Source organism: Lycium ferocissimum, unplaced genomic scaffold (genome assembly GCF_029784015.1).
Source record: "Lycium ferocissimum isolate CSIRO_LF1 unplaced genomic scaffold, AGI_CSIRO_Lferr_CH_V1 ctg416, whole genome shotgun sequence".
Lineage (NCBI taxonomy): Eukaryota > Viridiplantae > Streptophyta > Magnoliopsida > Solanales > Solanaceae > Lycium > Lycium ferocissimum.
Genome location: NW_026725589.1, coordinates 1,060 through 73,148, shown reverse-complemented (window position 1 = coordinate 73,148; position 72,089 = coordinate 1,060). Strand labels below are relative to the sequence as shown.

Here is a 72,089-nt window from a genome sequence, read left to right as displayed (position 1 = left end):
GAAAGATGGTTGAAAACGTGTGGAAATGGAAAAGTGGCCTAAGGCCGTGAGCTATAGGGGCAATGCTCCAATGAGGAATTTATTTTGTTTGATACGTTAGTTGCGTCGTTGTGATCTTTATAGTGTTTATGGATGTTTAACGACTAAAGTTTGGCATTAGAAATGTATATATGTGTTATAGGAGAATATATGAGTTTGGACATAGTTGATATGTAACTATGGAAATGCATTGTTGAAGTGTTAGTTATGATGGTTGTTAATGAATTTGATAAATGATAATGTGTTATGAATATGTTAGTTGAAGAATGGAAGTTTTGGACGAGTTATGGCTTCGGTGAAAAATTTGTATATTTTGCGAATAATATGAAAAACCCTATGTAACGCCTATGAATGATGTTGAAATGATTTTAGAGAGTAAATGAGTATGAAAATGTTATGATTGGATTGAAAACGCGAAGTTAGTTGTAAGTTGTCGCTTATGCGTAAAGATGTCGGTTTGTACTAGTATATGATCCAAATTGATGTTTAATGTTATTGGCTTGGTTGTTGTTGGTATCGAGCCGAGATAGATTCTCGGGGTGTCATAGTTATAGGGGAGATGCTTTGAAATTTCGGTAGATCAATATTAGACTAAGTTGGAATTTTGAACTACATGAATAGTAGCCGGTCAATGTGACCATTTGCGTATTTTTTGGTGAAACGGGAAGTGAGTTTTGGAGAGCGTAAGAGGTGCAAAAGGTATGTAAAGCCTTCCTATTTCTCTCTTGGCATGATCTAGGTGTACTAGGGTCGGATTGGCGCCTTGGAAAGTATTCTGTTCATCGGAATCCGCGGTTAAAGATGTTCCTTTTTCATTCAATAGAATTGAATCCTCTAAGTATGTTTTGTTCAAAGGATTGTGTAAACTTTCACAAGTGGCCTAGAAAGTTAAGGAATGTCCCTAGGACCTCCATGGTTGATTCTATAGACTTAAGATACATAATTTGCGTCCGTCACTTCAGTTGACTCGAGGCGGGCCCACTATTCCCGCTTTGTCGCTCATTTTACTATTGTCTTGTTTTCGAGCAAATAACATGAACTGTTTTACTATCCTTCTAACTACTAAATAAGAATTGTTTTAAATATGCTCTTAAGTCTTATAAACTATTTTGGAACATGAAAATTATCGTAGAAAGGTTATTTCCCCGTAATCCATTATGACCTCCGAAATTCACTTCATATGATTCCGTTCGATTCCTTTGCTTGATTTGTTATTCGCTATGCTTCATTGAGTCTCCGAAAAATCTATAGGGTATTTTATTGCATTTAGTTTCTCACTACTCCATTCGTGGATGCCTCAATGTTTCCCACACTGAGCCCGGGCCAGGATATGTTCTCAAGCGTATTTCTCTGCATTGTTCGCCGTGCTCCGGTGTGAGGGGGCAGGTATTATACGTACATGGGTTGTGGTGTATGATGTGCCATGTACGCCTATGCTGATATTTGATGATTATGCTTCATGTGGCCATCTGATCTGATATGCTCTGTTATGATTGTGGCGCCAGCGTCGGGGGCGACCACGTTCTGATTTCCGAGTCCCTAACAGGACCGGCTTTGGCATACGTTTCTGCATATATTGTTTATGATTTCTGACATGCATTTTGGCTACTTATGTATTCCGTTTGTTTTCAGCATAACCTGTTCTAATATTATCTATTACAGTCTCTGCTTTACATATTCGACATTTTTCGTGTGACCCCTTTCTTCGGGGTCTGCGTTTCATGCCCGCAGTACCGATACACGCTTTGCGCATCCGCCCGCTTAGGCTATCTACCACTACCTTCCAAAGCCTCCTTTGTTCGGAGCTTGCACTTTTGGTATAGTCTTGTTCTGTTATGTATATATATGGATTTCATGGGTACGACGGGGCCCTGTCCCGTCATATGTTTATGTTTTCAGTCTGTAGAGGTCTGTAGACATGTCTAGTGGGTTCTGTATATATGTTCTGTGAGCTTTGTGTACGTTGGGGCTTGTATATATTTGGTGACGGCCTGTTCGGCCTTCGTGCGCCATATTCACTTTTGTGCACCATCCGTCGATATTCCTTTAGTACTATATAAATATGCTAGAATGTAATAGGTAGGATAGTAGTCCTACACCCATGTGACTTCTATTAAAGACAACATAGTGTATTAAATAAGTCAATGAAGAATCGACGTTAGGAGTGTTTTCTTTCCTTTTTTATTTTTTTGTCATAATTAAGAACTTTGATATATCTCATGTCCTTGATATTCACCAGGTTAAAAGATAATATAAGATTAGAAATATTTGTATTTAGTTTTTTATGGCAAATATTATCGGAATGTTTAACCTAAAATCTAGATTAAAGATTAACGATTGAATTCATAAAATAAGGTCACAGACAAGTGAATTATCTAATTTTAATTAATCTCTAGACAGTGGTTGCCACGTGTCGGCTTTATGGTTACTTAATCTTTAATATTGAATTATTTTAGTTGTAATATGTTTTCTATACGAGTAAAAAGAAGAAAAAGGTAAATACCGGCAACATCAATTTCAAAGAAGTATTAAGTAGATACAATCCTATACTATAGTAATATTTGTCACACCCCATTTTAACCGAGATCAAAATTAGGAGTATGACATATTGGTGATTCCTATTAATTGATTTTAAGGAGTCGCCACCTAATTGATTTTAAGGTGAATTAGGGCACCTAATTATTAACTTAAGGTAAAACTAACCTCCGTTAATAGTCTACTTAACCAGTGTGATTCTAGGTGAGGGTTCTATATTATCCTAAAGGGAAGGGGTTAGGCATCCTTTAGGATCCGTTAACTTACGGTTATCCGGCCAAACTTAGGTTAATTAATTAAAGCTAAAAATGACTTACAAATATTGCTAAAGTTTGAAGAAAATGTAATAATGTTGTTAAAAAATAGGATTTACAAAAAGTAATAAGTTGTATGAAAGATGTCTTGAAATAATATTTTAAAATAAAATTTATAAAGGTTATTAAGATTTTGAAGGAAAATATAATGATGCTATATAAAATAATACTTGTGAAAAATACAATAATTTACTTATGCATAATAATTTTCAAAGAGAAGGTTTTAGCAAATGCGAGCTAAAAATTATATTATATAAATAGAAAATCCTAGACTTATTTTAATATGATGGAAAAGGCATGGGTCTTCTTTCTTTCATTAACTCTACTTAACTAGATTTGGCTAAAGAGATGTATAAACGGATTAATCTAAAATGTTTAAAATTCATATTGATGACATTTTAATTTTTAAGATAATAATAACAAATCATGATTCCTTAGCTCAACATATGTAGTAATGCTACTTTGAAAAATCAATTATTCTAATGAAAACAAATATTGTAAATACTATAAATAGTTTTAATCCAAATAGAAGAGAATGAAACTGATGGTATTAATTGAGTTTCTCTCTTAAATTTGCTACCCCTTATATTAAAGTTAACCCACTAAATTCGCTAAGGTTCACCTGAATTAAGAAAATAAAAAAAAATAAAAAAAAGTTAGTCACATAATACAAGTTAAATGCAACAATATAAAATAGAGGTGAAAAAAAAAATGAGATGGGCTTAGCCCATTTTGGGCTGTTGTGAACAGTCTACTGTTGAGAATGGGGCAGCCCGTTTTGGACTGCTGAGAACTGTTCACGCTGTTGGGCCTTGGCCCAGAATTTCTGTTCCTTTTTGTTTTATTGCGGACTGGGCTGATGGGGGATAACTCGAGAATATTATGTTGGGATTTTAGCCCAACACCGAATGCGGGAGAGGAACGAATCCCTCAGACTCGTATGCGAGGTTCATGCAAAGATAAAAGGAAAAGGATTAGTGCATGATCGAGATAATTATCAATGCAAAATTCATAATTCACAAAAAAAACTTCAAATACCATCATACAACAATAAGAAAATTAAATTTAATTGGGCTGTCCACATACGAGCATATCCATACACGAAATCAGATTTATGCATGTTTCATATTTTGGACAAAATAAAGTCACAACAGGTCCAGCAAAGGAGCCGTATATACCCAATAAATCTCAAGATACACGTAATATATATAGACCCAATTAAGCAAATGTTGCGGAGTTATTTCGAAACATGGACATAAACCACGTGGGCAAAGTACGTAAACAAGCTTTATCAATATGCTCACGAGTGCAAAACACGCTCTGAAACCCATATGACTAACTAGCAAACAAAACACGTAGGATAGATTTTTCTCGTCTTTGAAACAAAGTCGTTAAGGAATATGCAAAGGGTCTGGATTCAGCCTTGAACTAGTAAGCATACTTTAAATATTAATACTAGTTTGGTAGTAGTCTAAATTAAAGAAGAGGTTAAATATATCAGCCATGCTAGGATAAAAAGAAAGGAACTGAAATATGCATCCTTAATTAAAAGCTAAATAAGCTCGTACTTAAATTTGAAGGAAACAGACTACTGAAACCAAACCAATGCACACTTAGTCTATTGAATTTGCTTGACTCAGGCGCAAAGAAAATGAATGGCAAAAACAAGGAGATCGTACATGAAAAAACTGAAAACCATCTTGCAGCAGAACTAATCCCATGAATTCGAAAATAAACAACTAAATTGAAATGAAGCTAAACTGAAGAAGGAACTCAGTTACCAAATTCGAACAACATTAAGACATAACAAATCTTGCTGAACTTATCAAAACATCAGAATATGAAGATGACACAGATCAATGAAAGGAACCACAGAAGCAGAATAATGTGCAAAGGAGAATTCCGGAAGCATACAATGAAACATTCACATATAGGCTTCATTGTGCGAGAATCGATTCGTGCCACACATAGGACATATGAAACATGATTAACCATAACTGGATATTCTACATATGCTTAAACACGGATAAACTTAGGCTAGGATAATATAGAAAACATACTTTGACTAGGCTAAGCCAAACAAAGACTCCATCACACTTAAACTGAAAATAACTCATCGCATACCGCTTCAATGGATTAGACTAATTTAAGCGGGCTAGGCAATTCAATTACTAAGCAAAACAGGGAGTCTTTCCCCTTCGAATATGCTCACGGTTTCAGTAACCAAATCAAAATAAGGCACATCATCTTTATTAGAACAAATCAAGCTAAACATGGTACAGTTCTTTAACATATGAAACAAGGGATTTATACTAACACAACAACTAATGGCAGCTAGACATACCAAACCACCAGCGATGAGTAGGAACCAAGACATTCGAGCACGCTTAGCTAAATAAGATCAATATATTTAAGATTTTAAAATAGCAGGGTTTAGACCATGTTGAACTAACTTAACATATCAGGCAAGCTTAATCATCCTACACAAGCAAATTATGGTCCTAATTAGCTTGTTTGATATTTCACATAACCTATTCCTTTTAACTAAGTCAAGCTGAACATGAATATGATTCGTACACAGAGTTCGACTATCCTAACACATATACATATACTTAAACCGAATACACGAATCACATAAAGGCCGTGTATGAACAAACACAGAACAAACACCTAAAATAAAAAGGACACGAAAGGGAAAAATAGAATCACCTGCTTCGGGCGCAGCGAAGTGGGTGCGGGGCTTCGATATACAACTTCGAACACTACGATTACCAAACCCATACGCACTCAGATTTAAGGCGATCCGAAAGCAAAGGAAAACAGAAAGATGATTCAATCTTTTAACATCGATATCCAGAAATACCAGACTGATAAAAACTAAAACTGCTTAGGGGATTTTGGCGACTAAGGGAAAGAACTCTTTTTTTTTAGGGGAATTTTGTGCGGCTAAAAACGAACCTATTTTCAAGGGGGTTTTTTTTATGGCTCCCGAACTACCCCTCTTGACCTCCCAAAGAGAATACTTATAGGGAAAGATTAGGGTTTACGAGTTCAAAGGTACGGGCGGGAGTTTTTCAACGTTCCAACCCCAAATCGCCCGTGTATTTCAAATCTTGGTCGGAAAAAGAAAGAAGTGGACAAATGCCATTAAAATTATGTGCCGAAAAATAAAATAAAAGCGATGAAGACGGATTTCCAACTTACAAATGGCCAAAAATCCATTAAGGACGTTTCGGATCGATGACGGTCAACAAGGGAAGACGACAATTCGCAAATCGTGGAACACTAACGGGGGATTACAAATATTAACTTCCCTTCCCCAAATCGACCATGCACGGTCTGGGGAAGGCGAAAGAGGTCTGTGCTTTTGCCGTTTTCATCGAGGAACGCAGAGAAGAGAGGGAAGAGGGGTGAAGAGAGCATTGCACGAAAATAGGGTGGCAAAAGATCTGCCATGGTGAAAGAAGTACTGGATTTTGCTAAAAAAATGGATGAGGGAGAGAGGAGAGAGACGAGGGAGAGATGAAGGGCAAAGCTGTGCGGCGGGTGGAAAAAGATGAAACCCTTAGGGGTTTCATTTTCGTTAAAATGAGAATTGGGCCGGGTCGATTTTCTTTTGAAATTTCGAATTGGTTGAAAATTTGGGGTGGGCGGATGAAAATAATGGGTTAAGCGATTTGGGCTTACTATTTTAAAATATTGGGTTGGATGGAAGAAATTTGTTTGGCTTCTAAATTTAAATAAGAGACCCATTTTTAAATTAATTATATGCTAACATGTGCTAAAATATTATTTTATATAAAAGTATGTATTTATTAGTACTCAGATAAAATAAAAATAAAAAAAAAATGATGTCGTAATAGCCGTGCGATAATATATTTGAAATCAAATAGTAAATAAACACTATTATTTAATTGCGCGAGAATAAATGCGATGTGTGTGCATAAGCTGGTAAAATGCTAAAATGATTATAATGCAGATTATAATAATACCGGTAATAAAAATAACAATAACAATAATAATGATGATAATAATAATACTGGTAAAAATAGTAATAGTAATAATAATAGTAATATTAGTAACAGTAATAAAATAACAATAGTGACTGCAACAGGGTAACGAATGCCAGTATTAATAAAAGCTAATAATTATAGCAAAACATAAATAATTATTTCTTAAATTACCAAAAAATAGTAGAAATGTAAATAAATATTTAGGGAAGGCGGGACAAAATTGGGTGTCAACAATATTTTTGTAACTCATTAAATAAATATATATAATTACAAATAATATTATCTAATATCTTTTAATATGGTTGAGATTGACTTGAAATGACGTGCAACTGCATGTTTATAATAATTTTAAAAGCATGAATATAGGTGTTGGTAGACCAAAATAGCCTTTAAATATTAAATGACTTTTATAACTTTTTAGTCTATCTCTACTATATTTCTATTAACTATTTTGGTAAATATAAAAAGTGTCACAACTAAAACTAGAGTTTAAAGCAAATACTACTTCTAATTTTCGATTTCGATTCAGATTAGGTAAAGAGTTGCTATCACATTCAAATTAAGAAGTATCAAACGGATGTCCTTATTTTCCATGGAGTAAGTGTGTGATCGAAAGTTATTTGTGCAGGTTAGAATTTGAAGTCTAACAAATAAAATGGTTAGGTAATTATTAGACCATAATGTGATAGGGTTAGATATTTTTAGATTACTTTATATGTGTGGTTTTAAAAAACAGAATAAGACTCGTTAAACTAGAGTAACATATTAATTTCAAAACAATGAGTAACGTAAACGTTGAATAGAATTATAATATTAAATATTTCATTCAATATTTGGGACTTTAATTCAATTAATAATATAATATCATTAAATTAATTACTCCTTTTCGAGAAATTAAGGTACGTTTAAGGAACTAATTATTTAAGTTTCTATTTTTAATAGGTTAAAGGAGACGGAAGGGAGTTCTCAAATATTCGGAAATCAACGAGAGAAAAAATTGTAGTTGAAGGTTTATATTTTAGGTATGCAATTCGTAAAACATATATAGAGACTACCAGCATATCAATTTTTGTTTGTTTAGTTATTTTACAAATTTGATAGTCCGCATTGTGTAGAATATGGTATGAGTTTCTTTTCCCTATACACATTCTTTGTGGTTTTTAATTATGTTAATTTATTTTTCATGAGGTGCTAATTCTTCAATTGATATTATATTTATTTATGGATTGGCTGGATGTATTTTTTTATGTATTACTTGAATTTTTAATAGAAAATATTATTATACCTTATTTTAGTGATCACTTTATTTTTAAGTTATTAACTAAATATTTTTAAAATTGATTGATATTCTTGTAACGTAATTTTGTTTAGTAATGATTTTCAACATCTTTGTATTTGTAAATGACAATAAACAAATATATGGTCACTTATTCTCTAATATTGTATTATCTTAGTCGTGACATGTTTTGTATATGAGGAAAAAGAAGAAAAAGTTAAATACTGAGAACATCAATTTCAACGAAGTATAACGTAGGTACAATCCTAAAACATATACTATAGTAACATTTTTGTAACTCACAAAATAAATTTATATAATTACAAATAATTTTATCTGATATTTCTTTAGTATGATTGAGATTGATTGAGAATAACGCGCAACTGCACGTTTGAGAAGTATTAAGTGGCTACAACCAAATAATAATTTGTACCTCATGAAATAAACAGTACGTATGTAATTTCAAATTAACAGTAATACCTAACATCTTTTATGATTGACATGGATTAACGTGTGAAGCACCTTCATGGAGACTAGTGTGTGTGTGTGTGTCTATATATACACACACACACATATTTTATGCGAATACATATATTAGTGCAAATTAATAAATAGACAAAAGTAAAGAGGGTGATTATTAAATCAATTTAATTAAAACTAATTAATCCATTAATATAAAACCATGACTGATTTCATGAAATTGATTATTTCAAGTATGATCCTTATTTGACTAATCAATTAATTATTTCAAATGTATCCGCAATTAACACATCATAAGCAATTTAAATATAATCACAATTAGTTATCTAAACAAAAATGATTAATTTAAAAATTATCAATATGGCTTGATTATGCAGAAATTGAAATTTGAGGGGCAAAAAGATTACTTATTTTAATTAATCAATTTCCTTGAAAATAGAGTGAAATGCTTAACAATTGTCAATTTGACAATTTAAACCCTTAAGTAAATAATTGTTGTAAATTATTTTCTCTTGGTTAATTTAGCGAAACATTCTAATTGTAAAATACTTAGATTAATTTATAATATTATAGAAATTATTTTATCAAGCAAAAAAATTGTTAAAATATTATCTAAATAATTTTATAAAATTATTTTGACTTTCAAAAACACATATTTCACTCTGTTTAATATTCAAGGACTTATGGGAGGTCAAAACTTAGGTGTCAACAGGAGGGCATGTTTAAATGTAAAGTAAGACCTATAAATGCTTTAGTTGGAAAAGAAAATTTGGCTCTAATAAATCATGCATCAATAGTACTACAGTAGGGCATGTTTAAATGTAAAGTAAGACCTATAAATGCTTTAGTTGGAAAAGAAAATTTGGCTCTAATAAATCACGCATACCTAGACATTAAAAAGTCTTTTCACTAAATTATCCTTAATTTAATATTATCAATTTTATATGGTTTCTGATAGTATGTGAACACTAACTTATCTAAATGAGGATAAATTTAACTATTCATAGGGAGTATATAGATAAGAAAATGACACTTCTAATTTCTTATTTTCCTTCATTTAGGACTACTATACCCTTACATGAAATTTGCACTTTAGTAACTTTTCAAACCCAAATGAAGCCAAATTAATTAATTTATATACTTTATAACTTGGATTAAGAAATTTGTATAAAAATGATACTTTAGAAAATACTGGTAAAAAACATGATAACTCCATCAAATTATTAACATTTAAAAAAAATTGATAAGATTAAAATTGCGCAATGATATGATATGCGTGTTGAACAATATATAGTAGCCTAGAGAAATGCAAGATAAATACATTTTGAGTTATTTCTTAAAATAGTTTGGGTCATAGAGATAGATTTAGTGTTTCAATGGGGGTGCAAATATATAGGAGAGGTACATTACCAATTTGACAAGTATCTGATGAAAAGGTTTAATCGCTTTTTAGGCATTCTTTAATTTTTAAAAATAAAAATTACTTGGTCAAACAAACAGACCAAACTATATAATTACACCCAATTTCAATTACCTGGGTGGCTTTTCAAACAAGCCCTTAGAGAATCCAAAATATATACGTAAAAGATGGCGTGCAATCAACCTTTCAAAGAATAATTATAAAATTTCATATCAGTGAAGCACTGTTGGATCCTATTACATAGTCCTCCTACATTTCACGTCACTGCCATTTTATGAAGAAAAAAAAAAGTCACAACCACTTTATAGTGATCCTTGCATTTTTTTATAATGATCCTTGCATTTTGAAATTTACTTTTTGAGATCCTGAAGGGATATCTAGCCAATTAGGTGGTTAAGAAATTACAATCTTAACTGCACATTTATGTGTCCCTCTAGCGGTGTGCTTATCTTATATATATTATCTTATATATACGATTAATTCTACACCAAAATATGTTATCGCTCTTTAATTAGCACTTACCATATGCATTTTCACTGCATTATTATATTTTAATCATATGTGCCACTTTGTACAAGTAATCATCGTGACATTGAATAGATGTAATGAAAACTAATATGTGACGGAAACAAAAAGAATGCTACTGCAGAACGACGATGAAAACAATATCCATACAAGTACACAACCATCTACGATTAAACATTCTTGAAAATAAAGTTGACCTTTTCCCAAATTGATGCTTTTAAAAAAAAAAACCATTTTCCTTTGCAAATGCAATTTTTAATTATAAAATGGAAATAGATTTGCTTTGGTGTTTAATCATGTGTTTTTTTTTTCTTTTTTTTGGCAATTATAGATTATATAACTACCAAGTGTTGCAATATAAAGCAGACGGTGAAGCGATACCAGGCTTGTCCCTTCTTAGTGTCATCCAAACAAACCTTTCACAACTAAGCATCTAAGAACCAGCAAAGATCATAAAATACATGTAGAATCAAACGGCCTTTGATTTCTCCTAACTCGAATGCAAATTCCAGTCTTGATTTGATGAAACAACATATCTATGGGTCTAGACTTGTTTTGAAATACTCGTGCACTCCTCTCAATCCAAATATTATATATCACAACAGCAAAACCAACTTTTAAGATAATTCCTTTTGGATTCTTGCCCTTTGCCTATTGTATCACCCATCTCCATTCTTCGTTCCAGCTTCCAATGTATCTGTGTCAGCGCAACCGGTCCTTAGACAAGGCTTTGTGCTAGTCAAATATGTTTTTTAACTGTAGTTTTAGACAAAATTCAATAAATAACCTAAATTCATAAAAGGAATCTCAAGAATCAATTTAGTTATTCATATATGCTTCATGCTTGAAAAGATTGGTTTTTTGTTAATCAAACAAGAGATTTAAAGATAATCTATTCTTAACTGATAAAGCTACCTTCATTTTCAACATTAAACAATGTCATTCAATAATTTTTATTTTCTGTATTTGTAAGCACATATGATATCACTAAAGAAGTAAAATGTTGGATGTTTAATTTGGAGAAGCATATGTAGAGGGACATATGACGTAGGGCACGTTTAAATGTAAAATAAGACCTATAAATGCTTTAGTTGGAAAAGAAAATTTGGCTCTAATAAATCATGCATCCTAGACATTAAAAAGTCTTTTTATTAAATTATCCTTAATTTAATATTATCAATTTTATATGGTTTCTAATAGTATATGAAAACTAACTTATCTAAATGAGGATAAATTTAAATATATGTAGGAAGTATATAGATAAGAAAATGACAATTCTAATTTCTTATTTTCCTTCGCTTAGGACTGCTATACCCTTACATGAAATTTGCACTTTAGTAACTTTTCAAACCCAAATGGAGCCAAATTAATTAATTTACACACCTTATAACTTGGATTAAGAAAGTTGCATAAAAATGATACTTTGGAAAATTCTAGTAAAAAAACATGATAACTTCATCAAATTATTAACATTTTAAAAAATTGATTAGATTAAAATTGCGCAATGATATGACATGCATATTGAACAATATATAGTAGCCTAAAGAAATTCAAAATAAATACATTTTGATTTATTTCTTAAAATAGTTTAGGTCATAGAGATAGATTTAGTCTTTAAATGGGGGTGCAAATATATAGGAGAAGTACACAAAAAGTCATTGCATATTGTCAATTTGACAAGTATACAATGAAAAGGGTTGAATCCTTTTTTAGAGCATTGCTGTAATTTTTAAAAATAAAAATTATTTAATCAAACAAACAGGCGAAATTGTGTAATTACACCAAATTGCATCCAATTTCAATTAACTGGGTGGCTTTCCAAACAACCCTTAGAGAATCCAAAATATATACGTCAAAGATGGCGCGCAATCAACCTCTCAAGGACTAATTATAAAATGTCATATCAGTGAAGCACTATTGAATCCTATTACATAGTACTCCTAAACTTCACGTCACTGCCATTTTATGAAGAAAAAAAAAGTCACTGCCATTTTATAACGATCCTTACATTTTAAAATTTAATGATCCTTACATTTTAAAATTTACTTTTTGAGATTCTGAAGGAATATCTAGTTAATTAGGTGGTTAAGAAATTACAATCTTAATTGCATATTTATGTGCCCCTCTAGTGGCGTTTAATTCTACACCGTTGAATGGCCCCAACTAACTATATCTGTATCTGCCAAATAAAACAAACAAATTATGAACGAAATGCAGTTTCTTTTTTTAAGGAAGACAATATGTTATAGTGAAGGAAAGTGCAAACTGCTACGTGTCAAATGTAGAGCACGCGATAAACCTCAACCGAACTTGTTGAGAATAGCACACGCCTCTTCATCGTTGGGCTTTATTGGCCCATGCTTAAAATTCCCTTTTTTCTTTTTTGAGTCATTCCAACAAATGTCTCCTCTTTTGGGTGGTCTATAACTTTTGCCTCTCAAAATTTGTCATCTTTAATATTTGCCCTTCAACATTTTTTGTGCAGCATAATTTAAATTTCACAAGACATATTTTACGTTTAACTTTGACATATGTATCATAACGTTCACACAAATTATGTCCGATAAGACAAAACTTTCAACACTCAACATATCATGAAAAACGACATAGTTTTAGTTTTCACAAGTCATAGTTTACGTTTAACTTCGGCATATATATCATAACATCTACGCAAATTTATGCTAGGAAAGGCAAAACTTTCAGCACACAACATAATATGAAAAATACAATAATATTTATGCCGCATAACTTAATTTATATAAAATATATGTCAAACAAGGTGAAAGTTCAATTTTAAAAGATAAAAATTATTATAAATTATGCCTCATAAAATAGATTTGGATATATTCATTGAATAAGTAGCAGCGCAAAAATTTAAAACCACATATATTGAGGGATAAAAATTAAAGGCCGGTGCGTTTTATGGAACAATCCGTGCAAAAAAAAATGTTTTTTATTTAGACAAATTAGGTCCGGATCTTCTGGTCTATGTATAGCGATATGGGCCCACAGTCCACTTGACTTTGTCATTGGCACTTTTCGTCTGTGGGCCCACTCCGACTCATAGTTGGGCTAGAGGGTAAGAGTTCTGTTATCCAATTAGAAAGTGCCATGTGTACGTAATCAGCTTGCCCACTTTTATTTCGATAACGTTATCTTCCACTGATTGGGCTTTGATTACACGTGTCGGCTTGACGCACATCTTCTTAGCCCATTACTAAAGTTGTCCCTCCTAATTACTCTAATGGACTCAATAATGCTCATGTTACAATTAGAAAAAGAGGATTAACAGATAATTATATTGTACAATTCTACCACATGACATGATGAAAATAATAAAAATTGATTTTTATCACACTTTTTCATTTAGGGAATTCAATTTTTTTCCTACAATATTTCAAAAGTAATAAATATTCTTGATTATAAAAATTGTAATTTTTATTATGTTTATACTTTTAAATATGAATTCTAATTTTAACGAACTCTTTTTCATTGGATATGTTGTTGTTGTTGTTGTTGAATTCTATGTTTAAAAAAAGTTGAATAATCACAATTAAATTAAGATCGAGATTTCAACATTTCAACCTTGCGCTTTGAACTTCATCATTTTCTTGATAATACATAATTGCTTAAAGGTCAATAGGGCACGATTCAAAACTCGATTTGTAATGAGCGCGACCTCAACTCTTCTCCACTTATTATTTGGAAAATGCAGCTGTAACGTGTTAGGCTAGCTAATGGGGTCTTTTCTGTATAACTTATATTTCCTCGAAAGTTAGTTATGCTATGAAAGCAGCACAAAACTGGGAATCGGGTCAATTTGCTTTGCTCATCCAATAAAACTCCTAATCCCTTCTTTACTAAAATGTTACTCCCTCTATCCGTCTCAATTTATGTGATGTAATTTAATTAGATAAAGAGTTTAAAAAATAAAAATTGACTTTTGAATTTTATAATCTAAAATAAGTCAAAGATATCTGTGTGATTATAAATATCTCGTTAAGCGTAAAAAATAAAATTATTATCAAATAAAAAATACTTCATTTTATTTAGGATTGACTAAAATGAAAAGTGTGTCATGTAAATTGAGACGGAAGAAGTTGTACATTTTGTCAGATGTAACGTGCACTCTTACATAAAATGTACTCCCTCTGTCCCAAAAAAAATTGTCCGCCTTTCTTTTTTAATATGTATCAAAAAGATTATTCTCTTTTTATATTTAGAAATAAATTTAACTTTATGAGATAATTTACAGCCATATAAATACTTAAAGCTTATTTTAGACCATATATATCAAAAATCTTTCTTTATTTTTTAAATTTTACATCAAATTAAAAGAGAATAATCTTTTTGGGGCGGAGAAAGTACTACTTAAAAGTTTGACTATTATAAAAGGATATACTTGGGCTGCTTGTTTACTAGAACTATAATTAGACACAATACAGTAGTGGGACCATATTATGAAATTTTACGTGTCTGTGTTCTGGCCAAAAACATTTAATGTGTTAGTGTGAGAAAAGGTGAAAAGGTGGACACTGGAGACTGGAGAATTGAAGGGGATAAAATCTGAATCACTCAATTCTATACAGTAAATCAGCACGAGTGAACAAGAAATACTACTAACCAAAAACAAAACAATTGAATGGTACAAAACTATTCAAAAATATATATAGGAGTATTTTAAACAAGGAAATGCTGCTAAAATTTTTATAGAGATCAGCAGGAAGAAGGTGGCAATTTGAACTTTCTTTCAACTGATGTTGATATGTTAAAAACCTTCTCCAACTAATTGGCAGGTTGGTTCTTTAAATTCCCTTGTAGCTGTCATTATTCTGGTTTTTGCATTATAGTATTATATTAAAGATTTGAAGCTCCTTTTCCTTTTCTAGACAGTTTCTACGTGTATTATAGTTAGAAAGCGAGCTTATTATAATCTAATTGACTATATGTAGAAAGCCTCCATTACTTGAAAAAAAGTGTGAAGCATGTTCATTTGGAAGTTTTCCTATTTGTGCGTTCAGTTGTTTTTTAATGATCCTTGCTTTAATTGTGCTGCTGGCAGATGCTGTTGCTGATTTGATTCTTGGTATTGGGTTTCTTTATTTAATAAGAAAAGTTTGAATATTTATACTTTTGAGTGGTCATAACTGTATAACCAGTATGATATAAAGTGTATTTGGTTTATCTCATTGTGCAGAAAATCAGAAAGACAAGGTTTTGCTTCTTGTTGATGAGCGCATTATAGCTCTGCTTGTGTAAGCCAAAGTCGGTTCACTATCTTATTATGCGATTTTTATAATCGTTGATATTGCTTGAAAATTAGTGGATAGACTCTATTGGGGATCTACTACTATAGTATTCTTTTTTTTCTTTTTCTTTTTGAGGTGAGAACTGAGAAGGAAAGACAAACACTTGGGAATTGTTTTAGCCCACCGAGGTTGTTTGTTTGAGCATGTCTGTTGCTTTGTTGTGGGTTGTTTCTCCAAATTCCGAGGTCTCAAATGGGACAGGATTCTTGGAGTCAGTCCGGGAAGGGAACCGGCTTTTCGAATCATCCAGGTTCCCAGCTCGGGACAGGAATTTGATGTGGAAGGGGAGAATCAAGAAAAGTAGGAGACAGAGGTGGAATTTTGGGTCTTTAAATGCAGATTCCAGATATTCGTGCTTGGGAGGATCAAGAAATGAAGATGGAAGCAGTTTTTCTATACAGTCCAGTTTGGTGGCTAGTCCAGCTGGAGAAATGGCTGTGTCATCAGAAAAAAAGGTGTATGATGTTGTATTGAAGCAGGCAGCTTTAGTGAAGAGACAGCTGAGATCTACTGATGATTTAGAAGTGAAGCCGGATATTGTTATCCCCAGGAATGTAGGCTTGTTGAGTGAAGCATATGATCGTTGTGGCGAAATATGCGCAGAGTATGCAAAGACATTTTACTTAGGTCAGTCTCAGTCTTTTTTTTTTTTTTAATCTGTTCTTTAGTTTACAAAATCTTGGTGACAAAATTTGATCTTTGTTTGGTTGTTATTCAGGAACCAAGCTAATGACACCAAATAGAAGAAGAGCTATATGGGCAATATATGGTGATGTTTCAACTTTCAAGACATATAGTATCTTATGTATATCTGTGTTTAACTGGGGACATAAAAGGTGAATTATATTTCAGCTAGACGTGGAATATTATAGGTGCAAGTTGAGCTCTACTAGCTTGTGAGACATTATTTTATCTATAAAGAGGAGATTTAATTTTTTATACCTTACACAACAGTCAAAATTTGTGGAAGAAGTGCTAAAATTATTTGACTGGATCGGCGGAAGTGTAACATGCTTTTACTGTTTGTTTTATCAGTTTTCTTGGGAATCTTTGACATAATTTCAACTTTTTTCTGGCCGATAATTTGGCTCTTTGTTCCAAATCTTATGCTCTTTATACAGTCCAAAAGGTTAAGAAAGTATAATTCAGATTATTTTAACATTATGCGGTTGGCAACTCCTATTTACAACTTTCTGGTCGAGGTGCAACTTGTGATCTGATTCATTTTCCATTTTGTTTGGTAGTCTTCAAAGTTTGGTCAAGCTCTGTGCATGGTCAATTATGGTATATCTTGTCAGTGAGAAACTTCCACTAAAATTGAAAAAATGAACTTATGGCGATTGAGAACACTCGGGTCAATTACCAAAAAAGAGCACTCAAGTCCAAATGAATGAAAATGAACTCTAACCATGATAAACCTAGATATGGCTAAATTTAGCTTTTTGGTAGCATGTTTCTGGCTTGCCCCTTAGATTATTTTCTAGTCCAAGAATGCTGATTCTTGAAGAAATTGACAGGGATTTTTGTATTAGCTCATGTATAAATGGCTTTGTCGTTTGAAAGCTGTGTTCTTTTTAAACAGTGTGGTGCAGGAGAACGGATGAGCTTGTTGATGGCCCTAATGCATCACACATAACCCCACAAGCTTTAGATAGGTGGGAGGCCAGGCTAGAAGATATTTTCAACGGGCGGCCATTTGATATGCTTGATGCAGCTTTATCCGATACTGTTACCAGATTTCCTGTTGATATTCAGGTTAGTCTCTCTAATTCGATCATCATTATATTCTCCCAATTCTAACCATGTGAAGTGTCTGACTCTTCATCTACCTGGTGCAGCCATTCAGAGATATGGTTGAAGGAATGCGTATGGACTTGTGGAAATCCAGATACAAGAACTTCGATGAGCTTTATCTCTATTGTTACTATGTTGCCGGTACAGTAGGATTGATGAGTGTTCCAATTATGGGCATTGCACCTGAATCAGAGGCAACGACAGAGAGTGTATATAATGCCGCTTTGTCTTTAGGGATTGCAAATCAACTAACCAATATACTCAGAGATGTGGGAGAAGAGTAAGTATGAAGCTACATTTAGTACACATTGACATTTCCTAAGTAATTAACATGCCAAAAAATTGTCGCAAGAGTTCTATTTCTCAGATATAAGTGTGTCGTAATGTCCGGATTTTGAAATACAATGTATGCAGTGCTTAAAATGCCTTACATATTTCATGTTGTACAGTGCAAGAAGAGGAAGAGTATACTTACCTCAAGATGAATTAGCACAGGCCGGGCTCTCAGATGAAGACATATTTGCTGGAAGAGTGACCGATAAATGGAGGAACTTTATGAAGAAGCAAATTCAGAGGGCAAGGAAATTCTTTGATGAGGCAGAGAAAGGTGTCTTAGAACTGAGCTCTGCCAGTAGATGGCCTGTAAGTAGTCATAAAATTACACAACTACTATTACAATTGATCATTCATATCCAGTAGTTTTCTTTTATTGTTATGGTAGTGAGTAAAAAAAAGAAACATGAACCAACTCTTTTTGTAGTGACACATTCCATCACATTGGTAAGCAAACTATGTTCCTGCATTTGGCTATAGTTAGTATGGACTAATCGTCGTACTGATAGACATTGAATGGTGTCGTAGTTTCCAATTTTCAACAGCATTCTCTTTTGGTGATGTTCAAATCTTCTCTGTTATGTGCTGCTTGTGTTCCTACATCACATGGGAGGAAATAAAGCTTGATTTGACGTACCTATGCATTGATGGTCAAATTTTGCATTGAGGTCACATTCTGAATCCTTATTCTAGTATGGCAATGAGCTTATTTTTTTTGTTGTTGCAGGTGTTGGCATCGTTGCTTTTGTATCGCAAGATATTGGACGAGATTGAAGCAAACGACTACAACAACTTCACAAGGAGGGCTTGTGTGAGCAAGCCAAAGAAGCTTCTCATGTTGCCTATTGCTTATGCAAGATCTCTTGTTCCCCCAAAAATTACTTCTTCTCCACAAGCAAAGACATGAATGAATTTGTTGGAGACAATATAATGAGGAATATATACTCAAGTAAATGAGGCACTTGTAAATGAGATATCTTGCTACATGTGTATCATCATCAAAAGTAGATTGTAAATTCAATATGACAACTTCCCGGTAGAATGTTTCTCCACACTCAAACCCTCAATTGAGAAAATTACTTGTTCATGCATAGAATTCAGTAACTTCCTCCTACTGTTTATTCTCTTCTTCTTTCATTTTTTTTTTTTTGGGGAGATTTGAACCTTGCACCAAAATAGTACAAAGTAAAGTTACAATCACTATATTGTAACTCCAATCTCCTACCACAGTGTCACTATTTTAAGTTTCTAAACTCTTACTTTTTCCAGAGAAATTGTCAAGGTTCATTTAATGCAACAAATAGGTCAGTTGATGTAGGCGCTTAAAATTTATTGAATTGAATCCATGCAAATTTTGGATGTGCATTGTAAATTCAAGAAATATTGATCCTAGAAAACATCATGGGTCAATAGAGTTATACGGAATTACGGATTCTTCAAGTCCAATTGCACTATTGAAGTCCAAATTCATTAGGTGCAAGCATTTAATTCGCTGTTTTGACACGTCATCGGTGAGTGTATTACAACTCTTTATATTTGTGATAGATGCAAAGTGTCTTAATGACCGCGATGCAGAACTCACCAGTGTCTAAGCCAGAAAAAAATTTAGTTGAGGTCATCAGAGTCACGAAGATCTTGGCATTCTGGTACTGTCAATGGATTTGACCTTAGATCAAGGCATCAAATGCATAGTCTTTTGCCAAGCTCATTAGTAAGCGAGAAACGATCTAAAAGAATCTTTCCCAAAATTAACCAAGAGCGCCGGTGTTGCATGACTTGTTTGGTAATGATGAAGTATATCGCTAGGAGTACCAAATCCTCTTTCGTTAAAAATTTGCTACTTCAACCTTTGAATCGAAGCGAACGACTTCGAAAAAATGAGTAATTGCAATAGTAACCACATAAGATCATTAAAACGATTCTTTTTTGGAAACCTTTATGTTTACATTTACAACTGATAGATGGAAGAGATCGATAGAAAAGAAAATCTTATCTAAGATCTTTCTTAAATTTCTTGAGAATATAATGTTGACTAGATTAAATGAATCTGAACAAAATAAATCGAAGAGTGTCAAAAATTGGTTAACCAAGTTGATGAAGCTTGTTAGAGAATAAGGAGACAAAATCCAAGAACGACAAGGTTGCTGACGAGGTTTCGGCAACCGTCGTCTAATTATTGCTTACAAAAGTTTCTAAAATAAAATAAAATCTATGTTAGTTTAAAGAAAAGGCAGGAATTGTGTTTCGCTAAACATATAAGGAGTCAATTCCTCTATGGTCATTCAACTTAGAAAAATTATCTAGTAAAGTTATTTTTTTATTTTTTATTCTTCATATGGTCATTTAAGTTTATGCATTTGCCGTACAAAGTAACAAGGGTCAAAAGTCACTTTCAAAATAAAAGAAAAAGGGTCAAAATAGTCCCTTAAGTTTGGACATTGAGTTAAAACATCCCTTATTTTTTAACACTGAATAATAGTAATCCTTCAATTATTTTTAACTTCTTACTTCGTAATTAGATTGTGTTCATCCTATATGTAAGTTGATAATATTGATTTTGAAAAAAAACAAATCATAACGTTTAAAAGTAAAAAAAATGAAGAGTGTTAATGTAGATGGTAAAATACGCACTAAAATTTTTTAATGAGATAAAAGGGAGGAACAACTATTATTCGACATTGGGAGACATATTTAATTTTTTTAGCAGGGTTGGAGGGGGAAAATAATTTTCACCCAAATAATTACAAGATTGACAAAAATAATATTTGAAAACCTTAAAAAATATTTAGCACATAGTCATAATAGAATCTCCTCATTTTATGTGATGTCAACTGGTTTTTATTATTATGATGATATCCTTCAATATGCATCTATGTTTTTTTTTTCCTTACAAAAACCCTTTATGATTAGTCTTTACATATAAATTTTCCTATTAGGACCTAGCTAGTTTTTTTTTGTTTGAAGGAATTCACCGTCTTCCTTATTAATGTATGAATTTCCTGACAATAATTTCTATCGTAGAAGAAACTAACAACTAATTTAAACATTTTATCAAAATAAAGATACTCATAAAATGAATAAATAGAAAACATTATTTTATTGTTGAACTCCTAAGTTTCCAAGCAAGTAGAGTACTCATAGGCTATTTCATATTCTTTTTTAGCAGTGATAAAATGAACTTTTTTTTTTTTAACATTTTAAAATTTATCAATTACAATTATTTGTGTGTTTCGTTACTTTTAATATCACAGCTAGAGTTGAACTAAGATTGTATATCATTAAAAGGTTGTTTGTGTTTTATGTTAAATAATAAGAACTATTTAATTGAAAATTCAAACTTAAGGGACTACTTTGACCATTTTTCTTTTATTTTTATAGTGACTTTTAGCCCTTGTTACTTAGTAAGGCAAATGTATAAAATTCATTGACCGTATTAGGAACAAAAAAATAGATAAATGACTTTACTAGGTAGTTTGCTTAACTTGAGTGACCTTTTGAGGAATTGACTCGAAAATTGAATTGGTTTTTAAACACTTTTTTGTCTTAATTATGTATTTGGTAAATATTCAAAGTGTTTGTAAGCTAAAATCAATCGAAATCATAAATTCTTACCTCCTAACTTATGATTTTCCGGCTCATAAGCACTTTTAGCTTGACCCAGACTTCTTTATTTATCATTAATATTTTTCTTTAATTTTCAAAATATTTTTTCCAAAACAAAACCCTAACTTCTTGTTCTCCGATATTCTTCATTTCTCATTTTCTTTTTAAAAAATACTTTTAGATTTGTAAGTTTTGTAAAAATTATAAGAATATATTAGGCATTTTAACAAAAAATTGACTTATCGACATTTCTTTTCACCAAATAGGTCAATTGCCTATTATTAGTGTCAAGACTTCTATTCAAACACATAGATGCTTATTTATAAAGACCGGCTTTAGCACTTACAAATGCTTTTCCAAACTTAAAATTTATTAGTTAATCCAAATAGACACTAAATCCTAAAAGGTAAGATTAAATTTAAAACTCGAAGTATAACTTCAACATGGATGGTTCTATACAGGGAAGCATTGACGGATGAATTTTTCATTAAGGGGATTTAATTATAGAGAAATAAACCAAGAGGATTCGATCTACTATATGTACATACAAAACAATTTTGACATTATATACATATAATGTATTTTTTATGAAGGAGGTTCCAATAAACCCCCGACCTCCGATCCGTTCCGCGCGATGGACGATAGAAAAAACTTATGTGCTTCCAATCAACAATGTAAATGTGAGTGTTATGTACTTGTTAAAACCTTGTTTGTCAAAGTAGGCCTTTGGACGTGATTTGGTTAAAAACATAGAATTTATAGTTAAAAAGTGTATTTCGAAATTGAAAATGTGCTTAAACATGTAAATAAATTAAAGTTTTGTGAATGAAAAATTGAAAAACTCGTAAAACCTTTTTATCATTTCAAACTTTAAATTCCATAGTTCAAGTTTGAAGTTGATTATGGCCAAATTGATAAATGATTAGTTGAAACATTCTCCAAATATTACAAATTTTCTAACCAAAATCTATAGCCAAACGGGTTAATTTTTGTTTTCTTGATGAGGGTTCTTGTATGTCAGACAGATTATCATTATGTATATAAATTAGAAGAAAATGAGTGAATATTTTTTGGGTGGTTAATAATACTTCAAATTTTTTGCACCATATAACGATGTATGAGTCCTAATTACACTTAAAATTCATTATCCTATGTAACAAGATGGTATAAGACAAAACCACTTAAAGAGAATACGTATCCCTTGATTTTAGGCTCCAAATTGGATTTCTCTCCTCACGTACATCTCGAGTTTCATCTAGCTAAGTCTTTCCCTTTTCTCATCCCTTTAAATGAAAGATTTACACTACATGACGATATAACAAATTCAATTACCATTTTATATAAACATTTTTTCAAATAATTACCCAACATAACCTTGATACTCACGGATGACGGAGTCATGACTCATGAGTATTAGATCTGTCTCCACGCACCCACTATTGGTCATCCATTATTTCAGTCCTTTGGTAAGTCAGACTTTCCATTCAACCACTGGTTGCTGCTCGTCCTCACGTGCCAACCCCCAATACAAGAATTTGTTGTTAAATCAAGTCAACAAATTTAGGTACAAACATATGAGCAGCAGGTACAACTGTATAAGCACTTTAATTTCTACTAGTACTGTTGAAATACAAGCGATATGTGGTCTATCTGCAGAACAGAACAAGAATTAACATAACCATATACATAATTTTCACATGACAACCCCCACTACTCTTTTTCTTTAAGCTTATTGATTTTATATTTTCTTTTTTCATGCAAATGAAATTGTCTATTTAAGGAGAACGTATAGTCAATAAGTGATAAACAAGAAGAGAATTGGAATTTTCAAAGTGTTGGATTTCACAAAAACAAAAAAATATGGTAGTGAAAGTGTATGGTTCAGCAATGGCTGCATGCCCACAAAGGGTCATGGTTTGCCTTATAGAGTTGGGGGTCGATTTTGAGCTTATACATGTCGATCTTGATTCTCTCGAGCAGAAAAAACCTGAGTTTCTTGTTTTACAGGTAAAAAAAATTCTTTTTCCCCCCTTCAAAATCACCAGTGATAAGAAAATTAACACAATCAAGTGGAGGAAAAAACCAGCAATTATTGGACAGTAATTAACTGTTCTACAGTTTTGAGCTGTTGTTATTTACTTGCAGCCATTTGGACAGGTTCCTGTCATTGAAGATGGTGATTTCAGGCTTTTCGGTAAGAACCTACTAACATTGTAGTATTACTTATGTTGTAAAAATAGTTGCAAGTGTCAAGTGTTTTACGCTTACACCAGAACTCTCAATCAAAATGTTTGTGCTCACACCAGAACTCATTCACAATAAAATCAAAGTGGTGCAATAGTAATAGCTATGCCAAGCCAAATTTACACAACCAAAAAAAAATTATAGGTGTAAAGATACTTTATATCCTAAATCCACTCTACATGCAATACGTCATTATTATACACTATTAGCATAGCATTATCGCCTTTTACGGAAAAATACGTGATATAACGACTTAAGCCCATTAATTATTGGTTTAGCAATACTTTTAAACAATTACAGAAAAAATAACTATTTCATTTTATAGCAGAATTTCATGACGGCCAGTGTATGTATACATGACGTATGTATGTACGACGACTAGTGTATTTAAGTATGCATCTGTGTGTGTATGCATGCCGGCTAGTGTATGTGTGTATGTATGATATGTTTTGAAAAGAAACGGTTGCTATGTTTTAAATGCTCCATAATATTGTCATAATTTGTTATTGGGCAATTTGCAGGATTGCCCTTCGCTGGGGGTGGTCTTTAATTTTTGTCCCTCAAATCAGTGGTCTTTAATTTTTGTCCCTCAAATCAGTGGTCTTTAATTTTTTCCCTTTGTTAAAAGTTTCTTGGTTCCGGGTTCGAACCCCCGCTCAGTCAAAAATTTAAAAAAAAATCGCAAGGCATAAGTTGAACCCCAACTTATGCCTTAAGGCGTTGGGTTTCAAACTCTACCTTAAGGCAAAAAAAGAAAAGAAAATATGTTAATAACAAGTGTGTATATATATATATATATATATATATATATGCTTTAAATTTTGCAAACCTCTGCTTTAAGGGCAACTTTGGGTAAAAGTGAGCCTTAAGGCAAAGCTTCTGCCTTGCGAATCCCTACTTCTGCCCTGCGAATCCCAACTTATACCTTGCGATTTTTTTTTTTTTTTTTTATTGAGCCTGGGTTCAAACCCAGAACCTCTGGGTGTTAAGCGAAGGACAAATATTAAAGACCACCAATTGAGGGACACAAAATTAAAGACCACCGTAAAAGAATAACAATCCGCGCAAAAAAAAAGTTTGTTATTTGGGGCATAATGGTGCTCTTTATGAAAATTCCCCCTTTTAACTATATCTGTCAACTCGGCCCATTAGGGGAGAGCCCATCGGTTACCAAGCCAAGTTGGACTTCCCTTAATGGGAAGGGTTGGCAAACAGGTTTCCTTCCTAAAGCAGGCAAACTATCACAGCCCAAAACCCATTACTAAGCGAGCCAAACTGGATCGGACTATTTTTTTTTAGTGGGTCATTTGCACTTTACCCTATTTTGTGTTGGTCTTTAATTTTTGTCCTTCAAATGGGCCGATTTTTAATTTGGGAAAATAACTTAATAGTACTACTTAAGACTTTATATTACAAAACATAAGGATGTTTTTCCTTATTTATAAAATATACCAACAAAATTATAAAATATATCAGATTTGGGCTTAATGGGATACCCACGACTTTGGGCTTTTTTATAGACAGAGAATCTGATTTTTAAATGTGGGCTTAATTTTAGGATAGTTACCGATCAGTTTCTTCTTCTTTTTAAAAAGATTTCTCTCTCCCTCTACAACTGTTGATAGATACCATTTGCAAACACATATCATATTTCATTCTAATGTCCCAATATTAAAGATTATAGTTCAAGTTCCAGATGGTTTTACAAATACTATAAGATGTTTTGGCATCTATCCAAAATGTTTGAAGTTCCATTTTCCATTGCAAAACAAAACATTTCTCTTACAGTATCGTGCTAATTTCCAGATCATCGTCGTTCGTGAAGTACTAAATTACATCAACATACATACAACTTTTATACATATTTCACACATAAAAATTATAACAAATTTATACAGTTATACATACTGCATACAAAAATTTATACTTATTTATTTTCTGGTGTATGAACTTTGTATGAAATCTGGTTTGTATCAATTACAGATCTATTATACATACTTTCTCATAATTTATACATACTTTGATCAGATTTTATAAAATTGATATGTACTTTATCATAATCAAAATATACATACATCTTTTATACATATTTCATACATAAAAATTATAACGAATTTATATATACATATTGCATACAAAATTTATACATATTTGTTTTTGGGTGTATGAACTTTGTATGAATTCTGATTTGTATCAATTACAAAAATTATAACAAACTTTGTATGGAATCTGATTCGTACAGAGAAAGTAATTGTGTATGAATTTTGAATGAGAGAATTACAGATTAGAATTGACTTTTCGAGCAAAAGTTGGAGAAATTTAGGAATAATATCTCTTTATTTTGAACGGGGAGAGAAAAGTGGATATAATAATAGAGCAAAAGTTGGAGAAAATCAGGGAACAATATCTCTTAATTTTAAATGGGGAGAGAAAAGTGGATAAAATAAGGGAAGCATTTTCCTTACATTATTTACTGTGTTTTATTTGTTTCTTTTTAATTTACCTGATTCGTATAGATTTTGTAAGAAATCTATTGATATATTTTGTAAACTGATAAGTATCGTCATGTTCTGTAAATATACCCTCTTACTATGTACATAAACGTTTTTGCCCTGTAATTTTTGCTTTTCAAAATCGAACTTATGTCTAAAGGGGCATAGTTTACGCATCATAATATCCACAAATTATGCACCCACCCTTAGCCTCTGTTTGGATGGTTGTTTCTCGTGGTTCATTAATGTATAATATGGTATGGTACAGTATGGTGTTGTATTGTATTGTACTGTATTAATGAACACAATGTTTGGATAGACGGACCCCAGCTTAGATTAGACTAACTGGCCGAGAAGGTTAGCGAGGTGCCTGCTATGGTGAAGTGAAAGATCTTTCACTATAGTGGGAAGAAGACAGGTGGGAGCGAGCGGAGCGAGAGCAAAGCAAGCTCCAGTGGTGGGTTGTCTTACTGTATCGTTTGTTGTGGTTTTATAACATTTGTATTGTTTGGTTTGGTAATAATAGTCTTGTCTAATAACTTGTAAGTTTACTAAAAACCACTTAACTCTTAATTAGAAATTAATTTATATATATATATATATATATATATAAACTCGGGTAAAGAATAAATTAGAAACTTTAAAAAATAAGTAGGTAGTGGGTGGGGGTGGTGGAGGGGTGGGTAGTAGGGTGGAGGTGAGGGTGGGGTTGGGCAGTGGTGAGGGGTAGTGGGTGGTGGTTGGGGTAGTGGGGGTGGGTGGCAGAAGAGTGGGGTAGTTGAGGGTGCGGTGGGTGGTAGGGTGGGGGTGGGGTGAGTGGCGGGGGTGAGTGGTAGGGTGGGGCAGGGGTGGGGTGGGGGTGAGTGGTAGGGAGGGAGTGGGGTGGGGTGGATGGTGGAGGGTGGGGTATAATGGAGAAATATAATACATGACCATGGAAAAACCACCAAATCCGTGATTACAAAAATTGGGACTTTTTATGGTTATATAACCATGGAATGAACCACGGGTTTACAACACCATACTACATAATTTTAAGAACAATGGAAACAAACATGGTTTCATAGAAAACCATACATTAATGAACCACGGGAAACCACCATCGATTTTGAAGGGAAAAAATTAAAGACTAGTCCATTTGAAGGGAAAACCGTGCAATTACTTCTTTTTTAATTTCTTTTTGACATCTTTTTTTAATTTTATTTTTCCAGAATCCAGAGCAATAATAAGGTACTATGCAGCAAAATATGAAGACAAGGGAACTAAACTAACAGGAACCACATTAGAAAAGAAAGCTCTTGTAGATCAATGGCTAGAAGTGGAATCCAACAACTTCAATGACTTGGTATACAACATGGTACTCCAGCTCTTCGTATTCCCTAAGATGGGACACAAAAGTGACTTGACATTGGTACAAAATTGTGCTGACAAGCTAGAAAAAGTGTTCGACATATATGAACAAAGGTTGTCCAAGTGCAAATACTTGGCAGGAGATTTTTTCTCCTTAGCTGATCTAAGCCACCTCCCTAGCCTTAGGTTTGTGATGAATGAAGGTGGCTTTGCACATTTGCTTACTAAGAGGAAGAGTTTGCATGATTGGTATTTGGATATTTCAAGCAGGCCTTCTTGGAAAAAAGTGTTGGACCTCATGATGATGAAGAAATCAGATATGTCAACCGGCCCAGCTAAAGAAGAAGTAAAAGTTTAAGAAAAATTACAACTCAACTGTGCTTTCATCTTGATTTCGTCACGAGCGTTGTGGATATTGAATATTCATATAATCGAGTCTGATTAGTTTGAGACTGAAGCGTAGTTATCTGTATTGCATGTTTCAACTAGAATAGAGTCTAAAATGTATTTGGAGTTGAATAATTTTGTTTCGTTGTATTGTAAATTGGAAATAAATTTAAATTTAAGCTACGATTTTAAGTTCTCTGCACATTGACTATGTACACAAAATATTTTATACCATCACATCATGCTACATATCCGCAATAATCGGTAACTCTTTATAACAAATATGATTATCTGACATGCAAAATATAATAATTAACTTATTATAATATGTAAAATAGAGGAATACTTGTTATTAACATACTTTTCTTTAGTTTGGTTGGATAGTTGTTGTCAACTTAAGAGCTTTGTATTTTTTCTAATCTAAAGAGTAACAGATCCAACTGAATTTTATACTGACCTACAAGGGGGAAAATTGGGGCTTAAAGAGAATCAACCTAAGTTATGGTCTTTCGTTAGTTTTGGTCATGGCCCAGATAGCTATCACTGGCTCACATTTATCAATTGAATTTTTTTTAAGGAATGAGCTCACAACTATTATACGTAGATCCAACAGACCAGAAGAAAAAAAAGAAAAAAAAAAAGATTTCGATACCTAAACAAATTTAGACAGTATTTTAGGGAACTTGAATACTTCAAAACAATAATCGGCTGTAACTTTTTTTCAACTTTCCGAGGCAATTGTAGCTGCAAAAAAGAAGCTTCATGAGACGAATTGGTATAAACAACATTTGTCTCATACTTAATTACAGTACAATTCAGAAAGTTATACGGCAGCTATATGTAGGTGGTGTTACAATTTTAGAAAATCAATGGCAGCCAAAAGAAAGGGTAATATATTCAACCGAATTTGCGTTGGATGAAGTTGGTGCGGTTTGAGGTATCGCTACGCCATCAACAGTTCGTTTTATCATGGGAGGAAGTAATCCATAACCTCAAGTACAGTGAGGGGATTAAATTGCTTAAGGACACACAGAGAAATCTGTGGACTCGGATATTTTCAGTTTTATGAATTTTACGTTTTTCAAGAATAATTCAAATTTCTTGTTTATTGGTTTTGAACACACAAATTTACTAACGAACTTAAGGAATTTAATATAATTTCTACGTTCTATCTCTTTTCTGTTAATCTACAACAGACTTACTCTTTTCACAAGATAATAAAGCACTCTTTTAGTAATAAAACTGTGTTTGATTTCTGTTTCGGCGGCATTTCGACATGCGTGAAAGCAAAAAAAAATTCCCGCATCTAACTGTGATCTAAGTAATTTGATGGGGGAAGAATTGATTAATACTTTTCGGTGGTAAAGTGAAATCTGTTTTCTATACACCAAATGAATCTCCAAAAGTGACATTTTTGTTACTGAATTTTCCTTATATTCCTATTACTACGAAGAACTTTGGTTGAAGGACTAAAGTATGGTAGTGAAGGAAATCCAATGAAGAAACCAATTTATTGAAGGCAGTAAAATCTGACTCAACATATATATGCCCATACTAGTGTGAAAGATTTTGCTGAATACTTGTGCGTTCCAGTACATGCCAAGACAACTTTATGCAAAAAGGATCATATTCCTTTATATCTCCATTTGATGGCAGAGGTATGTGGATCGTATAGAAACGTTGAAGGAAAAAAGAATCTTGAACCAGTTACTTGTCTTTATTGGCAGCCTAACGATGATGGCAATTGCAAATAACACAATCTGAGAACGCATCAAAGGATGTGATATACCGACACAAATATTGCAAAGGTCGTGATTTTTCTCACAGGAATTGCTAAAATGATACAAATAAGTGACGATCCAACAAAGAGAGAAAAGTTGGAGAGAAAATTGTTTGTTTGCTATGATCAAATGAGTAATAAAAAAGACTGCTGGCTGGATCTTCTGGTTGTTTTGTTAAGCATGTCAAATTTATCAGAGAATAAATTTTAAAGGCGAACTTCTGAAAATCACAGTGGCCTTGAAGTTTGATTTACTGGTTTAATCACCAACAGATTATGTCGTTTGAAAAAGCAAGTGTCTAGTTCTTTCGCAAGGCAAAATCACGCAAAGATTGAAATGATTCGGTGGCGATAAACTCGGGTTGTACTTTTTTTTTTTTAATTAAATAAATTTGTTGCCCGTATGGGCTTTTTATTTAAACAAGCAGAAAAATCGGGTTCTACTTTCTTTACCTTGCTCGTCTTTTAATTTTCTACCCTTTATGATTTATGAAATTCAGTTTTTATAAATGTTAGGGTAGCCGTTTATTATGTGATGATCACAAAGTATATCGTATTTGCATGTCATAAAATTGAGTATTTGGTACACACGCATAAGAATTGAGATTGCAATTGGGATTTGACTGACTATTGCAGTCATCAGGAAGAACGTTGTAACTCAAAAGGCACAATTTATTTGAAACGGAGTATTTGGTAGTTTACATAGCATACCAAACTTACCACATTTGCAGGAATTTACCAGTTCTTCGCAGGGAAGAATGTAGTGTTGCAGTTAGATCCATACTTTATTATTACTAGTTAATAAAATAAGAGTTTAAGTTTTGTGCACTGTCGGTTTACAATTGTTTTACACCATCAGATAACATTAGCAGGTAACTAACTAACTTTTCCTATTTTTTTTCTTTTTCCAAAATTTGAAACTGTTTTTTTGTTTTTTCCCTAGCCTCTCTGCCTTGAAACCCTCTTCCTCCAATTTGTTAATTCATTTTCTCTCTCTGGCTTTTCCCTAACCTCTCTCTCTTCTTAGTCTTTAGATTGTACATTTATATGTATTTTTGAGGGACTTCAGAATGATGATGCCATCACCATTTTGTCCTACATCTTTGAGGATACAAACCAAGAAACTCCAGATTAGATTGTTAATGGGGAAATCAGAAAAGTTCCCAAGGATTAGATGTTTAAGATATTCTAGAATTATTTCTTTTAAGATTCATAATGTTTGAGGCTTGAAAAATTACTTGGTGGTTGATTTACGATGATATTGAAAGAAATAATACTTTAGTAAATAGCATTCAATTATGAAATAATTTTGGTGTTGAGAATTACGTTACTGAGATGAAAAACATGAAAAACGTCAGATTTTAGTACATAATGTTGGAAAAGGAACGAATTTTGGTTACTTATTATTAGGTAATTTTCCTTTAACATGTCCTTTGTCATAAATTATAATTCACTTTTATATATAGTGGTGTAAAAAATGTTGTCTGTGTAAGACACAAAACTTAAACTCTAAAATAAAATCGCAAAAGGCACACTTGGCCTTTTATCATGTTTTGAGGTTTCTGTTTTCAAAGCTATTAAAATTGTCAATTTTTCATGGCTGGGCTAACTAATGTGAATTAGAAGAGTAAAGCTTTTACTTTGTTCACTATACTTGCAAGCAAAGGAACAGAGATAGATGGACAAAGGTCAACGTCCTTTCATCGGCATCTTGTTGCATGTATATATTAGTATGTATATTAACGTATATACGTATATACACTCACAGAAGTTTGTTCGTGTTATCCTTTCCACAAGATAATTCTAATGAGTTGTTTAGTACCATTAATTGTCTCGTTGGAGATAGTTGGATACTAATCCACATCACATAGAAGTTTTGAGAGAGCTTAATTGCCGTCATTTCAGATATAACGTATATATATATATATATATATATATATATATATATATGTGACGAATCTTCGGACTTGTTTTCTATGTGTATAAAAAGAAATATTTTAACTAAAGAATATAATTTGTATTAGACAAGTGTTGTCGAATATGATCAACTCATTTCGTTCAATATAGAAATTATAGTCAACCATATAGTTATATAAAAAGCAAAATTTTCATTCCACTCCTTTAATATTTTAACTTCCATTTTGATGAAATTATTTAATTCAAATCAAATTTGGAACCAGAATTTGACATTATAACTTATGTATCATAGTTAATGAACTTTTAAGACAAATACATAATTTAACTTGTGCGTAGGGGCTCCTCTCTTAATTAGGGATTAGGGGTTCGAACATGGATATGGAAAAAAATCTTTGGGAACGCAAATAAAGAGCGCGTGCGGTGGACGAATTATCTGGATTAATTGGGCTCAAATTAAGATATCGAGCACCAATCGAAAATCAAAGAACGTGAAAAATGAGGTAGGAGGTTCGATAATTTTGAAAAGTAGACTTTAAAAACAAAAACAAAAAAATTGACATAAATAAATAAGATTAGGACCTAAAAGTAATTAATTAAAAAGTTTTAAAAAAATTTGAAAATTATTGTAAGGTACAAAAGTCTTAATCGATAGCTTTTGAAAAGTAAACTTTAAAAACAAAAAACAAAAAAATTGACTTAAATAAATAAAATTAGGACATAAAAGTAATTAATGAAAAAGTTTTAAAAACAAAAACAAAAAAATTGACATAAATAAATAAGATTAGGACCTAAAAGTAATTAATTAAAAAATTTTAAAAAAAATTGAAAATTATTGTAAGGACTACAAAGTCGAAAGCATCGATAGCTTTTTGAAAAGTAGGGCACTTTAAAAACAAAAAACAAAAAAATTGACTTAAATAAATAAAATTAGGACATAAAAGTAATTAATGAAAAAGTTTTAAAAAATTTGGGAAATTATTGTGAGGACTACAAAAGTCCTCACATTCCCTCTTATATATAATAGTAAAGTAATGTATAAGATTAGGACCTAAAAGTAATTAATTAAAAAGTTTTAAAAAAATTTGAAAATTATTGTAAGGACTACAAAAGTCCCATGACATGCCGATAAATTTTGAAAAGTAGACTTTAAAAACAAAAAACAAAAAAATTGACTTAAATAAATAAAATTAGGACATAAAAGTAATTAATGAAAAAGTTTTAAAAAATTTGGGAAATTATTGTGAGGACTACATAAGTCCTCACATTCCCTATATATAATAGTAATATAGTGACGAATACTATTTTCTATGTGTTACAAAAGAGATTATGTAAGCCTATAATCTCACTCAAAGAAATGGTTTGGTTGTATGTTTGGTGTTGTCGAATGATGATCAACTCTATTTGCTCCAAGACGCTACAATAGAAATTATTTTGTAACCATATATTAAAGTGTTTCCAAAGACTCAATATCAGAGGCCCATGGAATCAGAATTTCAACTTTACACATTATTATATTGCTGATATTACATATTATTGTCAACTAATATAAAAGACCAGTAATTACTTTTTTTTTTTGTGCGGAGTGCCCTTCAAATGCACTGGTCTTTTATTTTTGCCCCTCAAATTGTTGGTCTTTAATTTTTGCCCTTCGCCTAAAACTCCTAGGTTCCGGGTTCGAACCCCTCAGTCAAAAATTTTAAAAAAATACGTAAGGTAGAGTTTGGATTCGGAAGGCAGAGTTTTGCATTTTGAAGGCAGTTAAGGAAAAACTCTAACTTGCGATTTTTTTAAAATTTTTAACTGAGCAGGGGTTCGAACTCGAAACCAAGAGATTTTTAGCAACAGACAAAAATTAAAGGCCACCAATTTGAGGGGTAGAAATTAAAGACCACCTCGCCGAGGGACAATCCTGCAAATTGCCCAAGTAGTTAAGCTGTGATGGGCCCAACATATTATGTTTTTTCATTTTGTATTAATATTAGTGAATTGCAGTTATTTTTCTTTGGGAAACTTACATAAACAACTACCTTTTAACAGCTTCTAACAATTTATAGCTACTTTTTCTATATTTACAAATCGTAGCTATTTTTTGTTGTATTTATGTTGTATTTTGCGTTTTTCGAAATACGGGAAATACATGGAAATACAAAATCAAAAAGTTCACATTTTTGAAATACCTTTGAAATACAAAATTTGGCGAGTCAAAATAGGCGTATTTATGGAGTGTTTCTCTTTTTTCATTTTAAATGGTAAGTCAAATTAAATCAACCATGTATCAAGCATAACTGTTGAAGTTCCATAAAAACCCACGTTTCTCTCTCCAAATTACTCCATTCCAAACTTTTATAAATACTTCCAAATATAGAAAAATATACACTGGAATACAATGAAATATGGTTGATTGTTTAAGAAATATAAAATTGTAGTATGCGTATATACAATGGAATACAATTAAATATATCAAAAAATTGTTTCATAAATTAGAAATACATTGAAATACAACGAAATATACTGAAATATACTGAAACATTTTATCAAACACTTGGTGAGCATAAAGCTTCACAACTCTCATCGGAGGTGGAGTATGCGTTGAACCACTTAGAACCATCAGCCGCGAGAAGAAGTGGCAATTGTCGGAAAAGTAAAGAACAAACCAAAACATCACTCCTTTTCTTCGAGAGATTTGTAAATTAGAGAAACTTAGAGGGTCTCAAAGGAATCGATTTATAGCAACATCAACAAAAGAGTTGCCTCCATAACTAAATCGAGAATTAATGCTGATTTGAAGCTACCTGGCACTTCAAGTAACGCTTTTTTAGATAATGAATTACATATTCCTCTATCTAGATTAACTATTTGCAAACATATTCTTCTTTCGTATTGTCCACTCGCTAACTATAGGAGAATGTGTTGTTATCGCACTTCTTTGACTTCGAGAATCAAGAAATAAAGACGGGGTGGAAGACGACATTGCAAAGATTGCTACAAACATAATTGATGAACAAAGATCTCACGGATCGAGGGCGGAATTTGGAGGGTCCAAAGGGGGGAAGTAGATCCCACGGATCCGGGGGCGGGAGAGGGAACGAGAGAGAGAGAAAGAGAAGAGGTGAGGGGGAAATAGCTTTGAGAGGTGAGAGAAAACCAATTTAAAAGAGGCGGAAAATGCAAGTTCTTGTGGGATACAAGTGACACTAGTTATGATGTGTAATTTAAGAAAATATTTTAGTTATGAACAATAAATAAAATAAAAGGTAGTTACTATTCATAAATAGGTCTTAGAAGTAGTTATGACAAGTAAATTTCCCTTTTTCTTTTTTGAGGAATAAAATTGCAATTATTTGCTAGCAAAACATGTTGCATTGTCTTTTTTTTTTTTTTTTTTAATTGAGTTTATTATCGCTTTTTAAAATCTCTTGACTAAGGGAAAGCCCGATGATTGGCAAAAATAATTATGTTCAGTTAATTTTTTTTTTTTTTTTTTTTTTTGGAGTGCTTAATCGTGATCCTTTTTAAAAAAAAGAAGAGTACTAATCTTGCTCTCTAAAAAGTTCATCTGAAGCTAAAAGAAAGTTAAGAAAATTACAATAATATTATTAAAGAGTCCCATGTTGGATATCATAATAAGAATGTGGGATTATCGAGTTTTATTGTTCCAATTTGTCCGCCAAATTTTCTCTTTTAAAATTAAAGATACAAATAAGGGTGTGAGAACTGAAAATTGGATGTCAATGAAAAACTTTTAGATAATTGTCAAGAGTATACTAAAAAATAGTGATTGTGTTTTTTAGAAAAATAACAAATATTTTTGAAAAGTATTTTTCACAATGGATTTTATTCACATTGAAGAGTTGAAGTGGCACTTCTTAGACCAAAAGACATATTTATTATTTTCGATCTTTTTTTCTTTTGCCCATTAAAGCTCATCTAAATATGAATATGACTAATGATAGACTTACATTTTTATGATATTTAATTTTATCCATGAAGAACTTTTTAACAAGAACTGAATAGGAACGTCTCACTCATTTTTATCTATATGCAAGAGTCCAAATACAATTACTAAAAAAATCATAATTTAAAATAAGTAATATTTTTTGATGATCTTTATTTAAACAGTATGAGGATTGGGAAGTTGACATGACATGCATAAGCCCCAAATATCTATGTAGAATTACTTAAAATATTATTGTACAAAATAATTAAAATCAGTAAATTTTTCATTATTAAAAGTCAGAAGTCTCTAAATATAATTAATAATAACTATTAAAATTTACAATAACTAATAATATTGTTTTCGAACAACATATAATTACTAATAATTTTTTTCTCTGTCCCGAAATTTTTAATACAACTAATATCTTTTAAGAATATATATTTCTATGACCGCACGAAACGCGGATACATTCACTAGTTTAATTCATATCACACGATCTAAATGATGAGGGTCAGTGTCGTCACTATTATTGGTTTAATAGTTTAGTAAATACTACTTATCCATATCGATCAAGTATATATATCAAATTATATCGAATTTACTATGATTAGATTTAGTAAGGTGATAATAAATATATATATTATCATTAATTATTCATAATTAAATGAATAATAATTTATTAGAAACATATACCATGCATCTATATGGTGTAATTAAAATACTATCGGATAAGAATATATTTTTACCTGATAGTTACATGTACGAGGTCTCCATCGGTGTTATATGGAGTTTGTATGTTCACTATTAGGTACGAGGTCTCCGTCGATGTTGTATCTGGAGTATATAAGTTGTGTTCCCCTTTTATCTAATATGGAGGATTTTAGCCACTCAAAAAGGCAACGTACCTATTCACTCGTTTTCTAAAATCGTACATTTCATTATCAGTCTCGAAGAAGAATCTGGTCTTTACAGCTAAACATGTGGAGATGGCTTAATTAAGTGTTTCTTTTGATTTGTTAGTATTCACTATTGCGGTATACTATTGATTGAAGAGAAAATTACAATCAAATACCATACAATTATCTAGTTTATAAAATGTGTACACAGTGTACAGATAGTGTATATATTACATTAGGATAGCCCAATGTACTAAGCTCTCGCTATATGCGGGGTTTGGGGACCGGACTGCAAGGGTCTATTATACGCAATCTTACCCTGCATTTATGTAAGAGAATGTTTTCATGGCTCGAACTCATGACCTCCGGTCACATCACATCAACTTTACCAGTTACGCTAAGACTCCCCCTTATAGTGTATATTTTATATTATATATACATATTTTACATACCTATACACAACATATACAACCAAAGTGTATACTTTATGTACTTTAAAGATGCATATCTATACACTATATATATATATATATATATATATATATATATATATATATATATATATATATATAGTGTATACTATGATCATGTTGGTAAACTAGTTGGCCGAAGGATACATTTATATAAGTTTCCCTGATTACATGTAGGTCTGCTAGCTATGCAAACAACAGCAAAACCATATAGAAGAAGAGAATATTACTTTAGTGTAATTGATTATGTCTATATAGAGATTTACGCGATTATACTAATAAATAAATATATCTTGTAATTATTGACTGCAAATTGTATTAGGAAGGAATACTATATTATATTACTCCAATTTTAGAATATTTCTTACTATATAATCGTTCTCGTGATTATATATTTTTCCAAAATTGAAAATGGCAAACTTTCCCGATTTCTCCCAAAATTTCGGTGATCAAGCTGCTTCTTTGCTTAGCTGATTTACAAAAATATTTCCTTTTTAGGCCATTATTTAGATTTTCCTCTATTTTTAAAAGTTGTGTAAATATAGCTCATGAAGAAATTAATTTTTCAGGGTCTAATCTCTGCTCATATATTGCTCAATATTATTAAAAAAATATTAGATTTTGTCTTCTAATGTTCGCAATAACTTACAAAATTTTAGACCTTGATCTAACTTTTTTCGTAAGATTTTCAATTTGTCGAAATAGATTTCTAGACAATGGTCTAAAAGGTCCATAAATTATATCAGAAATAATTGAAACTTTACATGGTCTATCAATTGTAAGGTACATCTTAAACTTCTATCAGTAAGTGTACTTGCATGAATTTTAAATTTTGATACACTTATTGGATGGGGAAAATGTAACCGTAATTCAGTGTAACGGGATGAATGTCTTGTTGAATTTCTGGTTTATCCCATAACTTGTGGGGGAAGCTATTCTTATGGCTAACCTCATACTCAATCGAGTTCTCCATAGTAAATCAAATTATGAAAATTGGAGAAGAAAATTACTCTTTTCAGAGAAAAGAAAGTAACTCTTTTAAAGGGAAAAAGAAGTACTCTTTTCAGACAAAGGGAAGTTACTCTTTTTGAAGACTAAAATCTTTGTGGTTTTCTACTCCGCTATTTGGAGATTAAAGTCTACGTGGTTTTCTACTCCAAGTTACTGTTCGGTTGAAAGAATATAAAAACTTTACCGAGTTAGTAACTTTTGTTGGTTTGAAGATATAAAAACTTCACCGGTTTATTAAATCGACTTGTCTTGTATTGGTGGAGCTGCCATGAAAATCGTCCAAACAGACATGTATTGCTCGCTCTACAGTGGAGTCTGAGTTCGTAGCTCCAGACAAAGCCGGTGAAGAAGCTGAATGACTCCAGAATTTCTTAGAAGATATTCCTTTACGCCCAAACCTGTGGCACCTATATGCATACATTGTGATAGCCAAGCAACAATAGGAAAGGGCAGGGGGTGTTATGTATGGGGAAATCTCGTCACATACGACGGAGACAAAATACCGTTTGACAACTACTCTCTAGTGGAGTTATCACAATTGACTATGTAAAGTCAAGAGATAATGTGTCGGATCCACTTACAAAAGGCCTAACTAGAGAGTTGGTTGAAAGATCATCGAAGGAATGGGTTTAAGGCCTAAGGCACGTCTTCATGGTGGTAACTCTACCTAGTAGACGTGAGATACTAAAATCTAGGTTCAAAGAAATCAAACAAAGTTATGAATGACGGTTCAACATTGTCGTTCAACATTGTCAACTAACTCAACCTATTCTCGTGATGAAGACAATGTTCAGAAACAAGGATAAAGCATTAAGGCTTTGTAACGAGTTAATAAAGCTTAGGCTTTTTAATGGTTTCTAAGTTGTGTGAAGTGTAAGCCGCTTCAAGGAGTATGTTAGGTAAAGGCCCATGCTCTACGCACTCATGAAATCAGGCGGTGTTCATGGCTGAAACGAACACAATGGTGAAAACTAAAGATGGTTAAAGGGTTAGTTGTGTGACATGTGGTGTCTAGGTATACACCAAAGCTCGACAGTTCAAAGATATCAAATTTACCGATTGACCGAGTATATCCGACATATGTTTACTACGGAAAGTTCAAAGGAAAACCTACTTATCCAGACGCAATTAATCCTGGCTTACAAATCACACAGTTTTTTGCATTTTTTAATCTTTGAGTCATTCCCATTCATGTGGGGGATTGTTAGGATTTTTAAGGTGTGAATGAGAAATGAGAAAAGGTACCTTTTTTGGTGCACCCAAAAGACACCTTTTAGATAGCACCTCTCCATCTCAGTCTTTCATTGTCTATAAATTCAAAGGCTTTGCCTCAGATTTTAGATACAAAAATTTGAATTCTTTCTCCTTCTAAATTGTTCTATGCATTTGTTTTCAAAACAAATTATAATATAGTCGTGTGATTTGTTGCCGAATTTGCGTTCGACGAAGTTGGTGGGGTTTGAGGTACAGCTACTCCATCAACAAGTATATCCGTTTTATCCTGGGAGGAAGTAATCCATAACCTCGGGTACAGTGAAGGGATTAAATTCCTTAAGGACACACAGTGAATTATGTGGACTCGAATATTTTCAGTTTTATGCATTTTACATTTTTCAAGATATATTCAAGTTTCTGGTTTACTGGTTTTGAATACAAATTTATAACATGCACTAACTACAAATTGAAAAAATTCAATCACTAAAGACGAGACATAGCATGAATCTGGTCATGACTTTGATCGTAAACCCGAGGCTTTTCCCAGTTGACTTGGCTTGATTTCTTGCTTGTTTGATTTGCAGTTTCCTTTATCACAAATGTCTTTGCAACTGCTCTCAAAAGATTCTTCTGTACTTTCATTGTTCCAGTTTTGGGCAACTCTTCCACAAATTGAACCTTCTTTGGCACCATGAATCCCGGTAAGTTCTTCCGACAATGTGCTATGATGTCTGATTCTTTAATCGTGGAGTTGTTCCTCAAGATAACAAAGGCACATGGACTTTCACCCCACCTAGGATGTGGCATGGCCACAACAGAGGCCTCTACTACATATGGATGTTTCGTTATTGCACTTTCTACTTCCACGCTGCTTATGTTCTCTCCACCTGAAATGATCACATCTTTGCATCTGTCTTTGATTTCCAAATACCCATCTGGGTGAATCACTCCCATGTCTCCTGTGAAAAACCAACCATTCTTGAATACTTCTGAATTCGCCTTTTCGTTCTTTAAGTACCCTTTCATGATACTGCTTCCCCTCAGGCATATCTCCCCTGATGTTTTCCCGTCACGAGGCACGCTTTCCATAGTCTTGAAGTTCTTCACATCAACATCAGCAAGTGTTAGTATCCCCAGGCCTTGTCTTGCTTTTAACTTGGCTTGATCTTCCCAGGGTAATTTGTTCCACCTGGATTGCCACTCGCACACCAGGGCTGGTCCAGTGGCCTCGGTGAGCCCATAGGCGTGGACCACGTGGAACCCCAGCCTCTCGATTTTCTCGAGGAGTGGTGCTGGTGGGGGGGAACCCCCCACCAGTATTTGAACTGGGGTTGTTATCTGGCGCTGCTCGTGTGGCTTGGCCTCGAGGATTATGTTGAGAACAATAGGTGCAGCACACATATGTGTTACTTTGTGTAACGTTATGCTGGAGTAGATTTCATGGGCTGTAGTATTGCGGATGCAAATATTGGTCCCACCCCTTGCAGCTATTCCCCATGTGAAAGTCCATCCATTGCAGTGAAACATTGGGAGGGACCATAAGTACACAGGCTCAGTGCCCATTTCCCAACCCAAAATCAAACTCAAAGTGCTTAAAAAAGCACCTCTGTGGCTGTACACAACTCCCTTTGGCTCTGAAGTTGTACCTGATGTATAGCTCAAAGTAATCGGATCCCATTCATCATCAATACTTTCAGGGACATATTCGGGGTTGCCTTGGTACACCAATTGCTCGTATTCTAGCTCCCCGAACCGAATTCCAGTAGGGGAGTCGAGGTCATCAATGACAACAACGAGAGGCATCGGCATTTGAAAGTCTGCCATTAGAATTTCAATGGCCTTTTTAGCTTTGTCGACGTATTCATAGTCAACAAAAAAGATCTTGGCTTCCGAGTGCTTTAGAATAAGAGCAACATTTCTTGGGTCTAGCCTTGTATTGATGGCGTTCAACACTGCTCCTGCCATTGGCACAGCAAAATGCATTTCTAACATGGCCGGTACATTTGGTGCCAGGACCGAGACCTACAGGATCATAAAGAAAATAACAACATTAACATATGACCATATTCTCAAAAGCTAGCTTGTATTCTTGTTTAAATTTGGATGTGCCAATTGGTTAACGAAACAAAAGTCATGTACTAATTCCTAAAATATGTCAACAAGAGATACATATCATGTTAAAAGGTTGACTTGGTACACTTACCACGTCGTTCTTGACAATGTTTAAGGACCTGAGGGAGGAAGCGAGGCGACAACAACGCTGGTAGGTTTGGCGCCAAGTGAAGCGGACACTGGCATAAATAATGGAGGTGCGTTTGGCATAAGAATTGGAGGCTCTGGTTAAGAAGGTGAGAGGAGTAAGAGCCACATAATTAGCTCCACATTTAGGTAATTTGTCCATGGGATTCAAAAGGGAAAATTGAATTGTTTTCTACTAGTAATAAAATGCTCTGTTTTCGAAAAGATTTGCAAGGATAGTCTATAGAGTTTGTGAAAAAAATGCAGCTAATAGGTTCTCTTTATATAGTGAAGAATCTCAGAAATGTGGAAGTTCAACCCATGTCCATTTAGGTCCCCAAACGGTTGTTTAGATGGAAATAATGGGGAAAAAAAACTTAAAAAAATGGAAAAAATAAGGAAGCTGCAGTGAATGTGTAACACGAAAACCATATGCATTGACCTATAAAACAGACACACACAAACGCATAAACAATTCAGTTTGAAATATAACAACTTTTGACCTTGAAATATCCTAGTGATCACCTGGTAGTTTTCACACAATTTTTTGCTGCTTGACCTCACTAATTTACTCAGCTGGGACATAACCTTAAAGCCACTTCATTTTTGACAAACCGAAAGAAAAGAAAAGAACACAAACAATTATTCAATCTCTCCCAATTTATGTGGCAACATTCGAATTTCTGAGAGACAATTATTTTATAATTTTGATCGTAAATTCAGACATGGAACCTTTAAAAATTTTGAAATAAAATTCACATATTTAAAAAACTGCGTGAAAAGTATTATAAGTCACAATAATTAACAAGTCAAAATATTTGAAAGATATCAAAAAATTAAGGGAAAAGAAAAATTTATTTGATTCTAAAAAATCGACTGGTGCCGTGTTAATGTTAATTAAAACGGAGGGAGTAATTAAGAGACGATGCCATAAAATGGGTTGTTAATTAAAGTCAAAACAAAAAATCATTTTGTCCCATATAATAACGTGTCGTGACTAAACTATCGGGGTCTAAACGTACATGTCAATTGATTTCATATACTCCAGCATGCTCCATATGTGACATAACTACCAAAAGAAAAATAAATAAATAAAGATTATTTTAGTGCGACACTAGTAGAATAATTTACTGACACATTCCCACCACAGATTCTGGATATTTTCCTGGAACAAGATAATGCTTTTCGTACTTATCATATATTTTGAGATTAAATAATGTTACTTTTATAATAGTCCATAGCACTTTCCCCATCCACGAAATAAAGGTAATATCAAATATAACGGATGTAACTGATTGTTGCTCTTTATATCGTCTGTCTGACACTATTTATGATTTCTGAGTCTACAGAATGGTTACTCCACAATGATAGAGCAGGGATATTTTTTCTCATTGATGCACAACTACAATTTTCAGAAAGACAAATTATTAATGTTGGATTTTGCATCTGTTACTGGTACAATTTTCTAAAATAATTAGTTGTTTAGTTGTAGAAAAAATCTATAGTTGATTTAGTATAATGTTGAGTTTTTTTAGTTTTAGTAAGAACATAATACTTTTACCATGGAAGGAGTCTACCACCCAATTTATATGTCTATATAAAGGCTTATGATTAATAAAATTAATATAAAGAGTTTTCATTCATATTTTCTACATTGGCATCTCTCTCCAAAAAATTTATAACAATTATCAAGATTCGGCTCCTCTGAATTAATTCTTGGTGTGGTCGCTCAACTTAAGAAGCTATCTAGTAAAAATATTTATCTTATTGTCCCAATAAAATCACTAAAGTTCATACATTTATCTTACACTTACTGAAAAGCCACTTTAAAAGTAAGAGAAAAGGTCAAAATAGTTCCTTGAATTTGAACGTTGAGCTAAAATAGTCATTATTTTTAAACATGGAATATTAATGATTACTAGAGGTAGAGGTTCAGTGGGAAAATATATTATTTTCCCACGTCATTTCGATCGAACAAACTCACTGGAAAAACTTATGGTAGGAAACAAGTTCCCATTAAAATGCAGGGAAATTTTCTAATTTTTTAGTGTGAAAACATTACTATTTAGGTTTTTCCCAAAAGCGATATTTAGTGGAAATAGCCACTGATCAATTTTCAGTGGAAAATTCAAAGGGAAAATGGTGATTTTTTAGTAGTGCATGGTCTTTCAACAATTTTTACTTTTTTTATTTCATAAATAGTACGTAGGACTTTTTGTTTATAGGTAAGTTCGTAATTGAGATTAAAAAGGCAAAAACATAAAAAAAAATCATAACACCAAAAAAGCAATTTTTTTCTAAATATTATGGTATTAGTATTGTTTTAAATAAATGAATCTTTGACCTGAGACAAGTTTGGTTAGTATGAATACGGGATAGTTCACCAAGACGCCAAGACACCAACCAATGGTGCTTCATGGCTTGGAGTCTTCCCCGCCACTTATTTTTCTACCAAAATAATAAATTTCAGCTAATGATAATGTCTAACACTATTAAGTCTAACCACAAAATCATATGAATCCATAAGATATTCTTGTGAAGAAGAAAGGAGAAAAAGAAAGAAGAAGAATTGCTCTCATCTTTTCTTTATGCCTTATTTCCTAAAAATATAGGAAATAGTATTTTTTTTTTTCCTTGGCATTGATTAAGCATTGCTTTGACAAAATTTCTTTGATATTGATCCATAACTTATAGAAAGTATATTTGCTTTTTTTTTTAAAAAAAATTAGTACTTGATTTGTTTTATCACTGAATTAATGGGTCAAAGTGTTTCCAAGTGTTTAAAAATGAAGTAACTGATAGTTTTGTGGTCAAGGAGGTAAAATAGTTTTTTTTTTTTTTTTTTTTTTTTTTGTGATTGGTCTACTAGTTAACAATCACATCACAGGATCCATATCACATGTATAAGCAATGACGGAGCTAGAAATTTTGTCAAGGGTGTTCGAATTTATATAGTATATATATTAAGGGTGTTCAATGTGTAATATAACTCTTTTTGACTTAAGAAAAAAGGCTAAATGAACACTCTTTTTTATCTGGAGGGAGTATTTTGTAACTAAATAGTTAGTCAACTTTACATAAATATCATTAGGGGTGTTCAAATGAGACCGAAAAACCGATCCAAACCATTAAACCGAGTCAAACCGACTTAATAAACTGAAAACCGGTTTGGTTTGACTTGATTTGGTTTTAAATTTTAAAAAACCGATAACATTTGCTTTGGTTTGGTGTTAAACCAAAAAATCCGAAAAACCGATATATATATATATATATATATATATATATATATATATATATATATATATATATATATATATATATATATATATATATATATATATCTTCTTCAAAATTTTAGCTCAGATCAAGTCCAATATAAATTCAAATAATTAGAAAGAAAAGTGTAGCCCATTTAAGTTTAAGGTAAAATAAAATAAAAATATGCTAAAGGTAAAATAAATTTTTTTCCCCTTATCCAGTTTTACGGTTCCCTCTTTTACATGCCATCTGAATTACTACTAATAAACTAGAATTTTATCCGTAACAAATTAAAGGGAAGAAAATGGCAATTGAAATTTAAAAAGATTTGGTAGATGACTTTGTCTTTCTATTTATCATTTTTCGTTTTAACTTCTGTGCTTTCTTCTCAATGCTTCATAAACACGATGAGTCTAGTCTCTAGATAACGAAAATTTCAAAGGACTGCGTAATATCAAAAGGCTATATGTAGGGAGGTAACTAGAATTATGAAAAGTAGATGTTATATTTCTATAATTCCTATATCCATAGCCATAGGCCTATACCAAAATAAAATTAATGAATTAATAAAGAAGATTCTTAGATTTGAATGGATCACGTCAAAGCCGTATTTAGTTACCATTTAATTCAAAGGTTATTTATATTAATACATTCTTAAAATCCGAAAAAATTGCAAAAACAGAACCAAACCGAAAAAATCGAAACCGATAGAATTTATGCTATAATGGTTTGGTTTGGTTTGGTTTGGTTTGAATATTAAAAAAAACCAACTTAATTGGTTTGGTTTGATTTGGTTTTAACCAAAAATCGAGTCAAATCGAACCATGAACACCCCTAAATATCATATAAAGTCGTTCGGAGGAAATATAAAGAGGTCGTTTTTCTGTAAACATAGGCAAAGAAGACTGATTTTTAATTTTACGAAAAATAATTTAGTAACATTTATGATATCCAGATAGCTTGAGCGAACTTTTTTGTTACAAAAAAACAATTTAACGACTTTACATGATAAAATAAAAGTTAAATAACTATCCATGAAATTACCCCAAATTTTTGGCGAAGAAACAGGAAGAAAAATATCATTAGAACTTTGATGTCATTCTGATTTGAAAAGTCTAATAGCAGTAGAAACAAAGTGGTGAAAGACAGATAGAATTGTTGCTCTTTAGCATATCACCAATTCTTGTCAATTATTCATTCTTGTCTCTTGAGACCAATATGGACTGTGAAATTGTCAGAAAATTTTCTAGTATTATGGTGGAAGAGGATTAAGGCCATTGCATTATGAAAAAAAATGTTTTTTGCCTTTTCCAGCTTGTATTTTCAGCATGAAGTTCATGGAAAATGTTTAGACAGAGAAAAACATTTTGCAATCCTAGTGGGTGCAACTTTACAGGCATCATTTTGGTGCAGGATTTAAATTTCCAAGAAATGTCGTTTTCAAACAGAGGAAAAAAAACAGAACTCACCCTTCTCCTACCTGTGAATTCACTGTCCTTGTAATCTTATTATATTACAATTGTTTGAATAAATAAAAATCTTAATTGGATGACTGAAGAAGTTACATATAAATTACATATAAAAAATAATTATATTTGTATACGAAGTGTTTAAAAGTACATCTAATTTCTTTCTGTATTCTATCAAGGGAAAATGTTCAAATTTGTCTATATGTTAAAATTGCTCAATTTTGATAATTTATATCCTTGTCATTAGCAAACTATCTCATGTGCAGAGTTTCAATACGAAATGGGTGGATTCCACCGGCCAAATTGTTGGCGAAAAAAAAATTCAAATTTATCTCTCAAATTTTACGTATTGTTTCAAGCTACTTTAGGTTTCAATTTCATTATGGGATAAGGTCAAAAGCGAAACATTTTTCTAACGGCAATCATGATAATATTAGATCGAAAACTTATAGGACAACAAGGTTGCTCAATTATTTCTAATAATTTAACCATTTTTTTCCTCCTACCAATAGAGAACTACTTACTTTTTTTTTTTTTTCTCTTCTCAATCACTAACTACCAATAATAATAACTACAACTTACTAGCAGAAAAGCAACTAAGAAGTCGTATATTATTTGACTAAAGTATAATCTATAATCTAGTCCCATTAACAAGGACAGTTAGGAACGACATTGACTACGGACTATCAAAATTTAGCTTTTAAAACAGGGTCAACAATTATTTAATTAGTTATAAGAAAGGATTTGAATTGCCATAGGAAATGCAAGAAAGGTGTCATCTTATTCTGCGTTTTTGTTTGAAGCTATATTTTCAATAATTTTTTCTTTTGAATACTGGAAATAATTACTTTCTTTCTTTTCCTTTGGTATTTTCACCATGAACTTTCATGGAAAATGATTAGACAGAGAAAAATTGCAATCTAGTCGTTGCAAATTTACATGCATCATTTTGCTGCGTGATTTAAAATTCGATCCAAGGTATGTCATTTTCAGAAGAGAGGAAGGAAAAAAAAATGCACCTCCTCCTTCCGCTAGCTCTGTGTATTCATTGTCCTTAAAAAAATTATATATAATCCTATTATATCATTATTAGTAGTGTATCATAGAATTCATCACTATTATATTATAAATTCAATAGAAATCCAAGTCCAGGAAAGAAATATTTTAGAATTTAAAGTATGAGATATAGAATAGAAGAACATTGGGAGAAATTTTTTGTATCTATGTTTTTATTTATAAGATCGAATTTGCTCTGAATTTGTTTATGTATAATCCAGAATTGCTCAATTTTATCTGCAATTATACTTTTGGTCAATTCATATTCATGTCGATCGTTAGCAAATCATCTCATATGAAACTCCAACGCGAAATGGATTGACTATACGTATCGAAATTTTGGCAGAAAAAAAAAACCGATTTTACCTTTTAACTGTTGATTATGATTTGAAATTACCGCAACATTAGCTTAGCTAGGGGTCAAGGGTGAAAACTAGAACTTTTCCTAAAGGCGATAGTCATATCAGACCAAAAAACTAATAAGACGTAGACAAAATTTGACCATTTTCCCTTCTACAATAAAGAACTACTTTTTTTTTTTTTTTTTTTTTTGGTTCCTCAATCCGTAACTACCACTAGTAACACATCAGTAGAAAAACGACTAAGAATTCGTATATAATTTGACCAAAGTATAATATCTAGAATCTAGTACCATAAACAAGGACAGTTATGAACGACTACTGACTAATCAAAATTTAGCTTTTAAAAATAGGGTCGACAAGTTTTTAATTAGTGTTCAAGAAAGGGTTCGAATTGCCATCGAAAAATGCAAGAAATTGCATGACAAAGAGTTCCATGCTTCCACATGTAACTGAACTCCTTCTTGACTTTCCTTATTCCTGCTTAATTAAATTCAATTCCTTTGAACACAAAATAACTTGAAGAATTTCCCTTTGGAATACAAAATAAGTTTCTTTCTTTTCCTTGTATTTTCACCTACCATGAAGTTCCGTGAAAAAGATAAGGCAGAAATAACATTTTGTAATCTAGTAGCAAGTTGCAACTTCACACCATTTTATAAATTACTGCGGGATTTAAATTCCAAAACAAAAAAAAAAAAGTCTCTCTCACTATTTACTGCCTATCCATTCTATAGATTTTGGAAGATAAAGAGGGAGAAAAGAAAAAGGCCACAACTACCCCCTTCACATCTCTCCTCACCGAAAATTGCGTGTTTTCTCCGATTTATTTTATGTGAAGTTATTTGTTGTGCACTAAATTAAATAAAATTAAACAAGATTTTTGTACATGTAAGTCAAATGTGTGCAAAATATCAAAATTATCCTTCTAAATGCGTGGGTATGATAATATAAAATGTCTTTTCATTTTTTATTTCCTATAAAAGAATAATCATTTATATTAAGTGGGTCCCAACAAGTTATGTTATTAAGGGTAGAATGATAATGTTAAAATTAATTATTCTAATTTTCAGAAAGAGATATATGTCATCTTATTTGGACAAACTAAAGAATATAATGTCTCACATAAAATGGAACAACAGAAAGAGAAATATGTCATTTTATTTGGACAAACTAAAAAATATAGTGTCTCACATAAAATAGAACAAACACAGTGTACAACCTAAAACCAACTCAAGCAAAGACCTATATATTTTAGAGTTCCCCATTGCGCTCCCCTAGTGACGCGAACTCACAACCTCAAGATTGGAGGCCGAAGGTGCTTACCGAAAAGACACACGTGTGTGTGTTCAACCAGCATTCTAAGCAAAAACACCAATGCGAATTTGTCTATAGTTTGACTGAATTAGTACTCTCTCTGTATCAAAATATTTGTCGCTTTTTTGGTTTACACGCTCCTTAAGAAACAATGATTAGAAGGTTTTTTTTTTTTTTTTACTATTTTAACCTTATTTATGTCTAAGCTATTATCTCTCTACATTAAATGTTCAAATCAATTTATGTTTTAATGAAGGAGTTTGTAGTATTCAAGAAAAATTCTACCAAGGATAAAATAAGAAAAATGATTATTTAATATTCTTTAAACTTCAAAAATAATAAATAATTTGAAATAATTATGTTTAATAATCACGACAAATGTTTTGAGACGGAAGGAGTATAATTTAGAATCTAGTACGATGAGAAAGTACACTTGGCCATGACTTTCATTGACTGCAAAATGCAGCTTTTAACACTAAAGTTTATTACTCGTGTTAAAAGAAGCCATCGAAAGACGCAAGAAGTTGCATGAGAGACCGTTGAATTCCATGCTTCCACATGCAACTACACCCCTTCTTGACTTTCTTTTATTCCTACCAAACAAACATCGGAAAACTAGGAGTATTAAAATATTTGCTGACTTTATATTTGAAAAGGTAATTTCTATAGTCAGCGAAAGTCAATAACTGTCCTTGTTTATTCTTAAATTCTATATGTACATTTCTACTTTGATCAACATGTATCCGAATTATATATTTTTATTGGTCTTTCCCATAAAATAGAGATTTTCTTGAATTGTGATTAGAATTCGAAATGAGCTTAAATGAAGAAGTGAAGATTCATACAACGGACCTCGATTTGTTTGGACTAAGGCATAGTTATTGTTGTAAAGATATTCTTGAATTTTAATTTGTATATCTTTTGGTCTTGGACAGGATAATATTGTTACTGTTAGATAATTTGTAATATATATGAAGTGGGATTATCCCACAACATAAGGCAAAAAGAGTTTGAACAACATAAGGCAAAAAGAGTTTGAAGACATTATATATCAAAAGTCTTGGTATTTTCAGATTTTATTTAAAATCTAAATTTAAATGGACATGTCTGTTCATGAATAGTCATGACTATTCACAATAGTCATTTTTCTAACTCTATAAACAAGATCCTTCCTTCATGATGTGACTATGAAAAATCTACACGTATATAACACAGGCTTTGTTGTATCTTGATGCTTGTATTTTCCGTAATATATATAGGGACAATATCTCTTTAAGGAAGGTCGATACTTCCACGCCTCAAAGCCATTTCTTCTTTAGATATGTTTTCCTATTTTTTTAACAGTTACAATTTGGAGAGTCTAATAATTTTTTCTTAGCTACTTTTTAAAATCATTTTAAATATAAAAATCTATAATTCCAAATAAAATTTTATGTAATTTCTGCAAATTCAAATTGAGTTAGAAAGAAACTTAGAAATCTTGATGTTTGAATCATGGAAAAAAAGATATGGGTCAAAATTAATGGACGGAAACTATGGTCGATATTCTGTCTAATTCAATAATTTTCTTGTTCCATGAAAGTTCAGGGTGAACATACAAGGAAAAGACAAAAAGACTTGCTTATAATTTAATTCGCTTTTATGAAAGAACTTTTTTTTTTTTTTTTGAATGAGGAATTTTTCCTATTAGACTTTTAATTGTTATTGTTGCAATTTTTGACTTGCATATTTAGCAAATGAATGTAAAAATGCATTTTTGAATGGGACATAAATGAAAAAATTATATAACAAGATATTCGTGCCCCAAAAATTATTATTTTATTTGTATTTTTTCAACAGTTATTGTATTTTCACCAGCAGGGAATAATAATATAATCTACTCCTAAGTTTTGCGCACAATCACGTCATTTATTAAAAACTATAAATAATTTTTTATGATAAGCATTAATAGTTAAAATGGCCAAAAAAAAAAGTAACTAATTAACCTGCTATTAGATTGACATTCTATAATTTAAATCCACAAAGATATAGTTTGAAGACATTATATATTAAAAGTCTTGGTATTTTCAGATTTTATTTAAAATCTGAATTTAAACGGACATGTCTGTTCATGAAAAGTCATGACTATTCACAATAGTCATTTTTCTAACTCTATAAATAAGACCCTTCCTTCATGATGTGACTATGAAAAATCTGCAGGTATATAACGTGGCCTTTGTTGTATCTTGAAGGAAATTGCTTGTATTTTTCCCAATATGTATACGAGCAATATCTCTTTAAGGAAAGTCGATACTTCCACGCCTCAAAGCCATTTCTTCTTTAGATATGTTTTCCTATTTTTCTAACAGTTACGATTTGGAGAGTCTAATAATTTTTCTTGGCTACTTTTTAAAATCATTTTTAAATATAAAATCTATAATTCCAAATAAAATTTTGTGTAATTACTGCAAATTCAAATTGAGTTATAAAGAAACTTAGAAATCTTGATGTTTGAATCATGGAAAAAAGGATATGGGTCAAAATTAATGAACGAAGACTGTGCTCGATATTTCTGTCTAATTCGATAGTTTTCTTGTTCGATGAAAGTTCAGGGAGAACATACAAGGAAAATACAAAAAGACTTGCTTATAATTTAATTCTCTTTTATGAAAGAACATTTTTTTTTTGAAAGAGGAATTTTTTATATTAGATTTTTAATTGTTATTGCTGCAATTTTTGACTTGCTTATTTAGCAAATGAATGTAAAAATGCAATTTTGAATGGGACCTAAATGAAAAAAATTATAAAACAAGATATTCGTGCCCCAAAAATTATTATTTTATTTGTAGTTTTTCAACAGTAATAGTATTTTCACCAGCAGGAAATAATAATATAATCTACTCCTAAGTTTTTGCGCACAATCATGTCATTTGTAAAAACTACAAATAAAGTTTTATGATAAGCATTAATAGTTAAAATGGCCAAAAAAAAAGGTAACTAATTAACCGGTTATTAGATTGAAATTCTATAATTTAAATCCACAAAGATATAGTTTGAAGACATTATATACTAAAAGTCTTGGTATTTTCAGATTTTATTTAAAATCTAAATTTAAATGGACACGTCTGTTCACGAAAAGTCATGACTATTCACAATAGTCATTTTTCTAACTCTATAAATAAGACCCTTCCTTCATGATGTGACTATGAAAAGTTTGCAGGTATATAAGATGGGCTTTGTTGTATTATGAAGAAAATTGACTGTATTTTCCCCAATATGTATACGGGCAATATCTCTTTAAGGAAAGTCGATACTTCCACGCCTCAAAGTCATTTCTTCTTCAGATATGTTTTCCTATTTTTCTAACAGTTACGATTTTGAGAGTCTAATAATTTTTTCTTGGCTACTTTTTAAAATCATTTTTAAATATAAAATCTATAATTCCAAATAAAATTTTATGTAATTTCTGCAAATTCAAATTGAGTTAGAAAGAAACTTAGAAATCTTGATGTTTGAATCATGGAAAAAAGGATATGGTTCAAAATTAATGGACGAAGACTGTGGTCGATATTTCTGTCTAATTCGATAGTTTTCTTGTTCCATGAAAGTTCAGGGTGAACATACAAGGAAAAGACAAAAAGACTTGCTTATAATTTAATTCGCTTTTATGAAAGAATTTTCTTTTCTTTGAATGAGGAATTTTTATGAGACTTTTAATTGTTATTGCTGCAATTTTTGACTTGCATATTTAGCAAATGAATGTAAAAATGCATTTTTGAATGGGACCTAAATGAAAAAATTATATAACAACATATTCGTGCCCCAAAAATTATTATTTTATTTGTATTTTTTCAACAGTAATTGTATTTTCACTGGCAGGGAAGAATAATATATATAATCTACTCCTAAGTTTTTGTGCACAATCATGTCATTTATAAAAACTACAAATAAATTTTTATGATAAGCATTAATAGCTAAAATGGCAAAAAAAAAAAAAGTAACTAATTAACCTGTTATTAGATTGACATTCTATAATTTAAATCCACAAAGATATAATGTGTGTGTAAATTAAAGAAGCTTAATCGGATAGTAACAACCATGAGATGACTATTTCTTTCTGACCATGTACACTGTGCTTTGAATTGTGGCATCTAAAATACTAGACTATCTCCCTAGGAGCATTTAAAAATATTTCATCAAATATCGGCTATGAAATTATAGGGCAAGTCATAGTAGGTGATATAATTAATCTGTGATTAAGAGAGAAATATCAAATATTATAAAGACCAAGTCTCGATCTCAGACCACATTTCTCCTTCGGTAGTTTCAAGTTTGTCAAGTAAGAATAGAAAAAGGAAATTTGAGTTTGTTGCATATATGGAAGTCAAATTCTTGCCATGCAACTACTGACCCTTCTTTGAATACTAATAAAATATTTGTTGACTCTATTTTTAAAAGCTAAATTCTCTGGTCAGTGAAAGTCATGCTTAATTTACTGTCCTTGTTTATAGTACCAAGTAAATTTCTACTTTGATCAGCGTGTATCCGAATTACTCCCTTCGTATCAAAATATTTGTCGTCCTTATTAAAAATATTTATCTCCAAATATTTATCATTTTATTTATCCAAGATAAAATTAAGTAATTTTTTTTCATTTTACCCTTGTATTAATTACATCAATGGGCTGATTTTGTGAGTTCACATACCAACATTTAAGAGGTTTCATCATTAATGGAGTATATATTTTTGATATAGAATACGTGATGAAATATGTTAAGAGGATAAAATAGTCAAAATGCCACCCTCATAAATGCTTTCTTACTGGGCGTGTAAATGAAAAATGTGACAAATATTTTGAGACGGAGGGAGCATATTTTTAGTGGTCTTTGGGTCATGATAGTTATCGTAAAATAGTGGTATTCTTGAATTTTGTATTCCTTCGGTCTCGAACACAGTAATACTATAATTATTTGGAGAGTTTAATCATCTTTTCATGGCTATGATTTTTTCAAAAGGTTTTCCATTGTAGCTCTCGAACATGTTTAATTTCGAAGTCACTACTTTAGGATTCAATTCCCGATACGGTTGATGTTCTGAGATCCCGAATTGAGGTGGAGAATTCACCTTCTTCCACTCAGGCCCGAAGAGTAACTAGGACCAATCTAGTCACGTTTCCAAAAGACGCCCTATTGATGATCTCTCACAAAAATGAAATTACAGTAAATTATCAATTACTTATCTAATTTTTCATGAAACCTTAGGACCCTTTTGACGTTGCACAAAAGTCATTACTTTATGTTCCGCTAGCACTGAAAAAGCTACTACTAGTAAAAGTTGTAGAATTATTTCAAGTATTTCAGCTAGAACATGTATGTACATTTTTATTTTTTATATTCGCTCATGATCTAGCCTAATCAACCAATCACGAAAGAGGGGACCTTTTCTCAAAAAAGACTGGTCGTTATCTCTGCCTAACTCAATAATTTTCTTATTCCATTAAAGTTCTTGGCAAACATACGAGGGAAAAGACAGAGAGACTTACAGTAATCTTCCATTCTCAAGGGGAAATTGTTGGTAAAAAGGTTCTGAAAACGAAAACACGGAAGGATTGGACATTGGTCCTTCCTCTTCCACCAAAGTGCTTGGAAAGTTTCTGACAAATTCACTATCCATTAGGAGTGCTACTATTCTCAACATATAGACAACAATGAATACTTATAGACAAGAGTTGGTGGAAGACATTATGCATTATAGCAGCCACCATTCTGTCCTTTAACCACTTTCTTTCTTCTGCAATCCCATTTTTGAAATCACAATAACCTCGTATATACACTCATAGTTGGGGTCAAAGATTTTTTAAGTTCATGGATTCTAGATTTTAATATTTTTAAGTTACTGAATTTTAAATTAAATAATTTGTATATATTTAATGAATTTTCAAGATAAATACATGGTTTGGATTGAAGCTACTAAATTCAGCCGTCATGCTAGCTATGCCCTGTATATACTATGTTATTTCTCTTTTGCTTGTTCTTCTATAAAAACGACAGAGGCATACGTTCAAATATTAGTCAAGGTATTAAAAATTTATTTATACTGTCAGACATCAGTGAATAAAATATAAGTGCTCTTATAAATTGAATATAATTTTTAACTTACAGCCTGACTTTTTTTTACCAAATTAATGGAGAATTTGTTCGTTTGAACATTGTAATAGTCTTAACAAAATGTTCTACTCCGATATATTACTCTAGGGGCCGTTTGGTTGCTGGTTAGAGTCATGTAGATATTAGAAGAAATGCGAGGATTTGTTATGAAGAATCTATGTATTATTACTAGGATTAGTTATGCAATGTTTAGTTATTCATGTATTAGTTATTCCATCATAAAATATTACATTGATTCCCTCATGACTTATACATGTATTAGTCATGCAAACATGGTATTACTTATGCATTATTCCGTCTCAAATTATCTTTCGCTTTTTTATTTTACACGCCCGTTAAGAAATATTAATTAGGAGGGATGTTAATTACTTTACCCTTACTTATGTCTAAGTTTTAATTTCTCTCCATAAAATGTTTATTTATTTGTCATCTTCATTAATGACAAAATTCTAGTAAGAGTAAAATAGGGAAAAAATAATTAATTGTGCCTTGAACTTCTAAAACGACAAATAGTTTGAGACAATTGTTTTTAGTAACAGCGACAAATAATTTGAGATGAAGGGAGCATTTAACATTCCCCTCCGACTCAAAATACTTGCCTTCCTTACTAAAAGATTCATCTCAAAATACTTGGTCATTTAAAAAAAATCAAGATAAAATTAAATAACTTTTTCTAGTTTATTTTGTGTTAATTACATCTTTAAGAGGAAGTACATCATTGATGGAGTTGACATAGATATATAATAAATATTTATTGAAGAGATACCACATGGGGAATATCATAAGAGAGTAAAATAGTCAAATGCTACCCATATTAATATTTTCTTAACACGATAACTATTTTGAGACGCGGGTACATGAATAACATAGCGTCTAAGCAACCAAACGACCTCAAAATTATTGCAGGTTTTATATTGAACAATCATAATGGAACAAGTGTCAAACAGACAACGCAGGGTCGCAACCAATTACGCCTTGTAACAGCTTTTCCTTTTTCTGGTTGGATATCCCCCCCTTTTTTTTTTTTTCTTTTCTCTGGGGGGACAGGGTGCACTATACACTGTTTAAGAAAAAGGTCTATCTAGTAGTAGTATATATTGATGGGAAAAAGATCTATACACTATCAAAAAATATACTATAAAAGTAAATTGTAAGTAGTTTTCTCTGTGACAAACATAGATTGATAACTCCATGAAAGATGGTAAGTGACTTATTACAATTGAGAAGTACGTTGATAGCGTAAAAAAATATTTATACTAATCAGTATAAGTTAGTTAAAAGATTTTTTTTTAAAAAGTACCTTTCTAGAAAATGGATGAGAAAACTTAAAAGTCTGCAGTATCTTGTTCCCGGAAGAACATCAAGCATGTTTAGTGGGAATTTATCATTGAATTAGTGTCGCACTAAAGAAAATATATTAAAAATCAAATGCTTTCAAATAGAGCCATCTATAGTTCCATCCTTATTCCTACTCTAATTTGTTATTTGTTTTGTTCTTTCTTGGTCTTGTGGTAGTTTCGCCACACTTGGACTGTGCGGGAGAAATGACAAAAATAATCTCTTATGTTTGGAGATAGGTTTGAAATAATCTCTTAAATAATATTTTTAAATAATTTTTATCCTTTAAGTTAGACAAACGTCATCACATTTGAATTAACAAATTTTTATTGTTAAATTTCAATGAAACCCGTGAAAGATTGGGGGATCTCATATTTAAAGGTGAAGTTTTTGTAATTTTTGCCATTTTTAATTTAATTTTAGTATAAATTTTGATGTGCAATTTCTGCTATTTTTTGTTATTGTGCACTTTTTGATGTTGAAGTTTTTGAAATTTGATGTGACCTCCCGGTATTTCTTGTCAAGATTTTTTTTTTCATTTATCTCGTTAAATCTAACAACTATAGTTTGTTAAATATTTGACAGAAATCAAAAGTGATCACTTTTGACAAACTTAACGAACCAAAACTATTAGGAATATGTTTTAAAAACTACCCCCTCTTTATTAATATATGTGAACCTATTTCCTTTTTAGTTAATGCCAAAAAGAATGACCCCTTTCTAAATTTAGAAGCAAATTCACTTTTTGAAATGATTTATAAACACACAAATATCTACGACTTGTTTTAAACCACAAGTTTCAAAAATCTCCGCTTCTTTCTTAAACTTTCTGCCAAGTCAAATTAGCTCACTTAAATTGAAACGGGGGAGTATTTTAAACCTGCCCCAAAGACAAAAGGGACAATTTTTATCACTCTCTCATGCTATGTGAATTCGATTGAATGTTTTTAGACATATTGTATAACCACCACACGTTATATGTAACGTTAGAATTCTTTTTCTTTTACTCTGTTTGTTAAAATTTAAGGGCGAAAGGGACAAGTGAAGTGGCTGTAGGTTATGCGCCATTGTTCAATTGTTGAGCTGATGTGTGATAACCACCACAGTACTTGAATAGTCAATGTCAAAGTCCTTGTATGAACTATGAAATATGTGTGTTAAAACATATGGTATTAGCGTTACACATTCACTGCAACTTCCCTATTATTTCCATCTAAACAACCAGTTAGGGGTCCACATGGACGGGGAGACTAATATCTCTTGGCTTTGATATTTTCTCTATATAAAGAGAACCAAATAATGGCATCTCTTACACAAACTCTACAACCTATCTTTAGCTCTTCAAATACAAAGTAGCAAACATTTTCCAAAACAGAGCATTTTATTACTAGTAGAAAACAATTCAATTTGCCTTTTGAATCCCATGGACAAATTACCTAAATGTGGAGCTAATTATGTGGCTCTTACTCCTCTCACCTTCTTAAACAGAGCCTCCAATTCTTATGCCAAACGCACCTCTATTATTTATGCCAATGTCCGCTTCACTTGGCGCCAAACCTACGAACGTTGTTGTCGCCTCGCTTCCTCCCTCAGATCCTTAAACATTGTCAAGAACGACGTGGTAAGTGTATCAATTCAACCTTTTAATTAACGTGATTAATTAGTGTGTCTTAGTTGTTGACATTCTTAATTCGTTGCCTGGTTGACATGTTATAGAAAGTACATGACTTTTGGTTCCATTAAACAATTGAGAATATGTTCCTATGTTAATTATATGGTTTATTTTTATGATCATGTAGGTCTCGGTCCTGGCACCAAATGTACCAGCCATGCTAGAAATGCATTTTGCTGTGCCAATGGCAGGAGCTGTGTTGAACGCCATCAACACAAGGCTGGACCCAAGAAATGTTGCCCTTATTCTCAAGCACTCGGAAGCCAAGATCTTTTTTGTCGACTATGAATACGTCGATAAAGCTAAAAAGGCCATTGAAATACTAATGGCAGACTTTCAAATGCCAATGCCTCTCATTGTTGTCATTGATGACCTCGACTCCCCTACTGGAATTCGGTTCGGGAGCTCGAATACGAGCAATTGGTGTACCAAGGCAACCCTGAATATGCCCCTGAAAGTATTGATGATGAATGGGATCCAATTACTTTGAGCTATACATCAGGTACAACTTCAGAGCCAAAGGGAGTTGTGTACAGCCACAGAGGTGCTTTTTTAAGCACTTTGAGTTTGATTTTGGGTTGGGAAATGGGCACTGAGCCTGTGTACTTATGGTCCCTCCCAATGTTTCACTGCAATGGATGGACTTTCACATGGGGAATAGCTGCAAGGGGTGGGACCAATGTTTGCATCCGCAATACTACAGCCCATGAAATCTATTCCAACATAGCGTTACACAAGGTAACGCATATGTGCGCTGCCCCTATTGTTCTCAACATAATCCTTGAGGCCAAGCCACACGAGCAGCGCCAGCTAACAAACCCAGTTCAAATACTAGTGGGGGGTTCACCCCCACCAGCACCACTTCTCGAGAAAATCGAGAGGCTGGGGTTCCACGTGGTCCACGCCTATGGGCTCACCGAGGCCACTGGACCAGCCCTGGTGTGCGAGTGGCAATCTAAGTGGAACAAATTACCCTGGGAAGATCAAGCTAAGTTAAAAGCAAGACAAGGCCTGGGCATACTAACACTTGCTGATGTTGATGTGAAGAACTTCAAGACTATGGAAAGCGTGCCTCGTGACGGGAAAACAACAGGGGAGATATGCCTGAGGGGAAGCAGTATCATGAAAGGGTACTTAAAGAATGAAAAGGCGAATTCAGAAGTATTCAAGAATGGTTGGTTTTTCACAGGAGACATGGGAGTGATTCACCCAGATGGGTATTTGGAAATCAAAGACAGATGCAAAGATGTGATCATTTCAGGTGGAGAGAACATAAGCAGCGTGGAAGTAGAAAGTGCGATCATGAAACATCCATATGTAGTAGAGGCCTCTGTTGTGGCCATGCCACATCCTAGGTGGGGTGAAAGTCCATGTGCCTTTGTTATCTTGAGGAACAACTCCACGGTTAAAGAATCAGACATCATAGCACATTGTCGGAAGAACTTACCGGGATTCATGGTACCAAAGAAGGTTCAATTTGTGGAAGAGTTGCCCAAAACTGGAACAGGGAAAGTGCAGAAGAATCTTTGAGAGCAGTTGCAAAGATAAAGGAAAATGCAAATCAAACAAGTAAGAAATCAAGCCAAGTCAACAGGGAAAAGCCTCGGGTTTACGATCAAAGTCATGAGCAGATTCATGCTATGTCTCGTCTTTAGTGATTGTAGAAATGCTTAAAGAAAGACCGACAAATGTTTGAATATTACCACAAGGATTACTTTTTAATGAAATCAATTTTTAGTTACATAGTAGTATCTAATTGGAGTTTTACTGTATGCATTACCTTACCCTTACGTGCATTCTATATACAATAGTTGTAAAGACATTTCATTTTCTTTTCACGGTTCCAAATATTAAATATGTACTTCCTTTATCTCAATTAATGTGACTCACTTCTTTTTAGTCTTCTAAAATGAATGTAACCTTTTTTTATTTAAAAATAATTTAACTTGAAATTTCTCAATTTATCTTTAATGAAATTTAAAGTCACTTAAATGTTTAAGACTTATTTTAGACCATACGTTTCAAAAAAAATTCTTTCCTTTTCAATTTGGTGCAAAGTCCAATATGTGCTATAAATTGAAACGGAGGGCTGTAATTTTGGCGTGTGATGAGAAAAAGGTTGTCAAGTCACAATCTTAGGACTCGTTTGGCCATGAGAATTATTCCTTTTTTCCTAATATTTTTTTCACTTTATGGGTGTTTGGCCATAAAAATCTCAAATACAACTTTTTTTATTTTTTTTTTCAATTTTTATCCCAAAAGTTTATGTTGCTCAATTTTTACCCTAAAAGTTCATACAACTTTTTTGAACGTCAAAAGCAACTTAGTTGCTCTCCACTCCAATAGCATTGAACATCATGTGCTAAAAAGCCTCTAAAAGAAAAGAAGTAGGTGAGAATTTTACAACAAAATCATATTTAGGGATGTTATATTTTTTTTTGTGTACACCGGTAAGACTCCCATTGCAACCTTTTGATGGAAAGAAACCATTAGTTTTGAGCACTCCATGTCCTGATCTCAAGTGTAATTGTTATATTTCTCGCACTGGTTATGTTTATTAATTGGTTTGGGTGGTTTTGCTAGCTTTTAGAAATTAGGGGATATAAATCACATTTCAAGTTTTTAGGAAAAGTACATTTCAACAACTAATTATTATTTGCAAAAACTATAACCAAACATAATTCCAACTCCAACTTCAAAAATTCCTTAAAAAGTGATTTTTTTTTTTTTGGGTTTCTACGGCCAAACGAACGGATGGAGTGCCATTTTGCAGGTTAAAACGATGAACCTTTGGGGATTGGAAGTTGATTCTTCAACCAGGACCACGTTGAAGTTGTACAAATAATACCGCTTGAAAATAATAGTATAAATTAAATATCAATTTGGGATGAGAAGTAGTCTTAAAACCATCATAGTTCAAGAGCCATGCTCACTTACAAGTCAAATTGTGACAATAAATAGACATTGCTTGTGCAAAATCTAGCACACGCCACTATATAGAAGATGTAATTCAATGTTTTCACTCCCACGCAGGGGCGGATCTGATAGCGGGTGTGAGTTCCCGAGAACCCACACCCGTTACCGTAGATTAGGGTTGCATATCGGTCGGTTCGGTTCGGGTTTCAAAATTATCGGTTTAACTTATTGGTTATCGGTTTGTAGATATGTTAAACCGTTAAAGAACCGTTAAAATATCGGTTAATGGGTTATCGGTTAATCGGTTGTTGTATGTTATCGGTTCGGTTATCGCTTAACCGTTAAGATTTCACACAACAAAAAAATGGCTTGACCACTTTGTACAAGCAAAATCATGCATTAGGGAACCACTTCTTGTACCAAGATCCAAGAATAATCTTAAGTTACATTTACTACTACAAGAAATTTAATGATTTGTTATGGCTCTATCATACTCAAAACAATGCTGCATCGTGACTGTGGGCACTGGGCGGCAGCAGCAGCGACAAAGGCAAAACCACCAACCTTTTCGAATTACCTAGCAATGATAACAGATGATAATGCACACCTGTTTTAATTGTTTCGAAACTACTTTTTCCAATGATTTAGCAGCATAACACTCATGACTTTGTATAATTTCCCAACGACCACCGAATAGTATACTAATCTATACTCCTCGAATTAAAAAAAGTAAACGCCTAATGAATAGTGCAGATCCAAGATCACAAAGGTGTACAAGCAACCGCTTTCCGGGCTTCTCTTCAACTCCAAGAATAAACTAGCTTATGACATTCTAAAAGGAAACAAGTACTAAATTTCTCCTTCCATTTAATCTCATAAAAATGCAAAGACCACAACACAAAATTCAAATGCACAATGGGCAATTCGCACTTGCCCTTCTTTTGGGGGCGGTCTTTAAATTTTGCCCTCATATTTGAAATCTTTAAAATTTGCCCTTCGGCTAACACCCATAGGTTCCGGTGTTCGAACCCACGCGTAGTCAAAATTTAAAAAAAATTCGCAAGGCAAGTTTAAATTTCGCTTATGCGGGACCGGCATATTTTTGTTAAGGAATTATCAAAGTTATGCGGACCCGCATACTTATGCCTTGTGGGCGGACTTGGCATAAGTATGCCGGTCCGCATAACTTTGATAATTCCTTCACAAAGTTATGCCGGTCCGCATAAAAGTTTGCCCATTAAAAATATGCCCCCACCGCATAACTTTGACTTTGATCATAACTTTGTGAGAACACAATGTCGTCGCTTTGCTTGGTTAGTCACCCCGTATCTTTCCGTATCCGTTGAATGTTATAATCTTTCATACCACCGCTCCTTCCGGGTCTTCTTATCATGGCAGAACATATTGCACCGTGATCCCGTAGGTCTGGTTTGATGTTTTCAATGAGAAGTCACGCAACATCTCCTTTCGATGGAATTTATGGGATTGATTCACCTTCGCATTATCTTGTTATAGAAAAGGTTCATCCGCTTAACGACATTATCGAGACGGACAACCTGACGTGTAGTCGAAACCGTGACTTTGGACCAACTTGAAAACCCCTTTATAATTGCAAAGTTATGCGGGACCGGCGATATTGTTAAGGAATTACAAATACGTATCGGGACCGGCATACTCATGCCTTATGGGCGTATTTGGATAAAGATATCACCGGTCCCAAGATAACTTTGATAATTCCTTCACAAAGTTATGTCAAGGTCCGCATAAAAGTTTGCTCCTTTAAAGTATGCCCATCGGGCATAAACTTGTTAAGATTTACTAAACTTATGCGCCGACGGGCATACTTATGCCTTATGGGCAAACTTTGCCTTGAAGCATATATATGTATTTTTTCAAGCATATAAACCAAAGTTACATGGAAAAGTATTATGCTGCAACCAAATGTCCATCCCGTATACAAATTCACACTTTGCCCGGCAATACAAAGTAGTTAGCAATTGTTGATAGACTTCGAAATTTGGCATTCAAGTGCCACTCGATTGCATCTTCCTCTGTACGGACTCCAAGAAACATTTTCCCATCTTTATTTTGAATGCTCCATCACAAAAGGACCGTGGTACAGATTGTTGGTACGGTCGGGTACACTAGAAGAATGAGGGCCGGCAAAATGAAATCAAATGGATCTCACACATTGCTAGACACAAATCGTGCACGCTCCATTACTTGCCGCATTTTTGGTATGCTAGTGGCATTGGTTTTGGAGAGAAAGGAACCTACTCGCATTTCAAAATACTCGCTTTCTTCCCGATAGACTTTAGCAGAGATTGCACAACATATTCACATCCAAGGCAGAACAACTTCAAATGGCAGAGAGCTTTCTTTTATGAATTGCTATCCCTAGCTAAGTGTAGTTGATTGAAACGGCTCGTTTTTTTAATGTAATAGTTGCTCCTAGTTTGACTTATACAAGTTAAATGAGTAGGAATTTTACCATGTACGCTGAAGGTCACTTTTAACTTTGAGGGCCGTAAAAGTTTTTTGGATGGAATAAAATAGACTTTCAACCAAAAAAAAAAAGTTTGCCTTATAAGGCAAAGTTTAAATTAGAGGCCCTCCTCACGTACTTTTAGTTATGTTTAACTAAAAGTCTATTTATGCGTACTTTGTCTTGAGGGCAGACTTTTAGTTATGCCGCATCCGGACATAATCCTTTAACTTTTTCAAAGATTGTATGCCGGATCCGCATACACTCCCGCCCGCCTTGCGAAATTATTTTTTTTTATTTTATGCCCGAGCGGGGTTCGAACCCGTAACTTCATGTATTCGCTCATCTTTCCAAGCAAAGGGCAAAATTTAAAGACCACAAATATGAAAGGCAATCCGTGCAAAAAAATGATGCACAAGTATACAGTCTAATAAGGCTAAGCTGCCATCAACATTTGAAAACATATTAGCACCAGAAAAAAGATAAGTTACCATTCCATATTAATAACTTCAAAACTGAAAATAGCTAATGCAAGTGGTGTTGTAGTTAGCAATAATTTGTCTAGCACCATCAGAATTTCAGAAAATCAAAAACAACAACAAACCACAAAAGAACTTAAAAATTAAATCCAAACATAGTCCTAATAGTTCTAGTCAAGTCAACAAAACAAAAACTACTCAATCCTTATAGTGTTATGCTCTTGCTCCAATGATCCAAACAACGCTTAACATGAGACCTTACATGAGGTTCCAAAAGACGCTTTGAACGGTAACGAACAACACAACACAATCAATGCACTGTATGGTGCACCATCCATCATCATTTTCTTCAAGCTTTTCATAGTGATCCCAAACAGGTGATCGAGCTTTAGGACCACAAAATCGAGGCATGGTTAAACCTAATTAACATAGAAATGTGTAGAAGCATCGCTTGCCGACTTAATGTCTACAACACCGGAAAGATTAAGAAAAAGTAACATATTCTCTTCCTAAAGAGAAAAGGAACTACAAGCAATATCACAAAGTGAATATAGAAAGGAAGAGAAAATATTTGGAATCAGCAAATGTAATATCCAAGATAGGAGTTGAATAATTAACTTACCAAACTTTCATGTCTTAACAATCTACACTTCTACATGTCATCAATGTTCCTTTCCAAGATTGGCCATATCTAAAGAGAATTATATTAACAAGTCAAGCAACAATAATATTAAATAAATTATTTATAATTTTACATCAATACAAGGTTCTTGTCTTACCTTTTTCAAGTTGCTCGAGGGAATCTAAATCTTCCTCAATACTTATGGGCGTTGGTTCACTCCGAATCCAATCTTCAAGGCACACTAGAGCTTGTACCAATTTAGAGTTAATGAACTCCTAAACGAATCAAGAACGCGCCCTCCAAGACTAAAAGCACATTCGGATGCCACACTTGAAATAGGAATAGCTAACACATCTCGAGCCATCTCGAAAGAATGGAATCTAGGTGAGTTAACTTCCCACCAAAGCAAGATTTTAAAATCTTGTCTTCCAATTTCAATATCTTCTCGCAAGATATTTTTCTAACTCGACTTAGAATCGCACCTCCACTTCCGTACGTATGTCTAAATAATTCCTCATAGAAGTCACCAAATTCTCCTATAGGTTCGAGCTCTTGAATCGAAGTTGCCACTTCTATTGAAGAAAGTTGACTACCTTTATCTTTTGAATCGTTCTTCATATACTCATTAAACAATGAAGTCATGTACTTTAGCACATCTTTTTCTATACCGGGCCTTTGTCCCCAAACATCTTTTAAGTCCAAAACTAAGAGAATTAAATTTATAGCGAGGATCCAAAACACATGATATAAAAATCATCTTATTCATTTTTTCTGGAGCACCCCAATATTTATCAAATTTCAGCTTCATCTTCTTTGCCATTTCACCCAAAACAATATCTTCATGTGATGTCAATTTTGTCAAGTAAACAAGAACTTGGCAAATTTCAAGAAAATGAAAATTTGATGTAACATAAAGTGATCCGTAAACCTTTCTCGAAGCTTGAAAAACATTTCAAGAAATTTTGCAATTCTTTTAACACTCTCCCAATCAGTATTCAAAAGTGTACCTGCAGGACTTCCATCGATAGTATCAACAAACTCAAGATGATGTGACAAGCCAATATCACGATCGACATAATATGAAATTGCACCCTCATATTCAATAGCCCTATTCAACATCAAGTAGGTGGAATTCCACCCTTGGGAACATCTAAGCATAAAGATTTCTTAACAAGATTTACATCTTCACAACATTCATGAAACTTCCCCCAACCTAGCGTAAGGCGCCAATGTATCTCACTGCTTGCCTAACTCTTTCAATAGACTCAATTGATTCTTTTATACCATCTTGAACAACAAGATTTATAATATGAGCCATACACCTCACGTGAAGGTGAGTACCGACCATAATATTGGTCCCCCATTTAGTTAATCGCTTTTAGGACAACTCTTTTCACCGTCACATCATTTGAACTAGCATTGTCAATCGTAATGTTGAAAATCTTTGTAACCCCCACTCCCGCAAACACTTACTAATAGCCTTTGCCATATCTTCACCTCTATGACTAGAAATTGGACAAAAATTGATAATCCTTTTATGCAATTTCCACTTATTATCAATCCAAAATGAGCGTGTAATAGCCATATAATTAATTCTTTGTAAGAAGTCCAAGTACGTAGTAAGACACACTCTCTGTTGTGTTTCCTTAAACTCAATCATCAATTTTTGTTTCTCTTCATCAAAAAAATTAAAACAATCACGAGTGACAGTAGTACGGGAAGGAATCTGGAAAAAAGGTTGTGCCACTTTCATAAAATTTTTGAAACCTTCTTTTTCGACAAATCTGAAAGGAAGTTCATCGATAATTACCATACGACACAAAGCCTTTCTACAGGTTTCTTGATCAAATTTCCATGCTGCAACAACTACATCACCCTTGTCACCCACCTTAACAGGTTTAAATACTAATTGTGCTTGATTAGTATCAACATTACGAGGAATCTTTTTACATTTGGGTATATGACCAAGCATTCCCCCTGTACCATGGTCTTTTGTGTCGTAAAATATTCTTTTTTGCTGCATTTACATACACCCTTCTCATTTCCATCAGGATCAATAACTGGATCAAAATAAGTCCACGCAACAGACCTTTTTCTCCTTTCTTTCCTTTTTTTGGACTGAACTGTTTGAGTTTGACTTGTTTTTGAGTTAGAAGCTCCACTTTCACCAACTACTTTATCAATTATCATATTTTCAGCCATGTGTTTGTATCACTGTGAATTATGATTTTTCAAAAAAAAAAAAAAAAAAAATCAAACAGATGACAGCGAGCAAACAAAACATAAAAAATCCAAATAGCACAAAACAAAACAAACGTTCGTTATCTCGAATGAAATCCAAAGGAAAAGAAGAGAAGAATCAGAAACTTACCGGAAACTGATTGAATTGCCGAAACTGAGAATGACGATTATATAGAGCAGAATATAGAGCTGCACGAGATACAAAATAATCATTAGTTTTTTTTGTGATAAAATAGAAGGAAAGGCTTAAATACTTTTACTGCACATTCTTGAAAAAGTAGAAATTTCTGCATATATTCAAAAGAAGAAATATATAGAAGCATTCTTACGAGAAAAATAAAACAAACTACCAAAAGAATAAGATGAAATGGAGCTTAAGTGTTCAGATTCCATTTGGATTTTGTGTAACTTGAGCTCTGATTTCATCTTACATTGTAAAGAAGGAACACAAAAATTAAGTAGAGAACCCTTTTTGCAAGCAATGCTTCAACCAAAAATAGAAATTGCACAAATTATTACCAGATTTGCAACTTTAACAGCAAAAAAAAAACAAATCCATAACCAAAAACTCAATTTGCAAGCAATACAAGAAGAAATTCCCACTATTTCTCAACCCAACAAAGAAAAGACATCAAATTTACAATTCTAATTTAAGTGATTTCCCTAATTTCCCAACCCCAACAAAAACCCCATTACAAGAGGAGAATTGAAAACGCACTTGTTCGTGAAAGAGGCCAAAATCAGATGTAAAATAGGTTGTCAAAAGAAGAAGGCAAGAAAAAGTAGGGGCTCGAGAATCATCGTGAATGGGTAAGAGGGCTTAAAGAGAGGCTTCGAGACGTAAAGAGAGTAGGAGGTCAAGTTCTATGAAATGAAATAAAGTAACCTAATTGTAGTGTAAGTGACTTAATATATATGAAAGGGTAGAAGTGTAATTAATTAAATTCTTATCGGGTTATCCTGCTAACAAAAAAAACGGTCCACCCGCGACCCGACCCAATAAGCCAATAACTAAAAACACCACCCTAAGACTTCGAACCGGTAATCCATTAACCCGAACCATTAACCCAATAATCGGTTCATTGGTTTAACTGCTAACATGCACAAATTTCACCGTAGATCCTATAATGATATTGAAAAACATACGAAGATATAAGAATATGCAGACGGGAACCCACAACTAAACGGGCGGCTGGTGTAATGGCAAGAAAGAGGCTTCTGGCTGACTTCTTGTCCAGCATATGCGGGATGATTCCTGCAGGACTCCTTTTAAATTCAATTCGCAAAGGCAGAAAACTAATGCTTCCTTTTTTAAATTCAATTCGCAAAGGCAGAAAACTAATGCTGTACCACATGTTTTTTTTTTCCTTCTCTTTTTTAGTAAAAAAAAAAAGACATAACAAAGTCAACTAAAAAAGAAATTAGCTAATAAAATATTACTTTTACTCAAATTTCATTATTTCAACAAAAGAAAAAGTGAGAAACAAGAAAAATTTAGGGTTAAAATTATCGTAACCCACAAACAGTAAAATCCCGAATCCGCCTCCGCTCCCACGTACAAGCTATATACACGGTTAAATATTTTAAAATCAAGGTTATAAATCAAGTTAAAACGTAGCAACATTAACTACTAGGAATCAGAAAAGAAAATACTTTCTCCGATTCAAAATAAGTGTTCACTTAAATTTTTTATTTTGATTCAAAATAAGTGTTAACTTACAAAATCAAGATGAGATTAACTTTATTTTTTTTAGATTTTCCCCTCTTTACTCAAAGCAATAATTGGGCAAGAATCTTATTTAATTAAAAGTATTTTAAGTAAAATACTTATTTTTTCTAGGAATAGTTAATGTTTTGGGGGTGTAAAAAAGTTTAAATGGACACTTATTTTGGAAGCGAGGAGACTTACTTGGTGCTGTAATGTTTCATCTATCATGTACTATAGTAAGTTGGACCACATTTTTATCCAGTGTTGGGATTGTGAATTGACATTGAAAAAAGCTGAAACCACATGGTGACTGGGAGTTGCTTCTGATCTCCAGCCTTAAAAATAAATTTCCAAAAGTTTCTTTATGAATTTATTCTGACACGACACAACTATCTCAAATCCAATTTCCAAACGAAATTTTTTTTTGTCTCCAATATTCTTTAATTTGGTTGATGACGTTTTATGTCCCAAATAGGGAAAAAAAGTTTGTGTACACAACTGCAAGAATTGATCGGGATCACTTAGATGAACAATTGCCAACTGTTCCAGATATGTGTAGATTCGAAGGAGGTAATTAACTTACTTAAACACAATAATGATACTTACCAAACTATTTTATCTGAATACAAGTTATTAATGATGCATCTCAGAGGCCCTGAGATCTGACATTGTTAGAGAGTATGAAAAAGATATATTTACTTACCAAATAAAATATACAAAATAACAACTTCTTCGATGTGTTCTACACTGACCGTTATCGCTCCTCGTGTTTGCTAGTAAAGCGGCATGGTTAAATATGTTAGAACTCTTTTGTACGTAACGTTTCAAACCTAATTGTACTTATCTTAACCGAATAATGGCTTTGTAAATCCACTGTTCACAAATATCCTACGTTTTTTGTAATGATGCATATTAATTATAAAAGGGCCAAAAATTACCCCCGAACTTCGAGTAAGCTCATTCATAACCTTCGTTATATTTTGGGGCCAATTATACCCTTATCGTTATACTATATGGTCAATTATACCCTTATGTCTCCACAACCGCCACGCGCAGATCATCCCCAAATTTTCAATTATTTTCCTCAAATAATTTTTTTTACCCACTAAAATAACCCAATCCGACCCGATTTTTTTTCCAAATTAAATCGATACGGACTCAACCCATTACCTCTTGGGAAAAAAATCTACTTGGATTAAGTTATTTTAACGGGTAAAAATTATTTGAGGGGAAAATAATTTTGAAGGGTTTAGACGCCACGCCACAAATGTTGACATAAGAAAGATAACCGAATACAAGATAATCTAAGAAGCTGGATAATTGGCCCTAAAGATAACGGGTATATTTAACGAACTATTTTCCAAAAAAGCTTCAGTGTAATAGCCCTTTTCCGTATTAATTATATAGGCATAATATTTTGAGAGACTTCCTCCTAAACTTGACACAAATTATTTAGTGTATATTATACCCCTAGACATTGACATACCAATGAGAGTGAATATACTATCTTTGGATGCGTGCTAGTGAGGTTGATAAAAAAAAAAAAAAAAATAGACAATCAGATATCAATTAGTGGCGTATTCTTCAACTATTAATTGCCACATGATTATATACTTATTTCAATTCTGTAATATTTGGGCTAATCGCATTAATCATTTTTTTTTGTGCAAGTATTAAAATTAACTGTAATAGCTACATAGCTTGTGACTCCGTTGCCCACGAGGACCCTACATTTTCTAATGGTGCATATTATATTATCTTGTTTAACCAAATTAAAAAAAAAAAAAAAAAAAAAAGTGCATGAGACTGTACAAAGTGTATCCTTTTGTTTTAACTAATTTTGTCGTGGTGTAGATGCACAATATTATTGTTCGTAATGTACATCCACGTACAATTAAGTTAAACTTCAAACTTGAAGGATTAATTCGACTGATTCGACGTTTGTGTTTGTTTCATAATGAAAGCCTGGTTATCTATTGAAATAAAGTGTATAGACACTATCGGAAGGAAAAAGGCGGGGGGGTGAGATTTCAGGTTTTATAAAGGGTTAAAAACCGAAGACGAGCCATATGCTTTGGAACTTTTTCCCAAATTTGTTAGAACTTATCAAAGTATATAACCATTCGGGATCAAAATCAAGTTCATAGCCACTTTGGGCCCTTTTTTCAAAGGGCTTTATTTTCAAATTTTCGGGAGTTTGGGGAATTTCCCACCTCCCAAAGCTTTTAAAATTAATGACTGGAAAATAGCCCCGGGTTTTCCAATCACAAATATAATGTTAAACTTATTTATACTCATAGTCCTTTTAAAATAATTATACCCCATCATATCCCCCAAAAGAAATTTTATGTGATCCTCAATAAAAATTAGGAACCCTTAAAAATAAGGTAAGTTGTCAAATACATAGTAAGGACCCCCCGGAATGTAATATTTGGTTAGATTTTTGATGTAGAAAAATTTAAAACTGGGCTTGAACTATATTTAGGGGAGAATTTTTGTTTCTTTTTTGTTTTCCCTAAAGAAGAATTGATCATTTTTTGGGAGTTTTGATAATTTAGAGTAAAGGGGTTCGTTTCAATTCCTATGGGGCCGGTTTTCCCTTCGTCAAAGGTGGGCGTGGCACCTTTAAAAATTTCCCAAATAGGTTTTCTTAAAATTTTTTTAAAAAAAAAGGGGGGCCCCACAAAAAGGTTTAAAATTCAAAGGGCCCCACTTTTTAAAAATATTGATATCCCTTTTTGAACCCACTTGGACCAAAGCAATGTCGTGGAGTGATGGTCAAGTGGGTTCAATGTTCCTGTTAGAGGTCGGGGATTCGATACCAGTTTGCAGTTTTATTCTTTTGCATTTTGCATAGTTGTTATTCTCTTCACGTGCATAGTTAATGTCATAATCATAATGTCTTCTTTTCCCCTGTAGTTAGGATATCCTTTTTTCTTCCTTTCCCAAAGAATAAATAAATATGATCTGATTTGTTTCTATTTTGTTTTATTTTTTGGTTTCTTCACACAAAATTCAATAGGAATTTATCTGCGGTTAATCACTGCAAAAGATCAAAACTTTCTAAAAAGCGAAATCTTACATTATTTTTGTTAAAATATGCATATAATTGAAAATTTATAAGTAATTTGCTTGTTCATCTTAAAATTTCGACCCAAATTGCAATTTAAAACACCGTTTTTCTTGTTATTGTATCTTAAATTAGGTTACGCTAAAATGTTTATTTATGATACATTAAATTTATTAATTTACTTTATAAGCTCTATTCTCTTATAGTTTGTTTTTAATATTTGTTTAAGTTTCAAATTTCTTAGGGTCTATTAAATTTCTAATTTGGGTAACTAGATTTTTTTGTTATAGTTTAGAAACTTGTAAAGCTCGGGGTTTTGGGGTAATTAAAGGTTATAATTAGAGAAAATACTTCTATTACTTTAAAGAATGAAAG

General features: G+C 32.6%; 4 protein-coding genes across 4 annotated transcripts; 3 read left to right on the top strand and 1 right to left on the bottom strand.

The window, feature by feature from the left end:
- The first annotated feature begins 15,224 nt into the window (after window positions 1-15,224).
- On the top strand, window positions 15,225-19,157 carry LOC132044304 (phytoene synthase 2, chloroplastic). The gene is made up of 7 exons (XM_059434790.1): window positions 15,225-15,398; window positions 15,800-16,538; window positions 16,630-16,680; window positions 17,494-17,666; window positions 17,750-17,985; window positions 18,155-18,347; window positions 18,766-19,157. The coding sequence occupies exons 2-7, from the start codon at window positions 16,055-16,057 to the stop codon at window positions 18,943-18,945; spliced, it is 1,317 nt and encodes a 438-aa protein (XP_059290773.1). The 5' UTR covers window positions 15,225-15,398; window positions 15,800-16,054; the 3' UTR covers window positions 18,946-19,157.
- A 4,178-nt stretch (window positions 19,158-23,335) lies between these two features.
- Window positions 23,336-28,313, top strand: LOC132044318 (glutathione S-transferase F11-like). The gene is made up of 3 exons (XM_059434808.1): window positions 23,336-23,648; window positions 23,787-23,835; window positions 27,589-28,313. The coding sequence occupies exons 1-3, from the start codon at window positions 23,502-23,504 to the stop codon at window positions 28,083-28,085; spliced, it is 693 nt and encodes a 230-aa protein (XP_059290791.1). The 5' UTR covers window positions 23,336-23,501; the 3' UTR covers window positions 28,086-28,313.
- An 11,381-nt stretch (window positions 28,314-39,694) lies between these two features.
- On the bottom strand, window positions 39,695-41,900 carry LOC132044319 (trans-cinnamate:CoA ligase, peroxisomal-like). Its single transcript, XM_059434809.1, has 2 exons — window positions 41,544-41,900; window positions 39,695-41,362 (listed from the first exon to the last, which is right to left on the bottom strand). The coding sequence occupies exons 1-2, from the start codon at window positions 41,739-41,741 to the stop codon at window positions 39,824-39,826; spliced, it is 1,737 nt and encodes a 578-aa protein (XP_059290792.1). The 5' UTR covers window positions 41,742-41,900; the 3' UTR covers window positions 39,695-39,823.
- Window positions 41,901-57,845: 15,945 nt separating this feature from the next.
- LOC132044309 (trans-cinnamate:CoA ligase, peroxisomal-like) lies at window positions 57,846-60,015 on the top strand. The gene is given in 4 exon segments (XM_059434796.1): window positions 57,846-58,142; window positions 58,321-58,588; window positions 58,591-59,712; window positions 59,715-60,015. Coding segments are annotated over 4 exon segments (1,722 nt in total). The 5' UTR covers window positions 57,846-57,944; the 3' UTR covers window positions 59,849-60,015.
- Window positions 60,016-72,089: the final 12,074 nt, after the last annotated feature.

Excerpts from the sequence above, each read along its gene's own strand:
- LOC132044304 (XM_059434790.1), top strand. The coding sequence starts at position 16,055 with ATGTCTGTTGCTTTGTTGTGGGTTGTTTCTCCAAATTCCGAGGTCTCA. Across the intron at positions 16,681-17,493 it reads AGCTATATGGGCAATATATG|TGTGGTGCAGGAGAACGGAT; the intron begins GTGATGTTTCAA and ends CTTTTTAAACAG. Across the intron at positions 17,667-17,749 it reads GATTTCCTGTTGATATTCAG|CCATTCAGAGATATGGTTGA; the intron begins GTTAGTCTCTCT and ends TACCTGGTGCAG.
- LOC132044318 (XM_059434808.1), top strand. The coding sequence starts at position 23,502 with ATGGTAGTGAAAGTGTATGGTTCAGCAATGGCTGCATGCCCACAAAGG. Across the intron at positions 23,649-23,786 it reads CTGAGTTTCTTGTTTTACAG|CCATTTGGACAGGTTCCTGT; the intron begins GTAAAAAAAATT and ends ATTTACTTGCAG. Across the intron at positions 23,836-27,588 it reads TGGTGATTTCAGGCTTTTCG|AATCCAGAGCAATAATAAGG; the intron begins GTAAGAACCTAC and ends TTATTTTTCCAG.
- LOC132044319 (XM_059434809.1), bottom strand. The coding sequence starts at position 41,741 with ATGGACAAATTACCTAAATGTGGAGCTAATTATGTGGCTCTTACTCCT. Across the intron at positions 41,363-41,543 it reads ACATTGTCAAGAACGACGTG|GTCTCGGTCCTGGCACCAAA; the intron begins GTAAGTGTACCA and ends ATGATCCTGTAG.